Genomic DNA, 72,089 nt, shown 5'->3' on the forward strand with positions numbered 1-72,089 from the left:
TTGGAGGCAGATGAAAGAATTTGTGAAGGTGAAAAATGTAAACAACTATAATTAAGGAAGTCCTTTACTTTGAAAAATCTATGGAATTCCTTTTAAAAGCATGGCTGATACAAGATCATTATAAAGCTTATTTATTAAGGCATTTGATTTTAGCTACAATGCTCTCAAACTAGTTTTGATCCTCAACCCACCAGCTCAAGTGTAAACACTAAAAAGGGCAGTTATTATTTTTCTCGACTCATTTGTCTCTGAGGTCTAATAATCAACATCATCACCAACGTCCAGATGGATCTCAGCTACTCTGAAAGATACGGAATGACGTTTAATGATGTCTGATCTGTGCTGAGTGATTTATCACTGACTGGCTGTCAGCATTACAGTGATGTGTCTGTACATCTTCTACCTCAGATCCAGTGGAGGCCCCAGTCCTGACTCACCAGCTAAGCAGAGACACCTGTAACATCACTCTCACCTGTAGAGGTCATGACCTCTCCATCAACTCCAGCTGCTATGAAGAAACCTGTGAGGAGAGGGAAGTGACATCACCTAGTGGCGTCACCCTTTCCCTGTCTGTCAATGGCAGCACCATCAACTGTAACCACAGCAACCCAGTCAGCTGGAGGACGGATGTTTTGGAGATGAGAGAACTGAAATGACTCTGTGGTGTTAAAGGTGAGGGTGTGCAATTTAATTGCAATTTAATGCAATTTTCACTAAATGACACAGCCTTTTACACTGGAAGTAAAATTTTCATTTAAATAAAAGCCAGCAGTGCATGTGCTCCACTAGCTCAGTATTTATTTATAGTATGTATTTACAGGTGTATGCAAAAGTTTTAACACCCCCAGTACACAATGACATTTTTTATGGTAAAATAAGCTGCAGAGAAAACACTTCTTGTACTGCACACTTACTATTTATTCACTTAATTGAATGTATTGTAAAAAAAATTAAAAACTGTAGCCTGGACGAAAAGGTCATTTTACTACAGTTTAATTATATCACAATTTATATTGTGTTGTTGCTGTTCAATAACTAGAAGACACAAATCCACAAATCTCCTTTTTTAGTTTCATTTTCTGAGCAAAGCAGCTGTCCTTTACATTGTGTGAAAAGTTATATGACGAGTGGACGGGTACAAATGCTTTAAGATTACTTGGAATAAAATCTCTTCTATTAATTTACATTAAAATTAGAGAACGCATTTTCCTTCTTCTGTAAAGACACCATTTTGGAGATTTATTTATTTATTTTTAACAGCCATGTGAGGGTTAAAATCAGCAAATAAAAAGAAATTGTGCATTAACATTTGCAGAAAAATGTGTCCTCTGTAGAGGATGTTTTCCCTTATTTTCACTTAGAAAATCAACAAAGCATCAAATTTGACCAGGGGTGTTCAAACTTCTGTATACGCCTGTATTACACTTCCAGTTTTTAAAAAAAGTAGGGGCTTTTACTTTGAAATCTGAAACGGAAATGTGAACAGTATAGAGAACAGACTGAAGTCTAGTTATGTATTTCCTATATTTTTGTTCATGATATTTAATACAATGATGGGTTTTGTTGTGTGTGTTTCAGGTTCAGTGTCTCCCTCTGCTGGTGTATCTGTGTGTTTGCTGAAGACTGTGCTGTATTCCATCAGTCTGAAACCTCATGCTGTCTGCAGTCATCACCGTCCACATCAGAGAAAGACTGACCAAATCATAAAGACATGGATGGAGTTACAGTTTATTATAGCTGTTATAGTTACATAAGGCTCTATTCTGTAATCTCTGCTTATAATCCATTCTGTTGTATAGCTGCTGTAATAGGCTGTCAGAATATACTGTTTCTTTGAAAGTTTTAGCATCACTGTGGTTGCATCTCTTTTGTTTGTGACTTGTAAATACTGTTTAAACATGTTTACAAACATCACAAACAATACACCTGCACCTTTAATAACATTAGTTTATTCAGTGGTGCCCTAAAGACTTTATAAGGGAGAGTTTGAGTGGGCTTTAACCCTTTAAATGGCTATATATTAAAAATAAAAGCCTATAATTAGCTTTAATTGAGCAAACCTACAATCCAGCTCCACAACAGATTCTGTCAGGTGAAGCTGAAAGGAGAGAGGATCAAACTAAAGAGATTGGTAGGTGTACATTAAGTTGATTTACGATGTGTTTTTGTTAAGTGTAGCCTCACTGCATCTTGAAGGCGTTGAATAAAATTTCACTTTTCATTGCTTATTTTCCACTCACAGGGAAAAAATGACATTTCTCTTTGTTATACTTTGTGAATTAGTTCAGCGATTAACCATCATAAATGAAGCCAGTCATACAGCTGTAACCAATAACACATTATCAGCAACATTTTCAACAAATAAGTGTTGAGCCGAGTCATTTCTTTTTTCCTTGCAGTAGTTTGGTAATATTTGTCTTAGTTCGTTTTCCACAATAAAAGACTAAGTGTATTCAATATCTGTTTGAGGCAGTCAAAATCTAGTCTAGACACAGTTATCTGTGAGCAAGAAGAGGGGACAGAGCCATTTGAGTGTGAGCTTTATAGTGGATTGTGTCTCTCAGATCTGTTTTACCAACCGAGGGTGGAGCCTCCACTCTCCAAACAGAGGGTGCCCCCTGGAGAGGAGATCTGCCCCAGCATTGATTGAGCTTGGCTTAGGAGTCGAGTGTAGTTAGCTCAAGTGTCCACTGACCCACACAATCAGCCTGTGCAATTTATGTAAGACACTTGTCACAGGCCAGGTAGCTCTTCCTTCCTTAGGCACAAACCCACAAGCTTCTAGCTTAGGGATACAACAACAAAGAGAACAATGGTAGTGTTCACCAGAGTTTACCAAGGACACTATAGTCAGATTAAAGACCCTTAAATCAACACAAAAGATTTTTTTCTTTTTTTTTTTACATTTTCCCCCCACACAAAAGGGACAGAGACTAAAGATAGGCTCAAGATCAGAGCTTTTCTTTTCCTCTTTTTTTATAAACATACACTGGAGAGTCGCTCAAGAGAGAAAAACACTCAGACCTCAATACAAGAGAACTTTTTACCAAATACTGGCTGAGTGAGAGCAGCATATGATCAAGAACTCAGGACTAAGCAGAAAGCAGCATGTGAGTACCCCTTAAATAAGGTGTCCACAGCTGTCACCGCTCAGTCTTAATTAGCCCTTCCTGCTCTCCGGCTCCTCCCTGTAGCTGGAGGAGTCCCTGCAGGCTAACTGAATGTTGTGCTGTCTGTCCGAACCAGGACATCTTGACTTGACAGGGGAGGGGGAGAAAGTGATTTAATGCTGGAATAATGCAGGGTATTAAGCTTGTTAATTTCTTAACAAAGTTAAAAAATTGTTACTTATTACTTTATATACATTATATGTGTAAATAAAAAAGATAAGGAAAGATAAAAAATATGAACTCTGTCCTTCACAAAAAACAATATAAACATAACTAAAAAAAAAGCAAAAAAATCTTTACACTATGAGGATATTGACAAGTATTGCAAGTGGATTATTGTACAGAAAGTACTGCACATCAGGTACAATTATATTTCACATAGGTGTGGTCATGAATTCATGGTTCATTTTTGTAGGTGTGTAATGTCTAACGGGGGTGTGTTAACAAAACAGCGTCTGAGGGCCATTCTAGAAGACCTTGGGCTCCCCCTGCAGAGGAGGAGGAGAAAGTGATTCAATGCTGGAATAACGCAGAGTATTAACCTTGTTAATTTGTTAACAAAGTTATAAAACAGCATCTGAGGGCCATTCAAGAATCCTTGGCCTCCCCCAGCTGTTCCTACCTGCTAGAATTCCGCTTTGCACATGTTCAGAGGACGATCACAGACAGTTTGGCTCACAGAATAAGGACAAAAGCGGTTACAAACTGGCGCAACAAGGAACAGGGGATAAGGCAGGGGCAGTGATCCAGAAGGGGTTTGTGACAAACCTACAGAATAATTTTTGATTTGGAGCTACAGTGTCATAAGGTTTACCTCATAAAAAGGCTCTTCAATGTGTCAGTTCCCAGTGTTTGCCTAGAAGAGTTTATGAATAGTACTCTCACTTATCGTCATGGTTTGGTCATTGCAGTAGTACGAAGTCAGAAAGATGAAGCTGTGTGCTGCTGCAGTCATACTGTACTGAAGGTCATACAGGGGTTAGCAGCTTGGTCTTGCCAAGTCTCCTATATATTGTGGCGTCTGCCACTTGCTCCTCATTTTAATAGGGGCTTTAGGGGGGTGGTAAAGGTACACCAGCACTTGCCTCCCTCTTCCAGTAAAAGGAAATTTGTTTCTGCTGTTATTCTTGTTATTGTTAATGGTGTTTGCAGGGTTTATACACCAGCTTGACTCCAAGGTCAAATTCAAGCACTTTCAAGTTTTTCCAGCACCTTACAGCTGTAGTAAATTACATACACACACACATTTTCTAAGCCGCTTCTCCCTCTGGGTCGAGGGGGGTGCTGGAGCCTATCCCAGCGGTCATCAGGTGGAAGGCAGGATACACCCTGGACAGGTTGCTAGTCCATCGCAGGGCAGACAGACAGACATACATACATACACAATCACACACACACTCACTCACTCACTCACACCTAGGGGCATGTCTTTGGACTGTGGGAGGAAACCAGAGAACCCAGAGGAAACCCACGCAGACATGGAGAGAGCATGCCAACTCCACACAGAGAGGACCCCAGTCACCGGTCAGGGAATCAAACCCATGCCCTCCTTACTGTGAGGCAACAGCGCTACCCACTGCACCACCGTGCCGCCCTATACAAATACATACATATTCAAAATAATGTATTCACTTTTTATCACATTCAAAGAGATGGTATTATGCTATAAACAACCAGAATTGTGGTAATAGCAGAAGGATAAGAAATTAAAGGAAAACATGTTTTATGTTTTAAAATGTGACACCTATTTGTAAGTAGACTTTCCTTGTTCTCTAACCTTGCTGAGTCAGAATAAAACAATTACCCACAAAAAATCCTTGACAAAAAACTTCACTTCCAATAAATTCTTTACTAAAAATGTTTAAAATAACAACATTCACCTTTGAAGTGGGCAGTCAATCAGCTCTATAACCCTTTTCCACAGTACTGAACAAATGAAAACAATAGGAATAGTGGCTACGACTTGAAAACAGACTGGCAGATTGCAGTCAAGAACAAACTCTTTCAGCCAAGTCTTTTAAATCAGTCAACAACCCACATGGTAAGAAGAGCCATTTCTCCTTTCAACAAAAATCAAACAAACTTGTAAGTCACAATATTACATTTTATGTCCGTTTTAACATCTTGGCTGTGAATATGACTCAGCATGCATTAATGTACTAGTATAACGCTGCTGATGGAAAAAAATCTAGTATCCTTTTTTCAGTTTTTGACATAATTTCAAAAATTGCCTGTTGTGTCATTTCATGAAGATCGGATCCATTGACTTACATTAAAAGTAAAATGTAATTTTTCCTTCTGCTGTAAAGTTCCCATTTTGGAGATACAAGGTTTTCCTATGACACCAGGGATAAACTAAAACATGTATAATATAAAGCGTAGACTTACTCTGCTTTAAGCCTAAGCAAAACTATAGCCGCACTTCTCGCATCTTCGGCAGGAAAATTTTCAACAAAAGTATAATAGTTTCTTGTAAAATGTCCCTCAACATTTGACTCTTTATGACGCTGAGGTCAGATTCTCTTTCTCCAGCAAACACTGTGTATGTTAGTTTAAGATTAAGAGTCAGGCCGTTTTGACATGTTTAATTGCCCCTTGGTGTGAATGTGTATGTCTGCCCTGCGATGGACTGGCCACTTGTCCAGGGAGTATCCTGCCTTTCGCCCAATGACAGCAGGGATAGGCTCCAGCACCCCCCGCGACCCAGAAGGAGATGCGGCTTAGAACGTGTGTGTGTGTGTGTGTGTGTGTGTGTATCTGAATGCGTGCTTGTGAGTGTATTGCGTCATCTTGTGACTGTAGTAGGAGAGCGGATGTGGTGGTCCTGCAGCGCGTGGAATTCCAGCGCCTGGAATTTTTTACTTTCACTTTCAAATTCTCTCCGTTTTGAGAAGAGAGTGAAGCTGCTTGAGTCGTAGTTTCTCTGTGTTTGCATGTCTCGCACGTCTCCACTGAAGAGGGTCTTTGGTGATGTATGGAGAGGAGCTGGGTGGGCGCTTTTCTGCTGATTGCATTCGAGTAGCATCTGAGCTGAAGAGAAAAGGCGAAACACTTCGTCAGTCTTGTACGTGGGGGGTGGGGTGTAGTGGGAAAGGGCGTTTCCAGCTGTGCTTTACCAGCTTCAGCACGGCAGTATCAGGACAAGCTGTTTACAGTATGTATATGTTACATTAGTTACTGTCGTTCATTTTTCTTGGTTTTCTGCTCCTTAGTCCAGAAACTCCCTCACATGACGGCGATGGCGGCGCAGATGATCTTTGTTCTCTTCAGTTTGGTCTCGATCACAGGTAAAAACATTCTGAACTTCATTACTGCCTTTCACATCAGAGAGGTCCACCTGCATTGTGTCCAGTAATCATCCTAACTGTTTTCACATCGTACATCTGTCATTTAAACATGATACAGTCCTAATTAAGTTCAAGGGACACTTAAAGTATATAGATTATGAAGTCAGTAGGACTTAGTGCAGATAAATAGCCTTTATGTTGTAGCCTATAGTACTGAATGTCAAAGGCTTTATTACACAAGCTGTTTTTCTTTATATCTGAACTTCTTACACTGTAATTTCTACAAACACTCAAAATAGAAAACTTACTAAATTACCAAACTACATACCATATCAAATAAAAGTCTTAATAATGAAATAGTAATCAGTTATTCTGAAGTCTTCAACAGCCACTCTCTGAATATTATCCAAGCATTCCTTGCTCTTTGGCTAGTTCCATCATGAATTGTGAATTTCCCCGCTGTGGGACTAATAAAGGATTATCTTATCTTATCTTATCTTATCATCCACAGGTTATATCACATTAGTTTTTCTTTGCTTTTTTGCTTTAAGCTTGTTTTAACCCAAAAGTATGAGTGAATGGATTTTTTATGCATTTTACAAATCTTGTTATTCCAGTCATGATGGTGTTTTGTGTTGGGGTTTACTGATTCATTAAGAAACTAATTTTATGTTGAAACAGAGATTGGAAGACGGCCAGTTTTGCAGGTGTAAACACGTTGTGGTTAACTAGTTTGTTATAAAACTCACACTGAAAGAGATGCTGGATTACTGCCAGTTTTGAGTCATTAAACTGGTTAATGCTGTTGTGATTAATAGTATGATCTATAGCACAGTACTACTGGATTAATTGGAACCCTGGATAGTAAGATACAGTACTTTGACCATAAAGTAAATAGTTTATTACACAATATTGGGGGAAAAACACAAAAAAATATTTTATTAATTATAAAAATGGAAATACTGGCTAGTTAACTATACCTGCTGGTCAGCTTTTTCAGTTTGAGCCAGAGCGGGACAGTTAAAATACAATGACGATGGTAAAAATGCTGCTGTATAAAGAACTCTACTTTCATTTTCTTCTGAACACTTGGTCATCAGTGTTTCCCCAAAATATTTTACATCAGAAATGTTCAATGCACTGCAGCATTGCTCTCAGTGCATTCCTTTATCAGCTGAACTGTGCAGCAGCTTCACATGCTATAAGGTTTTTCCCTGTGAGTTTATTTTTGGCTGCAAGCCAAGGTTTCTATCAATCAATCAATCAACCTTTATTTAGTCTTGGAGAACATTGAGGGTGCCCCTCATTTACAGCGTTGCTGAGTTAGTACAGAGTAAGTGGATTGATAATGTGTAAGAACATATCAGATGATAAAAGTAAATTTAATAAATGAACACTCAAAGATAGAAATAAAAAGTGAAACCATAATAATAATAATAAAAAATACATAAAAATGTAATAAAAGAAATAAATAAATAATAAAACAGAAATTAAAACATACCTAAGATCTTCTTCTTCTTTCGGCTGCTCCCTTTATGGGTCGCCACAGCGGATCATCTGCCTCCATCTTGCCCTATCCATTGCCTCCTCTACTTTCACACCAACCATCTCCATGTCCACCTTCACTACATCCATAAACCTTCTCTGAGGTCTACCTCTTCTTCTGCCCGGCAGCTCCATCTCCAACATTCTTTGACCAATATATCCACTATTCCTCCTCAACACATGTCCAAACCATCTCAACCTGGCCTCTCTGGCTTTATCTCCAAACTGCTCCACCTTCACTGTCCCTCTGATCTGCTCATTTCTAATCTTGTCCATCCTTGTCACTCCCAACGAAAATCTCAGCATCTTCATCTCCACCACCTCCAGCTCAGCCTCCTGTCTTTTAGACAGAGCCACAGTCTCCAAACCATACATCATAGCAGGACGCACTACTGCCTTGTAAACCTTCCCTTTCACTCTTGCTGCTATCCTTCTGTCACACATCAGCCCTGACACCCATCTCCACCCACTCCATCCTGCCCTGCACCCTCTTTTTCACCTCTTTTCTACACTGTCCATTGCTTTACTACTGCTTTACATACTTTTCAGCTACACCTGACTTCTTCATACAGTACCACAGTTCCTCTCTTGGCACCCTATCATATGCCTTCTCTAGATCCACAAAGACACAATGTAGCTCCTTCTGAACTTCTCTGCACTTCTCTACCAACACTCTCAATGCAAAAATTGCATCTGTGGTACTCTTTCTGGGCATGAAACCAAACTGCTGCTAACTGATCTGAACCTCTCGCCTTAGCCTTGCTTCAACAACTCTTTCCCACACCTTCATGGTGTGGCTCATCAACTTTATACCTCTGTAGTTACTGCAGCTCTGCACATCACCCTTGTTCTTAAAAATGGGGACCAGTACACTGTTTCTCCACTCATCAGGCATCCTCTCACTCTCCAGGATTTTGTTAAACAACCTGGTTAAAAAGTCCACTGCCTTCTCTTCTAAACATCTCCATACCTCCACAGGTATGTCATCTGGACCAACTGCCTTTCCATTCTTCATCCTTTTTAAAGCTGCCCTCACTTCCACCTTACTAATTCTCTGTATTTCCTGATCCACTATCTCTCCCCCCGTCGTCCTCCTCTCTCTCTCGTTTTCCTCATTCATTAGTTCTTCAATGTACTCCTTCCATCTACTCATCACTCTCTGTTCACTCACTAGTTCATTTCCCTCTCTATCCTTTATCAGCCTAACCTGCTGTACATCCTTTCCAGCTCTATCTCTCTGTTTAGCCAAGCGATACAAGTCCTTTACTCCTTCTTTTCTGTCCAGCCTCTCATACAGCTCATATAGGCCTGAGCCTTTGCCATTGGCACCATTCTTTTCGCTATGCGACTAGCCTCACAGTACTCCTGCCTACTTCCTTTTATGTAAAACATACATAAGATGTAATGGTTAATAAAATCAAGTTCAAATAAAATGAGGAAGCTAAAAAAATACTCAAACAAATTTATCAAAATGACAAATATCACTAAAACAATAATAATTAATATAAGAATGTGAATACATAAATAACAAGTAGATAATAAAATAATGAAAATAACAAAAATGGTAAGAAATCAGGTAAAACAGTTGCAGGCAGAGTGGAGGTGGTTAGAGAGTAGAAGTTTAGATTGAAGCACCACAAAATGCATTTCTGCTGTATTTTGGAGGCTGTAAGTACATTATCAAAACAGCACAGGGGCTTTTTACTCTCTAGCAGTAAAGTTAATGCTTTAGTAATAATAAGTTTGTATGTTCTCCCCGTGTCTGCGTGGGTTTCCTCTGGGTTCTCCGGTTTCCTCCCGCAGTCCAAAGACATGCAGTTAGGCCGTTTGGACATGCTAAATTGCCCCAAGGTGTGAGTATGTCTGTGTTGTGTATGTCTGTCTGTCTGTCTGCTCGCCCTGCGATGGACTGGCAACCTGTCCAGGGTGTATCCTGCCTTCCGCCCGATGTCTGCTGGGATAGGCTCCAGCATGCCCCCACCGCAACCCTGAGGGAGAAGAGGCTTGGAATGTGTGTGTGTGTGTGTGTGTGTGTGTGTGTGTGTGTGTGTGTGTGTGTGTGTGTGTTTGTTCATAGAGCTATTTATATAGCTTTCTCCAACTTTACAAATTCCATAAATCATAAATACATAAATATGGTCAAAAGTATGTGGACACCCAATTATTGAGTTCAGGTGTTTTAACGACACACACTGCTACCAGGTGTATAAAATCAAGCACGTAGCCTTGAAGTCTCCATAGACCAGCACTAGGAGTCGTATAGGTCACACTGAAGAGCTCCGTTGCTGTAGTGTGGAACTGTCATAGGAGGGGCAATACAGCAAACATTGTCTTTCAGCCCTCACAGTGCTCACATATTTTGATTTTTTAATTGTCCATTGCTTTTATGTCTTGTAGACATATATATTGGCTGAGCTTCAGCCCTTATTTTCAGGTAATTAATGGTCAATATTCTGGGAATAAACCATATGTCCACCCATGGACATACACGTTAGTGTTAAATGTTTTCGTTGCAATTGACATTAAAAAGACATTTTTTGAAAGGTGTTATGAGTTAATATGAAAAATTTTATAAAAGTGTTAACATGCATGTTTAAACTAGTTTTGATCCAAATGGCCTTCTATACCATAGTGCCAACGCCTGTCGAGGAAAATGATTCCACTTATTATAATGAAAATACAAAAATTAACTTAGACACGGCTACTGCAGATTTCAAAAATATTAAATACACACTCCACTCTACAAGCGCACAAGTCATTCAAGTTATTTAATAATTCAGATCTCTATTTTATTAGTAATAGGTGCAGTCCTAAAACCAGGGGTGATACAGCCATACACATAATGTTACACTGAACTCCTACCAATTGTGTCTCTTTAATGGGGGAGTCTCTTTACTCTTATGGACTTCCTTTGGTCCTTGTTTGATTCCTGATTTGCATTTCACCAAAAACACTAAAGAGTTCCTTTTTATGTATTTAAATTGTTTTCACCTTTATAAATATACGTGAACAGTTAAGCTTATTAGTGTGTAAATTATGACAACAGTGTTTTCTCTGTGTTTTATTGTAGTACCTGGATTGTTGTGCATTGAATGGCAGTGATTTCTGTATGACAGCGTGTGCATTGTAATGACCCTTGTGTTCACTGTTATGCAAAAAATATTTAGGAGATTTGATGTGTGTATCTGGAGATTAGAGCCTGAACTTTTGGGTGAAGCGTTATCCTTTTGGCAATTGATAAAAAAGGTTTGGGAACTGGCTTTAGAGTATTAGTTTTTTTGTGTTAGCAACTGAAAAGGTTTTGTTAAATGTGTTTTTGCAAATGAGAAAAACTGCAATGGGATACCACAATTTTTTCCAACCTCTACATTATTTAATGAAGCACAGCTCCTGTAAAAATATTTTATATGAATTTTTAAATAATGTAACAAAAATAATGAATGTAAACTGTCATAAAATACAGCTAAACATAATACGCTTACATTTCAACTTAATAAGAATATGACCAAATGTTTTTGTTCAGTGATGTGTTCAGATTGGTTAGCGATTCTGTTCAACTGGACGTACAACTGGGCGAGTTTACTGCATTATTCTGGTTTTTTAACAAAGCTAATAATGTTTTTTTTTCACACTTGAAGAGCTAAATTAAAACAAAATCTTTCTAATATTTTCTAATGCTATTTTTTTGCTGTCTCTACAGAATCCAGTGACGTGTTCGGACTTGTTGGAAATTCTGTTCAAATGGACACACAGCATCCTGTACCAGAGTTTGATGACTTATCCTGGCTTTTTAACAGAACTAATACTGTTCTAAAATATTATCCTGAATTTAAAAAAACTAAACCGTCTACTGCTTATGAAGGCAGAGTGGAGTTCAATGAGGAAACCTACAGTCTGACACTGAAGAACTTACAGAAGACTGATAGTGGACTGTATGAAGCTAAAACAGCTGGTGACGTGAACAAAGTTGTTGCTGAGTACAGACTCTCTGTGTTAGGTGAGTCTTACAGTATGAGAGGCAGGAAAAGTGCATTCCTGACACAGCACTGCTGCTCTGAGTCAAAATCTTACATTCTTCTGTCCTATATTTAACCACTCTGCTGCTTATTATTAATAACTCTGCTGAGATCTAAGGTCTTAGTTAGAACGGACTGGTCATTTTAAAATCAAATAGTGATGTTCAAAACACATAAATTATCTGTGTTGAGGTAATTACATAAAGTGATTCATTACAAATGACCAATTACTTTTCTCAGACTGTAACTTTACTCACTACTTCCTGTTAAAAGTAATCTCACTGCTCATTAGTATAATCTAACATTACTCTTAAACTCCATGTAGATAGTAAAATACAAGTGACAGTGCAGCAGCCCTTTCAGTACCTTTGAGAGATTTAGAAGTGAGAATTGGGAAAGAATCAGCCGATCACAATAATAAAAGAGACACATGACATATCTAGTTATACTTGATTAAAATGATTTAAAAAATACAAATGCCTCAAAATAAGTGATTATGAATAAGAAGTAAGATTATGAATAAGATGAACCAGTACACTGTTGGCTTTCTGTGTGAGATGTTGCATTTTATGGTTCCTGTGAACAGGAGTTAATTTAACTTTTGGGCTATTTAGTCTGTCTATAATATTGTATGTTTGCAACCACTGTAAGCTTCCTTGAGTTACTGAAAAGTGCTGTGGAATAATACTAATAATAATATTTATTATTATTATTATTATTATTGTTGTTGTTGTTGTTGTTGTTGTTGTTGTTAAGTGATCCTGTTTGAGTCCAAACCTCAAAGTCTAAGTTTATATGATTTTATGAGGTTCTGAGACAGACAGATACTGAAGTCATTAATTCCTAATAATCTCATTTACTGTTGTTCAGCTTTCAGTGCGGTTACTTGTATGTATGTGTGATTCAGATCCAGTAGAGGCTCCAGTCCTGACTCACCAGCTAAACAGAGACACCTGTAACATCACTCTCACCTGTAGAGGTCATGACCTCTCTATCAACTCCAGCTGCTATTATGAAACCTGTGAGGAGAAAGAAGAGACATCACATGGAGGCGTCACCCTTTCCCTGTCTTTCAATGGCAGCTCCATCATCTGTAATCATAGCAACCCAGTCAGCTGGAAGACAGATGTTTTGGAGATGAGAAAACTCTGTGGTAATGGTACACACACACGATCAAACACAAACACATTCCATCATTTGCCAACCCAACGTTGTAATATTAATAAAAATTAATCTTATCAAATTTGATCTTAGCTCCTTTCTGCTCTATTTTATTTTACTTTTTACATAATTTTACTGAACAGCTAAAAGAGTTTTAAATGTTTTATTGCTTATTTTCTTTTAAATTCTTTTGTTTTAATTTCTAACATCCAAAAATTGTAATTTCTGATTTTGTTTTGTTTTAGTTAATACATTTCATTTGAACATTCACACACACACACACACACACACACACACACACACACACACACACACATACATATATATATATATATATATATATATATATATACACATACATACATACATACATATATATATATATATATATATATATATATATATATATATATATATATATATATATATATATATAATTTTTTTTAAATTTCTGTTTAATTTTTTAATTCCTGTTTTTTAATTCCTTGCTCAGCTACACTGTAAATAATGATCAACCTCAATGTATTTCCAAATAAACATTAATTGATTGATGGTTTTACCCTATTAGGAAGTAAACATGAAGAAACCCATGGCCCAGACTCCAATTTAACAGCGCCTGTCATGGTTGGCGTAGTGGTTTTCATCATTCTTCTTGTTGCCTTCATCATCATTTACCTCCACCGAAAGAAATCAAGAAGTATTGCATTTTTATTTCCACTGCATGTTCAATTTGAGTGTAAACAATCATCATTATCTTTCTTCACAATTTTATGTCAGAAAAGGAAAAAAAATTGCATGGTTAGTTAACACAGGTGTTAATCAAAACCTTAGCTTTGAGAAAGTTTTCACATTTTCTCAGAAAATCAATCAGTTGGAGGGGGCTGTTTTATTTTCTTAATCAGATGCAAAGTATGTTGTTTCATTTAATTATATTGCATGTTACTGGAAATTTGATTGGATGTTTCATGAAATTACGTAAAGTTGAGATGCTTGCAACTGTTGCGTCTGAGTTTCAAGTATAATGCAGGATGCTTTAATTTCATGTAAGTTTCAAGCAAATAAAGTTGCATGACAGTTTCACAGTATAAAGGCAACCAATGGCATCTGAATTCGGCACCTATATACAACCTTCTAACTGTTCATTAACAACAAACAACTGTTCAGTGTGAATGCAAACTAGACGCCTGTCTTTTTTAGTGCTAAATTTATTCTAAGCAGCCAGTTTATTCACTGTGATTGGGAAAACAGAGTAATACTTTCAGTATCAAACTCTATAAGTCTGTGTCTGTTTGTGCCAAATCTTTCAAACATTCGTGTAAAATATTCATATGCGTCTAGTACAAATAACAACAGTGTAGATATCTACTGCTGACAAAACAAGCACGTTTGTCACAAATACAGTTTGACAATTTACAGTTTAAGTTCTGTTGTTGCAACCTGCCAAACTTCAAGTGTAGATTTTAACTGTAGGTGGAAAATAATTTATTAAAAAAAACATTTTGCTTCTCTTTATTTAAAAAAAAAATAAAAGCAGAAAACAAATAGGGGAAAACTGACCTTGTATTGAACTAATTTGTCCCTCCCAAGAGTTTCTTTCATAACTTTTATAGCTTGCAACCCACACAACCAACTGCACATTTTAATAAGTTGCATAAGTAATAATTTAATTAACTTTTAGTAAATATTACATTTTGTCTCATAAAACTTCTGTTTTGACTAATACGCAATGAATTTGCATTAGTAAACATGTCATTTTCACCTGTATAAAATGAATTTATAACAACATAAATATAACAAGAATCTCAACATTTACCACAGTTCCTCTTCATGTATTTAGATTACAAGCTAAATCTACTTTCCACACATTGGAGGGAAATTTGCCAAACATTGTATATAATGCACAAAGCGTATTCAGTAGAGTCACGGATGTGTGAAAGAAAAGAATGTGTAAATCCTATGTTCCTAAAATGTTCCTCTGTAAATCCTAAATTTGCGTGCCTTATGGTAAAAGTTAATGGCAATCTGAATTCTTGCAGGTGTGCTCATATAACAGGAGTTAAAAAGCATGCCATGATTCTCAATCTAAAAAGATCAAAATGAACCTTATAAATATATTGCTTATTTAGCTGAGTGGATGTACATGCATAATTGTAGATTACCTGCATCACTACAGGTGCATATAAATTATATAAAAGTGTGGCAGCACCTCACAGCACACAAGCAGTTAAACATGCCAGTAATCCTCATTTATGAAGGACCAAATGTGTAATTGCCACACTATTTGCTCTGAACGTCACAGTAAATCTGCTGGGGCCCACTGTCTCTAAAGACACCTGGATTTTATTGTAATGATATGTACATGGCTCTTCATGTGTTGGGCCTGTTCATTATTCTTTAAGGCATTTTTGTCTTGTAAGGAGGAGGGGACTTGGTGGAAGTACAGTCCCAGAAGCTTCAAGTTTGCAAGTAGTCTAATTCAGAACTAAGTAGTCTAATTCAGTAGACAAAGATAAATAGGATGTATCTGTAATCATAAACCACATATATATTACAGCAGAATAAATTAGTTGCTATGCAAGTGGATTATCTTTATATCTAATCTTTTTAGAAATATGTTCTGAAAAATGAATAACTTGTGCTTAGTAGTAAAGTAGTAAAGTAGTTATCAGAAGTTTAATAAATGAAAGGGGGTCTCTGACTTTTGCACAATATGCATAATCTGTTCTCATAAACTGAGAATGTGAGAAAAGTACATATTTTATTTGATACAGTTCTGTCCTAACGGAAAGCTCTTTAAGATTATTTCCCAACTTTTCTCTTCAAATTAGTTTAGATTCTGGTTTTGATTTATTGCTATAGCCTCTGATAACTTAAGGGTTTAATTTGACTATTTTTGATTAAACAATGCCTGTAACTTGGTTAAGTAACAGTACTATTTATTCTAAAGCAGTCTTTAAATTTTGCAGCACATTCATTACATGTGTAGTTGCTTTGAATCTTGCTTGGTTATTGCTAATACTATTTTTCTATTTATTTGTGTCATAACTTTTATTGAAAATATTCAGGAACAGTTAGCCTCTGAGGAGCCCAGTGTCAGTAACACCTATGAATCAGTTCCAGATCAGGTAAGGAGAACGAAAAGCCTGTTCATTCAATTAGAGCCTTTAGAGTTTAGAAGCTTTAGTGCTGTTATCCATACAAGGGTCTGTGATACCTTTGTTGGCTGAGAAAACCTGCAAACATGTTTTATGAAATGATCATTCTTGGATTTCTTTATTTAACTGTGAACTCTCTGAATATTAATTAGTTTTGTTTGTTTTGTGTCCTTTTAAAAGCATTTATGCTGCAGCATCTGAAGCCAGCAAAGCTGTGAATCAAGCCAAATTGGATGAAGCCACATCAGACATGAGAAATTAAAAGTCACTTTGATTTACACAGAAGATTGCCAGGGATTTCACAGCCACCTTATGGGAGTCCACAAAAGTACGACTGGCCATTCTCTAATTGGGTGGGAAAAATGCTGAAGACAGCCAGTCCAAAGTCTTAGGTCATGAATACAAAGAGAAGCCCCCTTCATAGTGCCTTCAGATGTTGCATCAACTCAAATACAACATTGGAAATTGATGACAACTAATATCAGGGAACATTTAGGGTTACAAAAAAGATGAACATATAGATCATTGTAGTTTATTGCGTAGCACTGAATACATGTAATATGTAAAGGATGAATTCAGTCTAACCTCAACAACTTTTTTCATTTAATATTTCAGTTTACACTGAGATAAGGTCATAAAACTGAACAATTCCAGTCTTGCATGTGTTTACAGATCTGTGTTTAATACAGAAACCTTTTCTATGTACGTATTTAAACAGGACTGGCTCTAGAATCTAGATTTTTTGCCTGGCACTGATAGTCTGCTCTGCTTTCCTTTGTTACAACTCTCACTCTCTCTCTCTCTCGCTGCTGCTGTGTTTTCCTGGGGTTCTGGACAGGGTAGAGGGGCGCGCTCATACATATTACATCACGTAGCGGCCCAATGTATAGACAGCCTAGGTAAGGGGCGGCGCCAACCCGTGTATTTCAGTTTTGTGTTGGGGAGACTAGTGTAGTCAGTGTTTTGTTTTTCACTAGGTGACTGACTCAACGAACTAGGGTAGTTTTATTTTTCGTTGGTTTTGATTATTTCTTTCCTTTGGCGCCGTCCAGGTCCAGAAGTCCATTTAGTTTTTCTTTTGACAGATATAAATATTGTGAATATTGGTGACTTGTTATGTGTGGAGGGTCTCACTCACTCGTATCTGGTGTGGTGTGAAATAAACAGCACAAAAGACGCTGAACTTGTTGTGTCTTGTTCCTTCCCGGTTCGTGCTGCAAACATCACATCGAAACCATGTTACTGGCCCCTTTTCCCCTAGGCTTAACCATGGGGTCATAACACAGGTCATTACAAATTTTGTAACAGATCTGTTTATCAAGAATTTTTCACTTAATGTAAAGGGTAAATGCACTCAAATGATGAAAACAAATGGAGATGTTTTTTTTTAATTGAGGAACAAAAATATACAGCTGTTTTTTTTAAGGGCTGTATTTTTTTAATGTACACTAACATTATTAACACTGCTCTTTGAGTCATAATCACTTGTGAATTTCAGTCCTCTTTTATTAACAAGAATTTGGATCACACAGTGAAATAAAGATTGAGAAAACAGTGCAGATTCAAGACTGTTTTTCCATCCAATTTGCTTCATACAGTCCACTATCAGTCTTCTACGAGATTTTCACTGTCAAACTGTAGGTGTCCTCATTGAGCTCTACCCTATCATTGTAAATGGGATTCTTTTTTACTTTGGTAAAGGATCCTGTGTATCCAACCAAACTGAACACATTACGCTGGATGCTGGACTGAGGTGGAGGAGTTTGAGGAATCTTAGAATCTTGTTCTTGTGTGATGGGAAGAGGGATTGTGAGATAAGCTGCAAACAGATGGCAGCAGTAATGCGGTCAGTCTACTGGGCTCTATTGGTGAAGAGGGAGCTGGGTTCTCTGTTTACCAGTCTATCTACATTGTAACAAGACATTGTAACAAACAAAATCTGATCCCGGTGAAATGCACAAGTAATGTAAACTTTGTTGACCAACCACATCAAGTCCTGAAAGTCTCTTTACTAAATGTCTGCTCACTCACAAACAAGTCTTTTATCATAGCTAAATTAATTGAAGATTACTGTCTGGACTTCCTTTTTCTAACAGAGACTTGGCTTGATGGTAACGGAGCAATAGTACTAAATGAAGCTTCTCCTTCCAATTTTAACTATTTTAATGTCTCTAGAGTAAATAAGAGAGGTGGTGGTGTTGCTTGTTTTTACCATAAAGCATTCTGCTGTAAGCAGATCTCACTAGGGGAACAATCTACGTTTGAATATCTAGCAGTACAACTGAACAGTACTTATCCAGTTCTATTGATTGTTATATACCATCCTCCCAGACTACATACAGACTTTCTTGAAGATTTTGCAGAAATGCTTACTAGGATTTTAATTGATTTTGATTATGTTTTAATTACTGGGGATTTTAATATTCACATGGATATACCCACAAATCCAGTCACTTCAGAATTCATGAGGATGCTTAACTCTTTTGGTCTCACACAACATGTATCAGGTCCAACTCATAGGCACGGCCACACCTTAGATTTGATCATCTCTAAACGCATAGATGTTAATAATACTGAAATTACTGATGTTGCAATCTCTGATCATTTTGGTGTATTTTTCAATATGTCATTATCTATTAGAACACTCTGTGAAAAGCGCACAATAACCAAGCGTTATCTCAGTGCTGGCAGTGCCGTGGCCTTCACAGACATGATACAGTCCCTCCCTCCCCTCTCAGAAAATGGGAATGAGTTAGTTGAAACATTCACACACAGAGTTAGGAGCTGTATTGATGTTGTGGCACCAAAAGTAACTAAAACTATTTCTGGAAGAATTAAGATGCCCTGGAGAAACACTACATCTATTATAAAACTCAGGCAAGACTGCAGGCAGGCTGAGAGACGTTGGCGAAGGTCAAAATTGGTAGTACATTTTGATATCTATAAAACAACATTACAGACTTACAACAGTGAAGTGAAATCAGCACGGAAAAACTATTACTCTACCTTAATCGACTCAACCAGTAATAACTCAGCTGCCCTGTTCAGAAGTATAGATCGGCTAGTAAACCCCACCTCCCATGTCTTCCCTGAATCCGTTTCAGTTGAAAAATGTGATGAGTTTGCAATATTTTTTAGGGACAAGATTACTAATTTAAGGCAGAATATAGCAACAAGCATTAATAGACTACCAGCCCTGACATCAGTTAGTCATCCTAACTGTAATATGTCTTACTTCAAGGAAGTTGACATGGTAACACTATTTGACGTGATTTCATCACTTAAATCCTCTACATGTGAACTGGACCCTCTACCAACATGCTTTTTCAAGCAGGTTCTGAGCTCATTATCTAATGAAGTTCTAATGATTGTTAATCAGTCTTTGCAACTGGGAGAATTCCCTAATATTCTTAAAACTGCAGTGGTTAAACCACTACTAAAGAACAGAAATCTTGATCCCACATTTCTCAATAATTATCGACCTATATCTAACCTTCCTTTTCTTAGCAAAATCATTGAAAAAGTTGTGTCAACCCAGTTGAATGATTATGTTAAAGTAAACCAAATAAATGACACTTTTCAGTCCGGTTTCAGAGCTCTCCATAGCACTGAAACAGCACTAGTTAGGGTAGTAAATGACCTGAGATTGAATAAAGATGCAGGCAAACTCTCAGTCCTTTTTCTCCTAGATTTAAGCGCTGCTTTTGACACTGTTGATCATGAAATACTTATTGATCAACTACAGAGCTGGGTAGGCCTTAGTGGCTTAGTCTTAGACTGGTTTAGATCGTATCTAACTGGGCGCGATTACTATGTTGCATTAGGTACCTCTTCCTCCACACGTCAAAAAATAACTTGTGGGGTCCCCCAAGGATCAATTCTTGGGCCTTTACTGTTCAACCTATAAATGCTTCCATTACCGCATATCATTAACAAACATGGTATTAGTTATCATCAATATGCAGATGACACTCAACTTTACATTTCTTTAGAACCTAAAGCCCTAAAATCAATTAGCTCACTGTTTGAGTGCATAGGTGATATACAGACATGGATGTCAGACAATTTTCTGCAATTAAATAAAGAGAAGACAGAGGTTCTTGTTATTGGCAGTGATTCACAAAAGAATGATGTTCAGACTTATTTAAATCAAATGAATCTGAAGGCCAAACAATGTGTTAAGAACTTGGGCGTCACTTTTGATAATGAGCTCAGCTTTAAATCACACATCATGACTACATGCAAGACAGCTTATTTTCACCTTAGAAACATCGCTAAGGTCCGAGATATGCTCTCTCCTGCTGATAGTGAAAAACTTGTCCATGCATTTATCACATCAAGGATAGATTATTGCAACGCTGTTTTATCTGCTCTCCCAAAGAGCTCTATCTCTCACCTACAGCGAGTTCAGAATGCTGCTGCAAGGGTCTTGACCCGGAGAAGAAAGAGAGATCATATTACACCTGCACTCCACTCACTGCACTGGTTACCTGTCAGTTTTAGAATAGATTTTAAGGTTCTGGTGATGGTTTTTAAATGTCTTCATGGTCTTGCTCCTCTTTACCTCAGTGAAATGATGGTGAGATATGTTCCTGTCAGGTCTCTCAGGTCTTCAAACAGTAATCTACTGGTGATTCCTAAAACCCGGTTAAAGATTGGCGAGGGTGCTTTTAGCCACTACGGCCCAAAGCTTTGGAACTCTCTTCCTGAGGAGCTAAGAGGCATTACATCCCTGTACAGCTTCAAGAGTAATCTTAAAACCTTCCTGTTTAGATCTGCTTTTAGTTAAGAAACTTTTGTCTGTTCTATCTCTTTCATTTTATCTTTTTCAGTTTATTTCATTATTTTATTTTGTTTCCTTCTATCTTTATTTCTTTTAATGTGTTTTGCTTATCTTTGTTTTCTTTTTATTTATTCTGTAAAGCACTTTGAGTTGCATGTATGTATGAAAGGTGCTATATAAATAAAGATTATTATTATTATTACATCCCAACCCTCACCTATTCTTTTGGCTTTGGGTAATGACTGTAAGAAAGAGATTACAGATACAAGTGGTGGAAATGAGCTTTCTTCACAGGGTGGAGGGATACATTCTACCTGACAGGATGAGGAGCTCAGTTATGCAGAAGGAGCTGAAAGTAAAGCCACTATTCCTCCACATTGAGAGGAGACAGTCGAGGTGATTCAGGCATCTGATTAGGATGCCCCCTGGCTGCCTCCCATTGGAAGTTTACAAGACATGCCTGACTGGGACATCATCCGAGAACCTGCTGGAGGGATTATATCTCCAAATTGGCCTGGGAGTGACTCATAATCCCCCACAATAAACTGAAGGAGTGTGTGGGGGAACAGGGCCATTTGGGCTTCTCTGCTTTCCCTATTGCAACCACAACCCTAGTTGGATATAGTAGTTAGACAAGAAGATGATGATGATATTTTCAGTGTATTCCAACTTGCTAGACTGTTTGTGTTAGCTTGATCTGTCTTTCTTGAACATATGGTCTTAAGGTGCCTTCAAATTCTACTCAGAAGTTCCTACTTATGACTTAAGAGGTCGATTGTGTTCAAGTGGTTTTGGTTGTAAAAAAGATGCATGTGCTGAGAGTAATACAGTTTTGTTTGCCTTTGCTTTTATGTTTATTTTGCATTACTGTACCATTATAAAGAGCAGAGGATGCTTGAGATGAGTAATGTTTTATCCTGTTTGTGTAACGCGGAGCGAGGAGGCGGATGCATATGCTGAGATAAGCGAGATTTATTAGGGGCAAATCCAGGGTCGTGGTCGAAACAGTCCAGGGTCAATGAGCCAATATGTAGAGATCGGGGGTAAAACATGAAAAACAAGATTCACACAGCGTCAAGACAAACCAATACAGGGCTAGGACAACGACCGATACATAAAACAAAGACTGGCAAACACAGGGCTTAAGTAACAAAGGGAAAACGAGGGTCAGGTGAATGCAATCAGGGGTGGAGTCACAAAACGAGGGGGCAGGACTAGAAAAACCAAAACAAGTACACATGGAACAAACCAAAACAAAAAGGCACATGGAGTAGGAGGAGTCAATCGTGACAGTTTGCAGCATCACATGATGTGTTTTCACAAGATTTCAGAGTGTGTCTGTACCAATTTATGCCCATTCAGTCAAAGAAGCATTTGTGAGGTCGGGCACTGAAGTTGGATGAGAAGGCCTGGCTCACAATCGACATTGTGATTCATCCTGAAGCTCTTTTGTGTGGTTGAGGTCAGGACTGCTGCTGCTGCTGTTTCTATGCCCAAACTTTTTGTACTTGTGGCTTACAGTTTATATTGTATTTACACCATGTCAGAATTTGATTACATCCTTGGGGGGATATTTATTTTATTGTTAAAAGTGAATAACACCAGATCCGCAAGATTTTCACAAATAAATAGCACAAATGTACAGGCCAGGGACACTGGAAGGTGTTTTGAGTTGGGGGTACTGAAATTTGAAGTAGTATATGCGTGATGTGAACGGTGATGACATGCAAAATGATTTGCTTTTTTTTCCAATTTTATTTTAATAATTTACGTCAAACAGAGCTTGATATGACGTGCCATAACATGGTGAGACACAGTTTACATGCACATAACTGACACCTTAAACTGCTGACACGCAACCAGATATTTCTGCTTTCTCTTTGTTGACAAATATTATGCAAATGAGTTACGTGACATCCAATCAGATTATTGGTGTGTGGCATGGTAAGATACCATGACATAGTAACTGGGTGTCACACACAATGAGAGAGAGCTTAGATTAGCTAGTTTAGAAATCTACATTGCACTGCTTTTGGGCTCAGAAAAGGCCTAAAGCTCTGCATATAGTTTCACCTCTTTGCACTGAATTTCTCACTAGCAGTTACGACACTGTGGTGGCTTTAAAACAGCAGTCTGATTGTACAGTGCTGCTGTTTCTATGCCCAAACTTTTTGTTCTTGTGGCATTCAGTTTATATTGTATTTACACCATGTCAGACTTTGATTTACATCCTTGGGGGGGATATTTATTTTATTGTTAAAAGTGAATAACACCAGATCCGCAAGATTTTCACAAATAAATAGCACAAATGTTTTGCATTTCACAAATAACTAATCACTTCACAAATGCTTTTGGGGTTCACAAACATTTTTTCCACTCATTTTTTAATGGAATTGGTTGCCTTTGTTTGTGGAGCGCTTCAAGTGCTAATTTGCATCACAAAGCACAAGTTCAAACTTCCTGTATTCATTTGTGGACCAACCTAAAAGAAACTATCTTATATAGTCAATGTGGAGCAAACAAAACAAAGCTTTCTTCATTTCCTTTGACTGTGCAGATGAATGTATAACATTAGCTTAATTTCTTCATGTAGAAAAAGGAAAAAAAAGCTGTTTTTGTCACTCTTTTGTCTTTCCAGCTTGCTCACTGGCATTAATGTGATTTCTGTACTTTTTCTGTAGCTGTAATGGAATCCAGTTACCTTTTTTGTATCATAATTATGTAAAGTCTTAATTTAGTTTTTTTTTTAATTCCCAATCCTGCAAATGAAACTCAGATGACTAAAAGAAAGATGTAAAAGAGAAAGAGAATGACCAGCAAAAAGATGGATGAACACTATCAGAGAGACCATGAACAAGCCATTAAAGGAGAATTCCACCACAATTTGAAAAGTTCTGCCTTATTTGGTCATTGATATGTCAACAGATAAGCCATTCAGAGCGGTTTGATGTGCGATGCTCTGCCAACACAGGTTTCTTTACAGTGGTGGTGATAGGAACCAGGCGTCACAAAGTCTACAACACAAATATTTTATCTACCATTTTATCTACCCTCCAAAACCACCAGGGAACCTACACCTGTCTCAAATATGATAGGAAATTAGGGATAGGTCTGATAAAAAAGAAGTTTGCAAGTACCTGCATGTGCCTCTCCACCATGAACGTTTTTTAAAATACATTTTTGGACAAAACTTAGTAACACTTTCATTTAAGAGGTCCTTTTTAGATGAAGTAAACACTCAACAGACTCAACATATTAGTGATGTAGTAGCAGTGAATACATTCAGTGGGCTATCGAAAACCTTTTTATTAACATTGTAAAATAAAATTTGTTTATAATCTGCTGAATTCAATTGTTTTTCACTTTATTTGGTGTCCAACTTCAAATCTGTAGATGTTAACCTGAGAGGAACTGAACATGTAACAGGTCTAATACAGACAACATTAACTGGATTAGGTTTTGGTAAAAGTCCGGGTTAGGATTAGGTTTTGGGCCAAAGTGGGAGTTAGAATTAGGTTTTGGTTTGGGGTTAAGGGTTAGGTTTTGGGTAAGATTATGTTTTTCTCATTGGACATAACATTACGTCTACATAATGTAACATATACTGTTAATACATTATTATTGATGTCTTCAAGACATTTATTCAGATGCTTCACTACTACTGATATGTAACTGATAGTTTGTTGGTTTCTATCACCACCACTGTGAATAATTCTGACTCAGTTTCTCTAGAATGGAGTGTTTTAAATCACTCTGAATGACTTTAAATCTTAATGAATGCATTATGAAGAACTTTTGAAAGACAATATATTCATGGAGAAAGGCCATCCAGAGAACTCACTATCTACCATCCTCGACAAAACTTCCACTGACTTTTCTAAATGTTCTGTGTAATCAGATTAGAAGTAAAAAAGTAATTCATAGTTTTTAAATGTGAAATGTACCAGTGGCAGTCATGGGCTGAAGGTTAGGGAACCAGCCTTGTGGCCGGAAGGTCACCAGTTTGATCCCCTGAGCCGACAGGACGTGACTGAGGTGCCCTTGAGCAAGGCACCTAACCCCAACTCCCCGGGCATTGCGGATAGGGTTGCCCACCACTCTGGGCAAGTGTGCTCACTGCTCCTAGTGTGTGTCTTCACTGCATGGATGGGTTACATTGCAGAAGTGAAATTTCCCCATTGTCTGACTAATAAGGGTCACTTAATCTTAATCTGTTCACAACAGCGATTAGTACCAGACACCTGAAGGGTTTTGTGCCTCCAGAAGGTTCCTCACATAAAGTTATTATTTGAAATGGTTATGAATACACTTCCTGATGCCTGGTATAGCATTTGAGCAGTGACACATTTCTCTGAGGGGACTTTTATTTTAAGCAGTAAAAAGTGCAAATTCCACATTATTGCCTTTAGCTGAGTCATTTTTACTGCAGTAGCAATTATTTTGGCGGAAAATCATTTTAATATTTGCATCTTAACAGAGATGATGTGCATTATATAACTAATATATAACAACTGTCTAAACAGAAGACTGTAAAACCAGTTTTCTCCACTGTTTGGATTCAATTGGTTACTGTATCCAGGCAGGAATTTGGAACTTTGTGATGCTTGCATTATCAGAGTTGATGAGCATTTTGACATCATCACATGTCTTTGTGATGGCATTCTAAATCTGTGATAGTGAGCTGCACAAGTTTATTCCTAAACACAGCACCAACAAGAGCAGTCACACAAAATGGGGATCTTCAGCTACCTCCTGTGCTGCGGCACCAACCAGGACAGTGATGTCTACAATGACATTTATGAAGAAACCTTGTACTTTGGTAGGAAAAGGACACGAAATGAGAAAGAAAGGAGAGCAAAAAAGGAACCGGAGAAGATGTTCTGGAGGAGGATGGGAGAATGTTTTAATGTGTTCAGAAGAAAGCAGGCTAAATACAGCCTAGAGAACCTAATAGAGAGCAGGAGAGTACCAATCATTGCAGTAGATATTTTAGAGATAAAGACAGAAGAAGATTTCTTTGACATTGATGTCAAGGTTGAGGAGAATCTCACTATTGTGGACAAATTACAGATTAAGATTTACTGTTTCGCATCAGTTACACAAGCTGGCTCAGTGCTTTCAGGGAAAGGTTTAGTTAGCATTGTTTTCTTTTACTTGAAGGCCTGATATTATTATAACATTAGTCCTTGTGGCTTTGATCCTATTTTGGACTTCTTGATATTTGAGACTTGGCCTTGAATTCTAGATGTGATGAGCACCACAGAGATGCCTATGTCTCTTAACCCTGATTGGGTCCAGTCTGAGATCATGGACCTAATGAAAATCTTGCTGGAAGATGATGACCTCACAGCTCCTAAGAGTGAGGTAAGTGAATATTACAAACTAGAACAGCCTGCAAATCTCTTATTCTTGTGTCCAGTGTTACAGAAATAAACCCCTGAGCACCAGTAAAAATTTGAATGAAATTTAGTTTTTTTTTTGACAGATGTTGCAGAGGTCAGGATATGTTTTTCAGATTTTGAATGATTTCTCCCCATTTTTCAGTATTTTCAGTTCAGATTGACTCATTTTTCTTAATGGATTGTTTTGCAGGGCCCTGTTTTGCAAGCAGTGGTCTCAGCAGAGCTTTGCTGCTCAACTTTGTGACTAATTAACATGTAAATAATGTAAATAGTGTAAATAAATTGTAATTCTCATAGTACTTAAGTAGATGATGAATTTCTTGCTAGAGGAGGATGAGCCCAAAACTTCTGACCTGTGTGAAGTCCTACATTCTAGACAGAACTGTCCACAGTGGAGATGGGAACCAGACATCTGAATAGTTTAATGCCTTTAAAAGCTCTATCATAGAAAATCAACACACTATATGGTAACAAAGACGTTGCACAATGCCTGAGACATTGTTTTATGACAAATTTGAGATAAGCTTTTGTTCTTTAACATATTTTTTTACATCAGTTAACTGCGAAGTACATGCAAGGTGTTTTAAAGCAAATAGTATCCAAAGGAAATTTAGTTTTTCAGATGTGCCACCATTAACCACCATTAAAATTACATCTAAAAACTCAGAAAACACATTTAAGGGACATTATATTTGGCAAATTATGAGGTTCTATCTGACATTTTTGTCAAAATAGGTAAATTACATAGATCATTTACTGATGATTGTTGTGGTGGTGAATGCTTTTAGAAACCCCATAGAGTCTGTGTTCAAAAAATGAAAAAGGTTCCTTCCTAAAAATGGCGTACTAAGCTACAGTTATAAGATTCTATCCACAGCCCTATCAGTGTAGCTGATGAATATGGAATAACCAATAACAATGCACATTCTATCCATGTGTCCAAGCTCAGCAATAAACCCTTTACGGAGATTAGTGGCTTGAATGTGAAGCCTAGTTAAATGGAACCTTTAAACTTTTTAAATGATTTAGTTAGAAATCAGAGTCCCACAAGGTAAGTTGAAAGGGCAGTAATGCTGCCAACTGGCCAACTCATTTAAAACACAGGCCTTGTTTTTCAAGTTAGAGACAGTTAAAGCATCAGAGATCTAGATGTAAATCAGATTGCACAAGTCAATCATCAGTCCATGTTAGTTGTCAACCATACACAATTCTCAACACTCAAAAATGATCAAAACTACAGAGCTTATCCTTCACCTAACGGTCTACTTGTGACAGACTGGTGAGAGCAGAGTTATGCCTATTGTGTGTGTATACTGTATATATTTATAGCTTCAGCAGTGTTGCTCTTTGAGTGACATTATGGAGTAAGTTTAGCAATGCTAAGATGAGTTAACTATCAAAATTAGTAAGCATTTTAAAGATGAATGTGTGCATGTGTTGTAGGTTCCCTTATACAGTACTGTGTGGTTAGCTTTCCAATCATTAGACAGATTAGATTAGATGTATAAACTCTAAAGAGAGTTACCTAAATTAACTTCTATGGTTTGTGTATATGAAATGTTTTTCTTACAGTTCCATTCAGGCAATTATAGTTGTGCACTGTAAAAAATTGATGCATTTAATGTACTTGATCATAATACATCATTTCCACATGAATGTCTACATAATGAATGTATATGTATCTGGTGCATGCGTGTACCCCCCCCCCCACCCTTCTGTGGTATTGATATGCAGAGAATGTTTGCGTTTTTACTATCACAACTAATAAAATGTTTTTAACAATAACAACAAAAAATAAGTTACATCAAAACAGTTTTGTTTTTCTGTGTACTTACGGTAATAACTGTATTGTTATTGCTATAATGTACTATGTTACTCATTTGAATATGACATATATTTAGTTATGTTCAAAGATAAAACAAAATCAACTCTATTTAATTTGCTATTTAAGTAATACTATTTGCTTGCCATTTTATTTATTTATTTATTCATTTATTTATCTTATTTGCACTGTGCCACTCTAATAAAATCTCTGAACTTTGGCGTACAAACTCCACACACTTGGACTGAGCATCTCTCTCTGTAATTGGGTCCTGGATTTCCTGACTAACAGGCCGCAGTCTGTGAGGATCCACAACATCTCCTCCTCCACCATCATCCTCAGCACTGGTTCCCCTCAGGGCTGTGTGCTGAGCCCCCTCCTGTTTACACTACTCACATATGACTGCTCAGCCGTCCATCCAGGCTGTCATTTTGTAAAGTTTGCATGCAAATGATACGCCAGTGGTTGGATGCATCACAAATAGTGATGAGTCTGGTTATAGGCAGGAGGTGGAACACCTGGAGAGTTGGTGTAGTGAGAATCTCTGCATCAATGTGAAGAAAACAAAGGAGATGATTGTGGATTTCAGAAGGGGCAACACCATCCCTCCCCTCCCCCTACACATCGGAGGATCTGCAGTGGAAGTGGTCTCCAGTTATAGGTACTTGGGCATACACCTAAGTAACAATCTTACCTGGAGTAATAACACTTCCAGCCTGATCAGGAAGGCACATCAGTGCCTCTACTTGCTCAGAAGGTTGAGGTGTGCTGGACTCAGGAGCTCAGTCCTCACCTCATTTTCCAGATGTGTGGTGGACAGAGCGTTCTGCACTCCAGCATCACCATGTGGCACGGAAGCTGCTCTGCAGCAGAAAGAAAAGCTCTGCAGAGGGTGGTGAAGGCTGCACAGAGGACTGTTGGAGTTAGCCTTCCCACCACCATGGACATTTACACCTCCAGATTCAGGAAAAGGGCCACTGGCATCATAAAGCACCCCACTCATCCAGCACACATACTTTTGTCCCGCTCCCTTCAGGTAGGAGGCTGCGGAGCATTAAAAGTAAAACAACCAGACTAAGAAACAGCTTCTTCCCTGAAGCTGTAACACTCTTAAACTCCAGTTAGACATCACTGCAGTGGCACTTCATGTCCACTTATTTATCTCTGCTGCTGTACTGAATCAATGCCTCCACTATATCACCCCAACACATGTCACTTTATCCATTACCAGTATTAAGATGTACACTTTCTACCTCATTCTCATGCTGCTGTGTTTCATGCTGCTGTTATTTGCACCTTACTGTTTATTGTTTTTTATTCTTGGGATTTAGCTGGGACCTTGAGTACACTATTTCGTTCCACCTCATGTACCACGAGTGATGCGAATAACAATAAAGCCTTATCATATCTTATGTTATTATGTTTGTTTGATTTGTTTTTGTGTCTATCTGCCAACAACCTTTAATGTCCTACTCCAGCTGTGCGTAGGCTTATCACCAATGTGAAACTGACAGCTGGGAAAAGTGACTTCTGTACAATGTTTTCTTCCTTTTTGGGTTGATGTATAAAAGGTGGGACCTATGGCTTTGTTCAGATTGCCAACCCAAAAATGTTTTTGGTACATCCAGACTGTATGCAGTTTAGTTTTCGATTGTCAGGACAGCAAACAAAAAAAATCCTAATATCAATCAGATTTCTGTGTGTGTGTCTTAGTCTGGACATTCTGGCTTCTCAAATTGAATTGCCAAGTGTCTTTTCATCATTCGCAACCAACAATTCCAGATTGATGGAAGTGCTAGGGTTCAAGAAGCACTGAACCCTAGGGTTCAAAAAGCACTGGGATGATGTAAGGGTTCTAAACTGCCACTTGACAGAGAGAAATCAAGAAAAACTCCCCAAGAGCAAGAGGAAGAAACCTTTAGAGGAACCAAGAACCAAAAGGGGAACTAATCCTCATTTTGGTCAACACCAGATAGCAAAAGAATAACAGGATAGCAATATGAGCAGAAATAGGGTTTGATGCTAAAAAAGACAAAAGCAGGAGAGGCATTAAGTTTGTGTCTGTGCAGTATCATCAGGAGGGTCAGTGGTTTTCAGGTGAGGCCTCCAAAGCATTGTACAGTGTCAGACAGTACTGCAGAGCTAATTCTAGAGTGAGTTTCAGTATTGAGCTAGTGGGCTGTACAGGAAGGATGGGGTTTTTGGTAAGTGTAGCCTCAGCACTCAGCACCAGCTTACCTTAAAAGCATCCATTCCCAGATAGAAGGAGGATAGAGAGCCATTGTTGGCCTGCTGATGGCAAAGCTGGTGGCACATTGACTTTTCTGAGCGGGCCACTAGTGGCCAAACAGAGTATTAGACAAATTTTCATTTTTTGTTATATTTTGTGAATTAGTTTAGTAAATAATTTTAACAGCAATATCATAAATAAAGCCAGTTACACATCTGTGATCAATATAGCACAGTGTCAGCAAAGCATTGCCTTTTTATATGAGGCCAATGCATTATTTAATTATTTTTCTCTCAGTAATTTGTAATATTTGTCTTGGAGGAGGTTAGAAACTAGTTAGAACTTGTCTGGAAGACAATAATCTGGATGATCTAAGAGTGGATTAGCAATGGCATATACTCAGCAAGGTGCTGACCTTCCTAAGCCAGCGGACCAATATATGCTGCTATCTGGGTTTGAAAACATGTTGTTTCTTTTTTAAATTCTGGTTTAATACTAACAAGGTGAAAAGTACATTCATTTTCATTGCTGTAGTTGAATACATTTTTCCCAGGGTTGGTATTTTCAAGCAAAATGAAATCATAGTACTTTTTCTTGGGTTCATTTTTAATAATATACTTTTACCTTCCTACTTTCATATTTAATAACATTACAGAGTAAAAATATATTAACCATAAACCAGTTAGAAGAAAGCCCAGTTAAATTGAATCAGCCAATCAGAGCAACACAGAGCAGCTCCAGAAGTTCAGAGATGGTGAGTTTAGAGGAGAGAAGAAGAGAAGAATGTTAGCAGCATGCATAAGGAACACACTTCTGCCATCATTACACTGGCTACCTGTTACAGTTCGTGCAGAGGATAAGATCCTTCTCTTAATGTATAAATCATTAAATGGCCCCGCAGTATCTTAGTGAATCAGCTTGGTGACAGTTTCTTGAATTAGAAAAATCCACAGCAGGTGGTCGAGCATTTTCCTCCATAGCCCCACGGCTGTGGAAATACTTCCCGACTGCTGTTCAGGACTCTCCGCATTTAAAACTAGACCCAAAATGTATCTCTTTGATCAAAATAAATTTAACAAAACTATAATTAAGTGTTCTTCCCTATCACATATGCCTTGTAGTTTTGGGTGGAATAACAGAGTAAATAGTATATTTGTGGAACCGATCTTTTATGTAAATTATAGAGAAGTGCAACCTGTTTGTGGGTGAAGGCTTGTAGGATTGGAAGTCAGTGAATCTGGAAGAAGTAAGTGTGTTGAGAGTTTTGTAAGTGAGAAGAAGGATCTTAAACTAAATAGTAGTTCTGGGGAAACTAATGGAGATTTTGGAGAATAGGCATAATGTGGTGATGTGACTGGGTGTAAGTGAGGAGACAAGTAGCAGAATTAAGAACGCTCTGAACTTTATGAAGGAATTGAGAGGAACTGATACCTGCAAGAAAAAAACAAGTTTGTCTCTGAACGTCGATGCACCAGTGTCCCTTGTTCTAGCACACTGCAGCTTCGACAGAGAACAACCAGATAGAGCGAGGTTAAGGTGGGGTCAGACAGGGACAAAGGTAACATTTCCTTATGGTGGGCATCCAGGGACAGATTTCAGATACAAGTTCTAATTTCAAACTTCCGTAAAGACCATGGGTGTTTTTTTTTATCTGAAATTTTGATTTAAATTGTATTATATTTTGGCCTCAGTACAGAATTTGTTTGAAAATTTTGATTTATAATGAAGTCATGCTCTAAATCCTGAGTATGTATTGTGACTTTTTATGTGTGTAGTCCACTGGTAGTGTTCGTATTAGTTCACTGTAAATCTACTTTAAGTACTGTTAAACATATGTTTCAAGTATAAAAATGACTAAGTACTTAAGTAGGGAGTGCTCTTTCCACCCATGGATAATATCAAATCAAATCAAATCAAATTTATTTGTATAGCGCTTTTTTACAACGGATGTTGTCACAAAGCAGCTTTACAGAGTTTCAAAAAAGAAAAAGTTTCAAGAGAACTCTAAGAATGTACAGAAACCCCCCGGTGGGCAAGCCAGAGGCAACAGTGGCAAGGAAAAACTCCCTCAGAACTGAGGAAGAAACCTTGGGAGGAACCAGGCTCACCAGGGGGGACCCATCCTCCTCTGGTCAAACTACCTACAAGTGATTTTATTACTAATATTAACAGCAGTAATATTGGTATTATGAATAACTAGGAGTCTATGAAAACATCAGCATAGGGTGGGCAGCTCATCCGAGGTAGGTGGTTGGGGCATGGGCAGCTGGTCTGAAGTAGGTAGCAGGAGGGCTTGGCAGTCGGTCGTCCTTCAGTGTCCAGCCGGTCATATGGGTGATTGTGTACTCGGAAAGAAAGTAGGTAAATGGAATTAGTTTTGTTCTATCCATTTGTACATAAACAGGGAATGTAAACATTTACAGAGTGTGGCTAACGACTCCGGCAGATCTGACTATGACAGCTTAACTGAAAGGAGAGAACCAGAAGGACACACAGACACGGCAGCACTCTGAAACAGTTCGGCATCCCTCCACTCCACCGTCCACAAACTTGAGTGACCGCGTGCGAGCAGCGGGACGACAGCACCAGCGCCTCAGTTTACTATAATTCCCTGTGTCCATGGACCCCTGGATCTGCTACCTTTATCTAAGGGGGGACATTAGCTACCAAAAGCTAAACAAGTGAGTTTTCAGCCTAGTCTTAAAGATTGAGACTGTGTCTGAGTCCCGAACAGTTTCTGGAAGGTCATTCCAGAGTTTGGGGGCTTTATAAGAAAAAGCTCTTCCCCCAGCTGAAACCTTCTGAATTTTGGGGACTATTAATAATCCAGCGCTCTGGGATCTGAGTGGTCGTGATGGCTCATAATGAGAAATAAGGTCTTGCAGGTACTCGGGAGCGAGACCATGTAGGGCTTTATACGTCAATAAAAGGATTTTATAATCAATACGGAATTTAATAGGTAGCCAATGAAGTGATGATAGCACTGGACTGATATGTTCAAATTTTCTAGTTTTAGTGAGGACTCTGGCTGCGGCGTTTTGGACTAATTGGAGTTTGTTTAAATTCCTGCTCGTGCATCCTGACAGTAGTGCGTTACAGTAGTCTAGCCTAGAAGTAATAAAGGCGTGTACTAGTGTTTCTGCATCACGCAGGGACAGGGCATTTCTGATCTTGGCAATGTTGCGAAGATGTAGAAAAGCTGTCCTAGTGATGCTGCCTATGTGTTGATCGAATGTTAAATCTGAATCTATTATAACGCCAAGATTTTTTGCTGCTGATCCAGGTGTGGCTGGAAAGTCGGCGAGATTTAAGATTAAATCTGGTGATATACTTCTGGCTAATTTTGGACCCAGAAGGAGAACCTCTGTTTTGTTACTGTTTAGTAGGAGGAAGTTCTGTGACATCCAGCCTTTCACGTCTTTTACACAGTCCTCCATTTTCTTTAACCTGTATTGGTCATCAGGCTTGGCTGATATGTACAGTTGAGTATCGTCTGCATAACAATGAAAGTTTACGCCATGGTTACTTATAACTGTGCCTAACGGTAACATGTATAGGGTAAATAATAAAGGTCCTAATATAGAGCCCTGCGGAACTCCAAATCTCACTTTTGAATAAGTGGAAGATAAATTGTTTACCCTAACGAACTGATAACGTTCTGATAGGTAAGATCTGAACCATGATAGGGCCGTCCCTGTGACTCCAACCATGTTTTCTAACCTTTCTAAGAGAATATTGTGGTCTATTGTATCAAAAGCCGCACTGAGGTCAAGTAGCACTAACAGGGATACGCAGCCTTGATCAGAGGCAAGAAAAAGATCATTAGTTATCTTAACTAGAGCCGTCTCAGTGCTGTGGTGTGGCCTGAATCCAGACTGGAATTTTTCATATATATGGTTCTTATGTAGATATGAACTAAGTTGTTGGGCCACAGCTTTTTCTAAGATCTTAGATATAAACGGTAAGTTAGAAACAGGCCTGTAATTAGACAAAACGGTGACATCAAGATTTGGTTTCTTGATCAGAGGTTTGATAACTGCTAGTTTAAAAGCTTTGGGTACATGGCCCAGACTAAGGGACGAGTTTACTATAGTTAAAATAGGGTTTATAATGGCTGGCAGTATTTCTTTAAGTAATTTTGATGGAATTGCATCGAGTGTGCAGGTTGTGCAATTTGCAGAGGAGATAATCTTCTCTAGCTCCAGCTGTGGGAGTGGGTAAAAGGTTTCCAGATTCTTTTCTACAGCTGTGTTTTGTTCTATATCAGCCAAGTCAGATGACAGCCAAGCTGGATTTGAATTTGATACTGTGGGTTGAATTTGTTGTCTAATATTATCAATTTTATTATTAAAGAAGTCCATAAAAACTTCACTGGTGAGAGTTGCTGGGATTTCTGGTTCATTACCTGCCTGATTTTGTGTGATTTGGGAAATCACATTAAACAGAACTCTAGGATTATACTTATTATTCTCGATCAGCGAGGCCAGATATGCTGAGCGAGCTTCAGTGAGAGCATTTCTATACTCTATAAGGCTGTCCTTCCAGGCAGTGTGGAACACTTCTAGTTTGGTATGACGCCATTTCCGCTCTAATTTCCGAGCTGTTTGTTTTAAGGTCCGGGTTTTATCGTTGTACCACGGGGCGAGCTTTTTCTGCCTTATTCTTTTTATTTTAAGTGGGGCCACATTTTCTAAAGTGGATCGTAATGTATTTTCTAAATAATCGGTTAGTGAATCTAGTTCCATTGGATCTGATGGAGTGGAGACTGGGGTTGATAACTCTGGGAGATTTTCTATAAATTGTAGGGCGGTAAAAGGTTTTATTGTGCGCTTTGTTGAATAACGAGGGGACGTATATATATTATGGCTAAATCGTAGCTCATACGAAATTAAGTAATGGTCGGAGATCACTGTGGTTTGCGGTAGGATATTCAGCTTGTCTATGTTAAGACCTAGTGTCAAAACCAAATCTAACGTATGACTACAGTCGTGTGTCGGCCCAGTTACATTTTGGGTAAGACCAACTGAGTCTAGGATTGAGGTAAATGCCCTTTTTAATGGGTCGTCTACCTTCTCAAAGTGAATATTAAAATCCCCTACAATTATTACTTTATCGTTGCACACAGCCAGGTTTGCAGCGAAGTCACTAAATTCTTTTATAAATTCAGAGTATGGCCCTGGTGGTCTGTAAATGTTAAATAATGAGAACGCCTTCTTTTTTGTGACCGGATTTGTGACGTGAATAGAGAGGACCTCAAAGGAAGTGAAAGTGTCACATTGTTTCTGACTAATATCGAGAGTATTTTGGTATATTACACACACTCCACCTCCCTTGCCTGATAGTCTTGGCCTATGTGCATAATTATAGCCTACAGGCGTGGCTTCATTTAAAGCTAAATATTCATCTGGTCTAACCCACGTTTCAGTAAGACAAAAAAAGTCAAATTTATGATCGCTTATAATTTCATTTACGACGACTGCTTTAGAGTTTAGTGATCTTATATTAAGTAGTCCAAGTTTTAGATTTAAGGTGCTAGTGCTATCATCAGAACATGGATATATGTTGATAAGGTTATTTAAGCGGACTGATTGAGTTTTTCTATGATTAAATTTAGTTTTAATTCGGGGCAAAGACACAGTCTCAATACGATTAATCTTGGGTGACGCCTCAAGGCGGATCGCAGACGGTCGGTTTAGCCTGTCTGTCTGCGGCCTGGTCCCGGCTCTGGACTGTCAGCAGCGGTTTACACTACTCTGCCGACTAACTAAAAGACTATGTGCTATGCTGCACGAAAGTAAGGCAGCACCCTCCCGCGTGGGGTGGACACCATCCCTACCTATAAGACCAGGCTTGCCCTCAAATCGTAACCAATTATCTATAAAGCCCACTTGATTTTCGGAACACCACTTGGACATCCAGCAGTTTAACGCCGTAAGCCTGCTGTAGGCCTCAGCGCCGCGCCGCATTGGGATGGGGCCAGAGCAGATTACGGCATCGGCATAATACATATCTTGAAGTACATTTACAGGAAGTGCAAGAGTTTCAAGAAATGAGGATGTGCCATACCAGCTCAATTCATCTGTTCAGCTGAGAGGAAGAAGTAATGATAAACCACTTCTGGACGTTTCCAAGAGAACCACATGGATAGACACAACAGAATGTCAAAATAGTGTCGCTGAGGTCAGAAGAAACCCGTGACTGAGGAAGACCTATGGATTCCTCCCATCTCAGAGTACATCTAAAACCTTCTGGACATCTAGATAAGTAACAGAATTCAGAGCTGGAACCTTGAATGTGCAGAGTATTAATCACAGTAAGCTGGAAGTAATGAAAAAATAAGTCATCTACACATTAAATTCCTGGGGATCAGTGCAAATCAGGACAAAACACATAACATGACCAACAAAGAACAAATGGAGTATATATACACTGTGTGTGTGTGTGTGTGTGTGTGTGTGTGTGTATGTGTACACACATTATACACACACACACACACACACCCCAATCAGACATAATATTATAACCACCTCCTTGTTTCTATGCTCAATGTTCATTTTATCAGTTCAATTTACTAAATAGGTGCACTTTGTAGTTCTACAATTACAGACTGTAGTCCATCTGTTTCTCTGCATACTTTATGAGCCCTTGTCCTTCAGTGGTCAGGACCACCATGGACCCTTACAGAGCACCATTTGCTCTTGTGGCCCCAAAGGCCCCTAGCAGTTGGAGGTCCCTGGGCACTGGCCCCAGCAGTAATCCATCTCTGACTGCAGGAATGGTCATGAAAGCACCCGTTTTTTTTTATGGTAGCAAAAATCCTTTCAGTCTATACACTTAATCCACCATTCCTTCTTTGACATTCTGATTCTCATATAAGTCTTGGGTGTAATTTAGTCCTCCAATCACTGCTTCACAACCAATTCTATCAAACAGTTTAACATTCTGCCCTTACCTTGATGTTTCTTTAGTCAGCATTTCCTGTGTGCTGTGTATATTTTGAATGTAAAGTTCCAGATACTGTCAGATGTGCCTGAGAGACTGGAGGCGATTTGTTACCCATTTCAAAAGCAAAAAAAATAATATTTAAACATCAGGTTTGGATTTGTCTGTGTAGTAAGCCTTTATTTGTGAAGTAAACCATTTCCAGTTTAGTTCATAATATGAGATCTTTTGTCCAAATAATAAGCTGTGGCTTGAGTGGGGACAGTTGGGGTGGGGCCTGAATTGCATCCTCATACAACTGTTTAAAAAAGAGTGGCTTTCATTGTCAGTAAGGATGTCAACAAGACTGCTGTTGGATGAAATGGATTTCATGCCCAGCCTTTTATTACAGTTATACAGGGTTATAATGCTGGTGATGGGAGACTGGAATGCCAAGATTGGACATGAGAGAAATGAAAACACAGTTGGACAACACAGACTTGGAAACAGGCTTGAAAACAAAATGAGTTGGTTCCCAGTATCTGCCTTAAAGAGCTGATGAGTGGAACTTTCACTTCTCATCATGGTTTGGTTATTGCATTAGCAGGCAGGCTGCCAGGATTAGACAGTGACACATAGATTTCGACAGTGGAAGCAAATGAAAGCAGCTTCTCTTGAGCATGTAAGTAGCCAAGTAAGCCAGACAAATACAGTAAAAACAGTTCTTCAAATCTGAACGTGGCCCAGTCTATCATTAAAAAAATGCCATAAACATTAACTTTTGATCCCAGAGGTTAAGTTTAAGTTTAGTTGCAGCATTAAATGGCTACAATAAAGCAGAAGTCTATCAAGATCCTCACAAGCATGATACCAATGTGTGTGTGTGTGTGTCATTTATTCGCCCTTTATGTTGTACTTAAAAAGATGCTAACGCTGACTTTATATTATTTACTGTCTTGCCATTTGTTTCCTGCTTTCATGTGTATTTACCTATAGGGGTATTAGCGTTGCTTATTTCATCAGTGTGAACTTCCTTAGTTCCTTAGAAACTTCCTCACACAATGGCGATGATGGTGCTGCTGTTTTTTGTTCTCTTCAGTTTGGTCTCGATCACAGGTAACAAAAAACATATTCTAAACTTTATTACTGCCTTTCACATTATAGAGGTTCAACTGCATTGTATCCAGTAATCATATTAACCATTTTTACATCATAGATGAAGAAATCATCACTATCACTATCACCTAACCTTGTTACTGTCATGATTAAGGTCAATGTAAACTTAAAATATAGATTATGAAGTCATTTGGACTTCATGAACTGTGATATACTTTAGTGATAGACAGTGATATATAGACTGTTTGATATTTGCTTTATTATATCAGCTGAAGAATGTTTTTCTTTGTAACTGAACTTTTTACACTGTGATTTTTGTGAATACTTAAAATGCAAAGCTTACTAAATTAAAAAACTATATACTGTATGATAATGCAAGGCATTTTAAGAAAACAGAAATGAAAAATTGGCTTCCTCAAAATTGACAACAGCTCCTCCAACATGAGGCATTTCAAATGATTCAATGGGAAATCACCTGACATGGGTTTGCCACGCTTGTCAAACATGTCAAGCACTATTGCGCTTATTTTTACAGTTTATCCTTTAAGTTGTGTGATGCTGAGATCAGGAAACTGGCCAGGTTAGGTCATAAGATTCTCATGGACTTTTGTAATGACAATTTCACTGGTTTCTCAGTGCTTTTATTGGAAACCATATGTGGAATGCTTGCAATCATGTCTTCTGTGTCTTATAGCACTGCAAAATGTAATATTTTGACCAAATGAGTCTCTAAATCAATACTAATATTGGGGCAGTCATGGGCTGGAGGTTAGGGAACCAGCCATGTGACAGGAAGGTTGCCAGTTCGATCCCCAGAGACGACAGCACATGACTGAGGTGTCCTTGAGCAAGACACCTAACCCGCAACTGCTCCCCAGGCGCAGCGGATTGGGCTGCCCACCGCTCCGGGCAAGTGTACTCACTGCCCCCTAGTGTGTGTGTGCTCACTAGAGTGTATGTGGTGTTTCACTTCATGGATGGGTTAAATGCGGAGGTGAAATTTTCCTGTTGTGGTGATTAATAAGAATCTCTTAATCTTAATAAATCTCAAATATCTGTATTTTATAGTTCAGGCAAGTCTGGTTCTCTTATTGTACATGTTTAGTAAAGGTTTCTCTACAGCATTTCTTTCACAAAAAAAAAAAAAATATATATATATATATATATATATATATATATATATATATATATATATCTTGCAGTTAACCCTTTTTAACAACTGACCCAAAAAAAAGAAAAATAGAATTTACATATGTTTACCAAACGTAGTTGATTGTTGTTTATTTTCTGGAGTTTGGAGCAACAAAGCTTACATAGCTAACAAATAAAGAAAGCTTTAATCTTTTCAGGTGAACCATTCCTTTAAAGGTGCATTCGGGCCTGAAACTATACTTTAATTTGTTATATATTATGCTATTTAATATTCCATAGCACAGCATTGTATCCCTCAAACTAATCAGGTTGACAAATTTCACAATATATTTTCCCTTTTCAGCCATCAGTGTTCTCTCTACAGTACCCAGCATGCACTGTTCAAAATGTAATGCAATCATTGGGAAGATACACTTAGAGGCTAATAAATACAGATCCTAGCAGTAATGTTCACTATCAGGCTTCATTCTGAATTTTCCAACTAGTGGGGAAAAAGAATAAACATTTCAAATGGCCCACACTTACATATCTGCCTCAAAGCACGGGTAGTTGTTCAAAAGTTACTCCTGTTACGAATAACATAAACTTCGCAGTTGTTTTTTTTTGTTTTTTTTTATTATTTGCCCTTTTGTCACACACAGCGTAGTAACCACTGCTTAAACTGAAAAAATGAATGAAGATACAATATTCAGAATCATAATCCAGATAAATATACACCCTATAGTATAAACCATTTGAATCAGTCATACTTAAGGACATGCTAGATTAATAACAAATTTCCAAAATTTAAATTCAGCATTTAAACAGCATTTACAATTTCAAATAAAGGTTTTCAGTCTAATAAACCGCCAATACACTTAACTTATAAATCTTTACCTCCAAGCATATGAAAAAATACACATAATATGAGGATGTTACAGATCTACACACAAACTTAAACCAAACTCGCACATCTCACGAACATTCTAATTGAATACAGCGACGTATCCCATTTGAAACACTCAGGCAGAAAACATACACAACCCAACAGATGATTTAACATAAAACCGAAGCACTTACCATGTTGGGGCAATGTTATTTGCCTTTTTTAAGTGTAATTTAGGGGCGGCACGGTGGCGTGGTGGGTAGCGCTGTCGCCTCCCAGCGAGGAGGGCCTGGGTTCGATTCCCCGGGCGGGTGATCAGGGTCCTCTCTGTGTGGAGTTTGCATGTTCTCCCCGTGTCTGCGTGGGTTTCCTCCGGGTTCTCCGGTTTCCTCCCACAGTCCAAAGACATGCAGTCAGGCCAATTGGACATGCTAAACTGCCCCTAGGTGTGAGTGTGTGAGTGACTGTCTGTGTCTGTCTGTCTGCCCTGTGATGGACTGGCGACCTGTCCAGGGTGTATCCTGCCTTCCGCCCGAAGACTGCTGGGATAGGCTCCAGCATCCCCCCGTGACTCTGACGGAGAAGCGGCTTAGAAAATGGATGGATGGATGGATGGAAGTGTAATTTAAGTGCATTTAATTCCGCTCAGTTCGTTTATAGCCGTCCCAGCTACATGCAAGCCGTCTTTTTCTTCTCTTACTCGCCCGTCAGAAATGCGAGCACGTAAACAAGCGCGAAGCACTCTAGTGGAAAGGAGTGACACCAACATCCCGGCCCCGATGACCAACAAATGGTCATCCAAGTAAAATTGGTGAACGACTACAGAACAATACATCAAGAAGAGCACTTTAGAGCAACAGCTACCAATCTTAATACAATGCCAACAGCCATTGCAACAGTCATGGGAAACATAAGCTGAAAGTCAGCAGAGCCTACCCGTCCATATTCCCTTCCAGCAAACATAGTTTGTGGATGGGGCGAGTATAGATACCTGTTCGTGTCTTTACTTGTACTGAACGTACCAGTCCATCAGCTCCAGCATTGACATCAATGACCAATCCAAGAGGCCACTGACTGCGAGGTGTTGATTCATTAAGGACTAGTACAAGATCACCTACTTGATCATTTCTGGAATGGCGGGTCCACTTCTGTCTCTGCTGTAAACTAGGCAAATACTCTTTCATCCACCGAGTCCAGAAAATGTCTGCCATGTACTGGACCTGACGCCAGCGCCGACGGTACAGATCCTGCTTCACAAAGCAACCAGGGGGTAAAGAACACTCGGGCTTTAACAAAAGCAAATCGATGGGAGTCAGAGGCTGACCATCTCTTGGGTCCTCTGACGCCTTTGTTAGTGGTCGTCCATTGACGATATTTTCAATAATGCAGAAGAGCGTCATTAACCCTTCATCATCCAGAGACTGTTGACCAGTAAGGCCTAAAAGGATCGAGCGCACAGTACGGATTTGCCTCTCCCATACACCTCCCATGTGTGAGGCTGCTGGGGGGTTGAACTTCCATTGTGTTTCTCTTTGGAGCAGATGTTCTTCAATTCTATTTTGGTTCCATTCATCCAGCGCCTTCTTTAATTCACTACAGGCACCAACAAAATTTGATCCGTTGTCCGAGCGTATCAGTTGAGGTGTTCCCCTGCGAGCCATGAAGCGCTGAAGAGCATTTATAAAAGAATCTGTATCCAAGCTGTGCGCTACCTCTAAATGAATGGCTCTGGTCGTTAGGCAAGTGAACAGGCAGCCGTACCTCTTCACCTCACTGCGTCCCCTTCTGACGTTAATGGGGCCGAAGTAATCAACCCCGACGCTGGTGAAAGGTGGTTGATTTGGTGTCACACGATCAGCTGGTAGGTCGGCCATATACTGAGTACTGATTGGAGCTCTGTGCCTTTTGCATGGTATGCACCGAGCTAAGACTTGTTTCACTGTGGTTCATCCTCTGACTATCCAGAAGGATTGCCTAATTTCAGAGTGGACCCTTTCAGCTCCCGAATGACCTGTGAGTTTGTGGAAGTGCCATATGATGAGCTCACAGATATGATGCTTCTGTGGCAAGATCACTGGGTGTTTTGCCGCTTCCGGTATTGGAGCATTGTTGAGTCTGCCTCCGACTCGAAGTAGTCCATCACTAAGGCGTACTGGTACTAACCCTTTCAAGTTATCAACCCTCAATGGATTAGTGATCTGTGAGCGTTGAACATAGTCAATGATAGAAATCTCTGCCCGCTTCAGGTCATTAAGAGATATAGGTTCACGTAGTTTGGTTGTTGTCTTCAACAGAATATCCTTTGCTCATAAGATCAATGCAACAGCCCGCTTGAGTTTGTACCAGGAGGAATACTTCTGGATGAAACAATCAGTTGCTGAATGAGTGGTAACCTTGGATGAGACTGTATACGTCTGACTTGACTTCTTTACCTCCGCTTCTGGAGGTAAGCTACCTAGCTCAGGCTGGAGAGGCCAAAGCTCTTCTTTCTGCCAAAGAAAAGCAGGGCCTTTGAGCCAACGCTCATTGCTTGCAAGTTCTTCAGCTGATAATCCTCTAGAAACGTCATCTGCAGGGTTGCATTCTGTGCAGACATACCTCCATTGTGAGGCTGCTGAGACTTCACGGATCTGCGAAACTCTATTTGCGACAAAGGTTTGATACCTTTTATCTTCGTTTCTCAGGTAATGCAGCACAATTGTGCTATCAGTCCAGAAGACAGAATCCAGTAAGGGCAGCTCAAAGCTTTGGCAGATTTTCTGATCAAGCTGCGCTGCTACCACTGCAGCCGCCAGCTCTAATCGTGGGATGGTGGTTGTCTTGACTGGAGCCAGCCTGTTCCTGGACATGATAATGTTACAGTATATGCTGTTATGGCTAACAAGCCTGAGATAGGAGACAGCACCATATCCCAATTCGGACGCATCGCTGAAGTGATGGAGCTGCATGGTGACTGAAGGCACAATGTAGACTGTCGGTCTGAGACATCGAGGAATTTGCAGCTTGCATAGTGTTGGCAAGTCATCCAACCACCGGCCCCATTGCTCAGCAATCTCACTAGGGATGGTTTCATCCCAGCCTATCTTAATATGACACAGTGCCTGGAATAGTGCCTTTCCTCTCAAAATAAATGGACCCACTAAGCCCAGGGGGTCATAGACTGAGCTTATTGTGCTTAACACACCTCTTTTTGTGCTGGGTTTGTCTTTAACCCTCACACTGAATGTGAGCTGGTCATTTTTTATGTCCCATAACACGCCCAGAGCTCTCTCCATTAATGGATCTCGATCCAGGTCCAGCGATGGAGAGTGATTCGCATGTTCCTGCTCTGGGATAGACTTTAGGACCTCGGCAGAATTGCTTGTCCATTTGGTCAGGTGAAAGCCTCCTTGCTTGAGTAGGTTGGTCAGCTGCACTGCTAGATGGATGGCTTGTTGAGGTGAGTCAGAAGATTTCAGACAATCATCCACGTAGAAGTTTTTTTCAACAGTGGAGACGGTGTCTGCATCATACAGATGCGCATTGTCAGATGCACATTTTCTTAAGGCAAAACTCGCTGCACTTGGAGACCACACTCCGCCAAAGAGATGAGATGTCATACGATAAGTAACTACATCATTGTATTGCTCATGGTCTTTCCACCACAGGAACCGCAGAACGTCTCTGTGGTCAGGCGTTACATAAACCTGATTGAACATGCCTTCGATGTCTGCCATTATAGCAACAGGACCTTGTCTGAACCGAATCAACACGGTTATTAATTTGTTTGTTAGGTCTGGTCCCTGATGAACAACATCATTAAGCGATACTCCATCGTATTTAGCTGCACAGTCAAAGACAACCCGTACCTTTCCTGGTTTTCGAGGATGAATCACTGGATGATGCGGGAGGTACCATACCTTGCCATCGTTGCGGTCAGAGAATGAAGCTGGGACTTCTTCCGCATAGCCATTGTCGATGGTTGACTTCATTGCTTCCACATACTTCATTTGCAAGTCCGCATTTTTTGTCAGTCTACGTTTCAGGAGTTGTAGTCTGTGTCCTGCTAAGTTGATGTTGTTTGGCAGTGCTACTGATTTGTCCTTAAAGGGTATGCTTAAGATGTAGTGTGGGCCGTCTTTAGAGACTGAATTATCCCACTCTTTAATCACCTTCTGGTCACTGACTGATAGATTGTCCTTTTGGGTGGGGTCGTCGAGTTTCCAAAACCTTTCTACCTGCATTTGCAGACTGTGATCAGACTTGAGGAAATAGGCCTTGACATTCTTACCGCCTTCCTCATAATCAATTGGCCCATTTATAGCCCAACCAAGCACTGTTCTTGTGGCATATGGATCATTATCTCTACCTACACGATATTCTTCAGCTCTGAGAAGGCGTGGAGCATCCTGTCCAATGACGAGGTGCACATCATCCGAGTTGACACTAGGAATAGGAATGTCTGCTAAGTGATCCCATTTAGCAACCTCATCAGGTGTGGCGAGGCAGCTGAGACCTATGTTTAACTTACTTAGTGTTCTCACACCATTGAGTGTATACATGTTGCCATCATACAGAGAGTCTATCTCAAGGTTCACACATCGAGTGAATATACCTTCTTGGCTGCCTCCTACAGTATCAAGATCCAGCCTTGCAGGTTTACCTTTGACCTTGAGTTTCTTTGTGAGCTCTTCTGACACTAAACTTGTGTTGGCTCCAGCATCAAGTAATGCATAGGTGACAGAACTAATGTTACTGGCCTTGCCTCTAACTACCACAGGAACAATAGGTAAGCAAACTTTACCATTTCCGGCGCCAGCAAATCCACAAGTGACATTAGGTGACTGGGTAGATTTTGTTTTGTTTTTGTTGAGTTGTTTTGTTGTCACCTGTGGCATTCTGACTTGCTGTTGCATTTTGCTTGTTAGTGTGGTTTGGGTGTAGCCATTTGTTATGTTTCTGTCCACAGCCAGGTACATTGCATACCCAATTTCGTGTGCATACCTCAGCCCTATGCCCCATCATGAAACAGTTTTGACACAGGTGCTTCTCCTGAACAAACATGAGGCATTCTGGCACAGTCAGTGATCGAAAAGCTGGGCACTGGTTCAAGAAGTGGGGCTCTGAACACTTCAGACATTTTGAATTAGCTGTCCGTTTGGTAGGTGTAGACTTGATCTCTTGAACTGCAGCTGCCTTAACATTTGCAGAGTAGTTTGGATAAGGTTTCTTTGAGCCCTTGTTGGGTATCATAATATTGCCTGGTTTCTCCTGCTTCTTATAGTTCACTATGCTACCAAAGACTGGATCAGATCTCTTCTCCGCCTCTGTCTCAACAAAGTTGACAACATCCTCGAGTTTAGGTAGACGTCCCCCATTTGTGATATCGTAGTTTATATTCAACCATTTGGACCTGAGATCTGGTGGTAGTTTGCTGATTATTTCAACTAATGTGCGGCGACCACTGAGCTCCTCCTCACACTTCATGGCAGAAAGTGTATCCTTGCAGCCTCTCAGTTGGTCTGCAAAATCTCTCAGTTGCACATTGTCTCTTATCTCTTTAAAGTTCAAAACCTTCTCAACCCAAGCCTGGGAGATGGTATGAGGATTTCCGAATCTTGTTCTTAGCCGCCCCATTGCTTCCTGGAACCCTGCACTGGGATTGGGGTTGTATAAGCAGTGACTAATAGCATCTTGAGCTTTTCCTTCAGTGTATTGATGTAGACGAGTTAACTTCTCTTCTGCGGCAACAGACTCTTTGTCCACCATTGTGGTGAAAAGTCTCATGAACTTCCAGTACTGAAGGGGGTCACCATTGAACTTGATTATATTAGTTGGTGGGAGCCTCAGGGAGTCTACTTGGGCGTGACACTGCTGCCTTGACAATTCAAGCAGTTGTGAGATCGAATCTTCTGATATCGGTGACAGTGATGGTCGTGTCGTTGATGGGCTCTTGCCAGCCTTGGGTGTAGAATAAAGATTTGTTGTTGCAGCTTGTATCTTTTGTTGGTTGTGTAACATCTGTGCATCTAGCTCTGCCTTGTGATGCACACGCTGGAGTTCCAATTCAAACTCCTCTTCATTGCGCTTAAGTAGCAGTTCAAATTTCTCTCGTTCTTTCTCTCGTAAGGCACGTAGGTTTTCTAGCTCAGCTGACGTGGGGTTGTCATCATCCGTGTTATCTGGGGCTTCCTTGGCTGGATCATTTGGATCTATGGTGTCAACTTCACCAGGAGTGTTTACTTCTTGCAGCCAGCTTAGGGCAATGTGACGCACCTCGTGAACACTCATCAAGATGACCTTCTCATAGGCTTCTGACTCTTCTTTGTCATTGTCATCAATGAGCCTATCATGATAAAGCTTGTGTATCTCCTGGAAGCGAGTGACGGCTAGGCCGAGGCTCTCCAGTGCTGCCTTCAAACCTTCAGGCTCATATTCTGTCATATGTACATTTGCAGCTGTTATCATTTTAGTTATGGCTGCCTTAGCTTGTCCTCGCCTCCTCCTCACTGTCACGAGGTCTACTTCTCCCTCAGACTCTTCTGGGTTTGACATGTTGCCGTCCGTGTTTAACTTTATGTTACGAATAACATAAACTTCGCAGTTGTTTTTTTTTTTTTTTTTTTTTTTTTTTATTTGCCCTTTTGTCACACACAGCGTAGTAACCACTGCTTAAACTGAAAAAATGAATGAAGATACAATATTCAGAATCATAATCCAGATAAATATACACCCTATGGTATAAACCATTTGAATCAGTCATACTTAAGGACATGCTAGATTAATAACAAATTTCCGAAATTTAAATTCAGCATTTAAACAGCATTTACAATTTCAAATAAAGGTTTTCAGTCTAATAAACCGCCAATACACTTAACTTATAAATCTTTACCTCCAAGCATATGAAAAAATACACATAATATGAGGATGTTACAGATCTACACACAAACTTAAACCAAACTCGCACATCTCACGAACATTCTAATTGAATACAGCGACGTATCCCATTTGAAACACTCAGGCAGAAAACATACACAACCCAACAGATGATTTAACATAAAACCGAACCACTTACCACGTTGGGGCAATGTTATTTGCCTTTTTTAAGTGTAATTTAAGTGCATTTAATTCCGCTCAGTTCGTTTATAGCCGTCCCAGCTACATGCAAGCCGTCTTTTTCTTCTCTTACTCGCCCGTCAGAAATGCGAGCACGTAAACAAGCGTGAAGCCCTCTAGTGGAAAGGAGTGACACCAACAACTCCCACCTTTAAGATACACAGTGGTGGGTGAAGTACACAAACCATGTACTTGAGTTAAAGTAGAGATACCCAAGGTAAAATATTACTCCAGTAAAAGTAGAAGTTCCTCCCTTTAGACCTCCACATGTGTAAGAATACAAAAGTATTTGCCTTCAAAAGTACTTAAGTATCAAAAGTAAAAGTACTAAAAGATTACAACCCCAATTCCAATGAAGTTAGGATGTTGTGTAATGCATAAATAAAAACAGAATACAATGATTTACAAATCCTTTTCAACCTATATTCAATTGAATACACTACAAAGACAAGATATTTAATGTTCAAACAGATAAACTTCATTGTTTTTTGCAAATATTTACTCATTTTGAATTTGATGCCTACAAGACGCTCCAAAGAAGTTGGGACAGGGGCAACAAAAGACTGGGAAAGATGTGGAATGCTCAAAAACACCTGTTTGGAACATTCCACAGGTGAACAGGTTAATTGGAAACAGGTGAGTGTCATGATTGGGTATAAAGGGTGCATCCCTGAAAGGCTCAGTCATTCACAAGCAAGGATGGGGAGACTTTGTGAACAACTGCGTGAGCAAATAATCCAACAGTTTAAGAATAACGTTTCTCAACGTGCAACTGCAAGGAATTTAGGGATTTCATCATCTACAGTCCATAATATCATCAAAAGATTCAGAGAATCTGGAGAAATCTCTGAAAGTAAACAGCAAGGCAGAAAACCAACATTGAATGCCCGTGACCTTCGATCCCTCAGGCAGCACTGCATTAAAAACCGACATCATTCTTTAACAGATATTCCCACATGGGCTCAGGAACACTTCAGAAAACCACTGTCAGTGAACTCAGTTCATCGCTCCATCTACAAGTGCAAGTTAAAACTCTGCCATGCAAAGCGAAAGCCACATATCGACACCACCCAGAAACGCCGCCGGCTTCTCTGGGCCCGAGCTCATCTGAGATGGACTGACGCAAAGTGGAAAAGTGTCCTGTGGTCTGACGAGTCCACATTTCAAATTGTTTTTGGAAATCATGGACGTCGTGTCCTCCGGGCCAAAGAGGAAAAGGACTGTCCGGATTGTTATCAGCGCAAAGTTCAAAAGCCAGCATCTCTGATGGTCTGGGGGTGTGTTAGTGCCAATGGCATGGGTAACTTGCACATCTTTGAAGGCACCATTAATGCTGAAAGGTACATACAGGTTATAGAGCAACATATGCTGCCATCCAAGCAGCATCCTGCTTATTTCCATCCTGCCCTCCTGCTTATTTCAGCAAGACAAGCCACATTCTGCACGTGTTACAACATTATAAAGCGCAAAATACAACAACGGAGACCCCGGACTGTTGAGCAACTGAAGTTGTACATCAAGCAAGAATGGGAAAGAATTTCACCTAAAAAGCTTCAACAATTAGTGTCCTCTGTTCCCAAACGTTTATTGAGTGTTGTTAAAAGGAAAGGTGATGTAACACAGTGGTAAACATGCCCCTGTCCCAACTTCTTTGGAACGTGTTGCAGGCATCAAATTCAAAATGAGTGAATATTTGCAAAAAACAATAAAGTTTATCCGTTTGAACATTAAATATCTTGTCTTTGTAGTGTATTCAATTGAATATAGGTTGAAAAGGATTTGCAAATCATCGTATTCTGTTTTCATTTCTTTTATACAACATCCCAACTTCATTAGAATTGGGGTTGTAATTATGACTCTAATGTCCTATTATCATTTTTGTAATATGTTGCTTGTTGCATAAAAAGACATCATCACATGATGCGACAAGCTAACGTCACAGCTGCTAACAGCATTTATTTTTTTCTGTGTTTATGGCCGTGGCTGACATTAAGTCCAAACTATCAAAAGTATCAAATGTGTGTGTTTGTGTGTGTGTGTGTATGTATGTATGTATGTATGTATGTATGTATGTATGTATGTTATTGGCCAGTTTTAAACTGGAGTGACACCGTTCATATGTCACTGTTATGAAATCAGGCTGAGTTTACAGTTTATCCAGATGGAGTGATCTAATCTAATGTTAAGCATGCTTAAAGATGCAGTTGTGTCATGTGAGGGCATTCATTTGGTCAGAAACAATGAAATAACACTGAACTTCTGTTTTATCTCATTAAATGGTTTATACTCTTGCGAACTTTCTCTGGTCCTTTCTTTATTCTTGGTTTACATTTCACCAAAAATACTAAACTATTCAAACTGCATCATCAGTGTTTGTTTTCACCTTTAGAAATATATTCAGCTTGTTTTTGTGTAGTGTGTTGTGTTATGCGTGTTTCATTATAGTAACTGGAGTTTTGTCTATTCAATGGCAGTGATTTCTGTACGACATGTGGAAAAACAATTCTTTGTACTGACACTTATGCAAAAACAATGTTTAGGAGATTTGGAATGTGTGTGTATCTGGACATTGGAGCATGAACTTTTGGCAAAAGAGTTTTCCTTTTGGTGGTTGATGAAAAGGTTTTATAAAATTGGATTTAGAGTACTAGTTTTATGTGCTAGACTAAAAAAAATATTAAGCTGACTTCAGTTTTGTGTTTTTGCAATTGAGAAAAGCTGCAATGGGATGCAGAATTTTGTACTTTAAAAGAAAAAAAAAGACTTTTTGTGTTCCCAAATGCTATAATATGAAAAGTAGCAAATACAAACTAAAATACAAAAACATCATAAAATATAAAAACAACCAAACAAAACAAACTTGTATAACATTTTAACCAGACTGTAACCAAATGTTTTTGTTTTCTCTCTACAGTGTCCAGTGATTTGTTCAAATTGATTGGCAGTTCTGTGCAACTGGACATACTGAATACTATACCGGAGTTTGAAGAATTAACCTGGATTTTTAACAGATCTACTAATGTTCTAAAATATTATAATGAAGCTAAAAAATCTAAACAGTATTCTGGTTATGGAGGCAGAGTGGAGTTCAATGAGGAAACCTACAGTCTGACACTGAAGAACTTACAGAAGACTGATAGTGGACTGTATGAAGCTAAAACAGCTAGTGATGTGGTCAGAGTTGTTGCTGAGTACAGACTCTCTGTGTTGGGTAAGTCTTATAGAAAATCAGTCAGTGGGAGGAACCGTGAAGTCCTGACACAGCACTGCTGTTAAGATGCTGTCATTTTCTCTGTTCTTAATGTAATCATGCACAATCCTGAGCTCCTCTGAAGGCTAAAATCACAATAAATTTTTTTAACTAAGTGCTGCTCAGAAAGAACACCACCCACATCGAGTACAACATCAAACAAAAAACATTAAAACACAACAACTTCTCTCTCTCACTGAAAACAAATCTTAATACATTTCCCATACACAGATATCACTGGTAACAGATATTTCAACTTTTCATTTCTCTTTACTGCCTTCCACCCTGCTGCCTCACATTTTATTTTCTATTTCTTCATCATCTCATCTTTCCTCGTCCTCACATATTTCACCTTATTAATAATCATTTTCTCATCTGTTAAACCCTCACTTGTTTTGATAGCTTTTTTGGAGTTTAAACCTCAAATTCAAGAAGTGAGTTAGTGAAACCAAAGTGAGGTGTTTTTTTTTTATTTTTTTTTTTTATTCTGTTCAGTTCTGCTGATTAATTGTTTCTCGCTGGTGTACATGAGTGTTGTCTTGCAATGACCATGTTCCTTACACAGCCATTGGACCTCAAATTGACACTTATTCTGTCATCTGTATCTCTCCCTCTCATTATTTATATATATATATATATATATATATATATATATATATAAATAAATAAAACTCATGAAACATGCCTGATGTATTTGTAATAATTTTGTGTAATAACTTATTGTTAAGCAGGTTTTGGAGGCAGATGAAAATTTGTGAAGGTGAAAAATGTAAACAACTATAATTAAGGAAGTCCTTTATTTTGAAAAATCTATGGAATTCCTTTTAAAAGCATGGCTGATACAAGATCATTATAAAGCTTATTTATTAAGGCATTTGATTTTAGCTACAATGCTCTCAAACTAGTTTTGATCCTCAACCCACCAGCTCAAGTGTAAACACTAAAAAGGGCAGTTATTATTTTTCTCGACTCATTTGTCTCTGAGGTCTAATAATCAACATCATCACCAACGTCCAGATGGATCTCAGCTACTCTGAAAGATACGGAATGACGTTTAATGATGTCTGATCTGTGCTGAGTGATTTATCACTGACTGGCTGTCAGCATTACAGTGATGTGTCTGTACATCTTCTACCTCAGATCCAGTGGAGGCTCCAGTCCTGACTCACCAGCTAAGCAGAGACACCTGTAACATCACTCTCACCTGTAGACGTCATGACCTCTCCATCAACTCCAGCTGCTATGAAGAAACCTGTGAGGAGAAGGAAGTGACATCACCTGGAGGCGTCACCCTTTCCCTGTCTGTCAATGGCCGCACCGTCAGCTGTAACCACAGCAACCCAGTCAGCTGGAGGACGGATGTTTTGGAGATGAGAGAACTGAAACGACTCTGTGCTGATAAAGGTGAGGGTGTGAACACTGATACACACACTGTTACCAAATCAGTCAAAAATACAGATCAGTTTCTTTTTATTGTTGTTTTGTTGTTGTTTCTTTTCCCCAAATCAAGTTATTCCAAGCAATAATCTAAATGCAAAATCAGCAAATAAAAGAAATTGTGCATTAACATTTGCAGAAAAATGTGTCCTCTGTAGAGGATGTTTTCCCTTATTTTCACTTAGAAAATCAACAAAGCATCAAATTTGACCAGGGGTGGTCAAACTTCTGTATACACCTGTATTACACTTCCAGTTTTTAAAAAAGTAGGGGCTTTTACTATGAAATCTGAAACGGAAATGTGAACAGTATAGAGAACAGACTGAAGTCTAGTTATGTATTTCCTATATTTTTGATCATGATATTTAATACAATGGTGGGTTTTGCTGTGTGTGTTTCAGGTTCAGTGTCTCCCTCTGGTGGTGTATCTGTGTGTTTGCTGAAGATTGTGCTGTATTCCATCAGTCTGACCCTCATGCTGTCTGCAGTCATCACCGTCCACATCAGAGAAAGACTGACCAAATCATAAAGACATGGATGGAGTTACAGTTTATTATAGCTGTTATAGTTACATAAGGCTCTATTCTGTAATCTCTGCTTATAATCCATTCTGCTGTATAGCTGCTGTAATAGGCTGTCAGAATATACTGTTTCTTTGAAAGTTTTAGCATCACTGTGGTTGCATCTCTTTTGTTTGTGACTTGTAAATACTGTTTAAACATGTTTACAAACATCAAACACTACACCTGCACCTTTAATAACGTTTATTCAGTGGTGCCCTAAAGACTTTATAAGGGAGAGTTTGAGTGGGCTTTAACCCTTTAAATGGCTATATATTAAAAATAAAAGCCTATAATTAGCTTTAATTGAGCAAACCTACAATCCAGCTCCACAACAGATTCTGTCAGGTGAAGCTGAATGGAGAGAGGATCAAACTAAAGAGATTGGTAGGTGTACATTGAGTTGATTTTCTGGCGTAATGGGTTACATAGGAACGATGTGTTTTTGTTAAGTGTAGCCTCACTGCATCGTGAAGGCGTTGAATAAAATTCACTTTTCATTGCTCATTTTCCACTCACAGGGATAAAAATGACATTTCTCTGTTATATTTTGTGAATTAGTTCAGTGAATAACCATCATAAATGAAGCCAGTCATACAGCTGCAACCAATTACACATCATCAGCAACATTTTCAACAAATAAGTGTTGAGCCGAGTCATTTCTTTTTTCCTTGCAGTAGTTTGGTAATATTTGTCTTAGTTCGTTTTCCACAATAAAAGACTAAGTGTATTCAATATCTGTTTGAGGCAGTCAAAATCTAGTCTAGACACAGTCGTCTGTGAGCAAGAAGTGGGGACAGAGCCATTTGAGTGCGAGCTTTATAGTGGATTGTGTCTCTCAGATCTGTTTTACCATCCGAGGGTGGAGCCTCCACTCTCCAAACAGGGGGTGCCCCCTGGGGCCTCATTTATAAAGCGTGCGTACGCACAAAAACGGGTCTGAAATGTGCGCACGCAACATCTTGCCCAAAAACTGTGATTTATAAAAAAGTACGTGGCGTAAAAACGTGCGTAGTTTTAAGCAAACTCTAGAGCTGCCGTAACCCTGTAAAACATTGCGGAGAGAGAGATAGAGAGAGTGGGGAAATAGAGGTGGGGGTTAAATAGAGAATTGCAAGTAAATGCGCAAACCATCCTCACGCATCAGTTAATCCCGAATAGATCAAGATTAAGAACAGAAGGATTAACAAAGATTAACACATATTAATTAATTATTAATTAATTTGCAGTCATTATTTTTTGTCTGCATGTTTAAGGTTTTAGTGCATGCTGTATCTTATTCGACTTTATTTGTAGTACTATTTTATTCTAGCTGGTTTTATTTCACTCTGCATTTTAATTAAGGTTAATTTAATTCTACATATTGTTTTATTTCGCACTTTTAAACACGTTTTAAAAGGGTACTTAATAAAACGTATTTTATTATCATCATCATCATCATCATCATCATCATCATCATCATCATCATGACGACAGCAAATGGAACTAATAATAAAGCAATAAAGATACAGTAAAGGGAAATTGGTTGTTAATATTTTGAGATAATTAACAGCTGTAACTATTTGCAGTAAATCACAGCTATATAAATAGACAAGATCGACTGATGCGCTGTCTGTCATAATGGCTTTTTTGGCATTACTCGAAGACCTAGCGAGCCGCCAAATAAGGCGACAACGTATTTTTCGAGATCATGAAGATTTTTTTGCAAACAATGATGATTGGTTAATGAGCCGATTTAGGTTTCCAAGAGCAATTCTCTTGACACTGTGTGCTGAGTTGGGTCCAGATTTGGAGAGACCAACACTACGAAATCGGGCAATACCTGTCCATTTACAGGTGTTAACAACCCTTGGATTCCTGGCAACTGGTTGCTTTCAGAGGGAATTAGCAGACAGGTCGGGGATATCTCAACCATCCTTAAGCTCCATGATGTCAGGCGTATTATCTGGCATAATAAAACTGACAGGTCGGTACATCAGGTTTCCTTACACTTTGAGTGAAGAGGCTGACATTAAAGTGCAATTCGCAGCAGTGGCCGGTTTCCCAAATGTAATCGGAGCAATTGACTGCACTCATGTTGCCATAAGAGCACCAAGCCAGAATGAAGCTGCTTTCATCAACAGAAAGCAAATTCATTCTATAAACGTACAGGTCATATGCGATGCTACAATGACCTTAACCAACGTAGTTGCTCGATGGCCTGGTTCTACTCATGACTCATTTATTCTGAGGAACAGCAGTGTAGGAACCCGTCTTGAAAATGGAGCTGTACGGGATGGTTGGCTTCTTGGTAAGTTTAAAATGTATTATTATTATTTTACTTTAAGCAGTTGCCCTAGCAGCAAATGCAACATTATCTCTGATTAATTTCTTTAGGTGATAGTGGCTACCCGCTCAAGCGCTGGCTCCTCACTCCATTTCCAAACCCACAGAGCACAGAGGAGAGACGCTACAATGACGTGCACACTCTGACACGCTCTGTTGTAGAACGCACCATCGGGCTGCTAAAAGGCCGATGGCGCTGTTTAGATGCATCAGGTGGGAGACTGCTTTACAACCCAGAAAAAGTCTGCCGGATAGTGAGAGCATGTGCCGTGCTACACAACATGGCACAGCAGAATGGTCTCCCCCTGATAATGACCGACCAACAAGCAAATGACCCTGAACCAGACCCACATGTTTACCCACCTGACGCACGTAATATTCAAGCAGTCAGACTGCGCGAGGACGTGATGCGTCGATTATAAATAATTGGAGAGAAACGCAAAGGTATTTTTTAACAAGTTATTTTAATGTACTTGACATTTCAGACAGTATCCCCTTAATCTCTTTAAGCTCATTTGTTAAATTGTCAATTGCTGTAATTGTGTTTATTTGTGTTTGTAAAACAGCCTCAGTCAGAACACGACCTCCGCTTAAAGCACGTGGTGCACCGCTGGAGGCATCCGGGGCACCGGAGACACCGCTGGAGGCAACCGGGGCACCGGAGACACCGTTGGGGCCGGGTTGGCAGTCTTCAGCTGAATGACTGCTGTCCACTCCCCCAGTCCTCTCTAAAAAACAGTGATGGTTAAATAATTTAATAAACCATTCTAGGAAAAAAAGTCTGATTATTGCGTCTTTATTAAAACTATGTACGATTATGGATAATTTGTTTTTACCTGGTTCACCAGTGATGGGTTCATCAGCCAAGTCTGCATCGCCCTCCTTTTCAGTCACCACGCCACTTAACAGGGGTTCCCCAATTAAACATGCCATCCTCTCATGAAAAGGAGACGGAGAAAGTGTGGCCTTTCCCCCACCAGTAGCACTTGCACTCTTCCTGTGCAAAGAAATCCGTTTCTTTGCATCTACTTTCAAGTCCGACCATTTCTTTTTTACTTCTGCAACAGTGCGGCTTGTAGAGCTTACATTGTTAACAGCTGCAGCCACATGTTGCCACTCAACAAACTTGCGTTTGTTTGTCACTCCACTACTAAGGCTCCCAAACAACACATTTTTCCTTGCCTCGACCTCTGAAACAAGGACTTCCACTTCACATTCTCCAAATTTTCGTTTTTTCGTCTTTTTCTCATCCATTATTCCGCTTCAAAAAGAATGGGGCAAGCTGCCATTTAAATATTTATGAGTGATTTGCATTGACCATTTATAGGTAAAAGTGGGCGGGGCGGAGGCGGAACGTGCGGCTGATTCAGCTGCGCTCAGTTTGAAGATGGTTGTGATTTATAAAGAGGAAACAACGTGCAGGTGTGCGTACGCAGGGTTTTATAAATCAGATTTTTTTTTGTGCGCACGCAATTTCCTGGTTTTGAGCGCACGTACATTTTCACTCTAGATTCCACGCCAAGTTTTATAAATGAGGCCCCTGGAGAGGAGATCTACCCCAGCATTGATTGAGCTTGGCTTAGGAGTCGAGTGTAGTTAGCTCAAGTGTCCACTGACCCACACAATTAGTCTGTGCAATTTATGTAAGACACTTGTCACAGGCCAGGTAGCTCTTCCTTCTTTAGGCACAAACCCACAAGCTTCTAGTTTAGGGATACAACAACAAAGAGAACAATGGTAGTGTTCACCAAAGAGTTTACCAAGGACACTATAGTCAGATTAAAGACCCTTAAATCAACACAAAAGATTTTTTTCTTTTTTTTTTTACCTTTTTCCCCCCACACAAAAGGGACAGAGACTAAAGATAGGCTCAAGATCAGAGCTTTCCTTTTCCTCTTTTTTTATAAACATACACTGGAGAGTCGCTCAAGAGAGAAAAACACTCAGAGCTCAATACAAGAGAACTTTTTACCAAATACTGGCTGAGTGAGAGTAACATATGATCAACAACTCAGGACTAAGCAGAAAGCAGCATGTGAGTACCCCTTAAATAAGGTGTCCACAGCTGTCACCGCTCAGTCTTAATTAGCCCTTCCTGCTCTCCGGCTCCTCCCTGTAGCTGGAGGAGTCCCTGCAGGCTAACTGAATGTTGTGCTGTCTGTCCGAACCAGGACATCTTGACTTGACAGGGGAGGGGGAGAAAGTGATTTAATGCTGGAATAATGCAGGGTATTAAGCTTGTTAATTTCTTAACAAAGTTAAAAAATTGTTACTTATTACTTTATATACATTATATGTGTAAATAAAAAGGATAAGGAAAGATAAAAAATATGAACTCTGTCCTTCACAAAAAACAATATAAACATAACTAAAAAAAAAAGCAAAAAAATCTTTACACTATGAGGATATTGACAAGTATTGCAAGTGGATTATTGTACAGAAAGTACTGCACATCAGGTACAATTATATTTCACATAGGTGTGGTCATGAATTCATGGTTCATTTTTGTAGGTGTGTAATGTCTAACGGGGGTGTGTTAACAAAACAGCGTCTGAGGGCCATTCTAGAAGACCTTGGGCTCCCCCTGCAGAGGAGGAGGAGAAAGTGATTCAATGCTGGAATAACGCAGAGTATTAACCTTGTTAATTTGTTAACAAAGTTATAAAACAGCATCTGAGGGCCATTCAAGAATCCTTGGCCTCCCCCAGCTGTTCCTACCTGCTAGAATTCCGCTTTGCACATGTTCAGAGGACGATCACAGACAGTTTGGCTCACAGAATAAGGACAAAAGCAGTTACAAACTGGCGCAACAAGGAACAGGGGATAAGGCAGGGGCAGTGATCCAGAAGGGGTTTGTGACAAACCTACAGAATAATTTTTGATTTGGAGCTACAGTGTCATAAGGTTTACCTCATAAAAAGGCTCTTCAATGTGTCAGTTCCCAGTGTTTGCCTAGAAGAGTTTATGAATAGTACTCTCACTTATCGTCATGGTTTGGTCATTGCAGTAGTACGAAGTCAGAAAGATGAAGCTGTGTGCTGCTGCAGTCATACTGTACTGAAGGTCATACAGGGGTTAGCAGCTTGGTCTTGCCAAGTCTCCTATATATTGTGACGTCTGCCACTTGCTCCTCATTTTAATAGGGGCTTTGTTTCTGCTGTTATTCTTGTTTTTGTTAATGGTGTTTGCAGGGTTTATACACCAGCTTGACTCCAAGGTCAAATTCAAGCACTTTAAAGTTTTTCCAGCACCTTACAGCTGTAGTAAATTACATACACACACACATTTTCTAAGCCGCTTCTCCCTCTGGGTCAAGGGGGGTGCTGGAGCCTATCCCAGCGGTCATCAGGTGGAAGGCAGGATACACCCTGGACAGGTTGCCAGTCCATCGCAGGGCAGACAGACAGACATACACAATCACACACACACACACACTCACTCACTCACTCACTCACTCACTCACTCACTCACTCACTCACTCACTCACTCACTCACTCACTCACTCACTCACTCACTCACTCACTCACTCACTCACTCACTCACTCACACCTAGGGGCATGTCTTTGGACTGTGGGAGGAAACCAGAGAACCCAGAGGAAACCCACGCAGACATGGAGAGAGCATGCCAACTCCACACAGAGAGGACCCCAGTCACCCGGTCAGGGAATCAAACCCATGCCCTCCTTACTGTGAGGCAACAGCGCTACCCACTGCACCACCGTGCCGCCCTATACAAATACATACATATTCAAAATAATTTATTCACTTTTTATCACATTCAAAGAGATGGTATTATGCTATAAACAACCAGAATTGTGGTAATAGCAGAAGGATAAGAAATGAAAGGAAAACACATTTTATTTTTTAAAATGTGACACCTATTTGTAAGTAGACTTTCCTTGCTCTCTAACCTTGCTGAGTCAGAATAAAACAATTACCCACAAAAAATTCTTGACAAATCACTTCCAATAAATTCTTTACTAAAAATGTGTAAAATAACAACATTCACCTTTGAAGTGGGCAGTCAATCAGCTCTATAACCCTTTTCCACAGTACTGAACAAATGAAAACAATAGGAATAGTGGCTACGACTTGAAAACAGACTGGCAGATTGCAGTCGAGAACAAACTCTTTCAGCCAAGTCTTTTAAATCAGTCAACAACCCACATGGTAAGAAGAGCCATTTCTCCTTTCAACAAAAATCAAACCAACTTGTAAGTCACAATATTACATTTTATGTAAGCCTAAGCAAAACTATAGCCGCATCTTCGGCAGGAAACTTGTCTACAAAAGTATAATAGTTTCTTGTAAAATGTCCCTCAGCGTTTGACTCTTTATGAGGCTGAGGTCAGATTCTCTTTCTCCAGCTTCATGTTTGAATTTTCCCATTCCAACTTAAATGGTGCCTGAGCTGCTAGAGTGTAACTGCTGCACCACTGAAGGAGGAACGGGAAAATTCTAACAAGAAGCTGGAGAACGAGAAGCCGACCTTGGCTTCATGACTTTTTTGTCTTTGACAGTTTCTTGTTGCAGATTAAATGCATCAGGAAACCAGCTAGAGCACTTAATATTACTTAACAAATAACAAATAAGTCGATTCGTCCACCAATTATCAATGTTCGTCTTAAATCTTTCTCTTTGCCTTTTGTTAGCTACTAGCTAGGCCAGACCATTGTTTGTGATGCTGTGGTGACCAGCAGTCTGCGCGCCAACCTTCGAAGTTACAGGGTAAATTAGCAGTTATACATTAACTCCATTGTTTTAGACCATTTATTGTTAAAACTGTGTTGAACGATCAGCAGAGCTTTATTTAACTGCAAAGGAAGAATATTTTATTTTTACACAAAAATCTTACTTTGCTGTGGAGCCACAACAGGGCAGTAAAAGGCCCTGTTGCTGAGTCCTGTTTTAAGTGAACGATGGGAACCAGCTCCCGTCCAAGAGCCATTTTTCTATCTTTCTTTTTGTAAATTAATACAAGGCAGAACGTTAGGGTGATCCTCTCTGCGGTGGTATAATGAAGTCAAATTTGGGAGCTGAAACAGTCGGCACTTCTGAGTGAGCCAAATGATCTTGGTTCACCACAAAGAGCTGAAATTCCCATCACGATCACAAGAGAACCCAGGTAGAGCAGTTTTCATTTTAGGCGGCGACTCATTCTATTTCTTCATCTAATAACTGAACTATTCAGTCAGATATACAGTTACAGTTCCAAGCATTTTCAAGGACTTTATCCAAAATTCCAGCACTTTTCAAACCTGGAAAAAACAACATTAAATAATACATGCATTAAAAGGACTTCAAGCACTCGTACAAATGCTGTTTAGTTAGTTAAATATGTTCAGTCAGGCCGTTTTCACATGTTTAATTGCCCCTTGGTGTGAATGTGTAGGTCTGGCCTGCGATGGACTGGCCACTTGTCCAGGGAGTATCCTGCCTTACGCCGAATGACAGCAGGGATAGGCTCCAGCACCCCCCGCGACCCAGAAGGTGATGCGGCTTAGAACGTGTGTGTGTGTGTGTGTGTGTGTGCGTATCTGAATGCGTGCTTGTGAGTGTATTGCGTCATCTTGTGACTGTAGTAGGAGAGCGGATGTGGTGGTCCTGCAGCGCGTGGAATTCCAGCGCCTGGAATTTTTTACTTTCACTTTCAAATTCTCTCCGTTTTGAGAAGAGAGTGAAGCTGCTTGAGTCGTAGTTTCTCTGTGTTTGCATGTCTCGCACGTCTCCACTGAAGAGGGTCTTTGGTGATGTATGGAGAGGAGCTGGGTGGGCGCTTTTCTGCTGATTGCATTCGAGTAGCATCTGAGCTGAAGAGAAAAGGCTAAACACTTCGTCAGTCTTGTACGTGGGGGGTGGGGTGTAGTGGGAAAGGGCGTTTCCAGCTGTGCTTTACCAGCTTCAGCACGGCAGTATCAGGACAAGCTGTTTACAGTATGTATATATTACATTAGTTACTGTCGTTCATTTTTCTTGGTTTTCTGCTCCTTAGTCCAGAAACTCCCTCACATGACGGCGATGGCGGCGCAGATGATCTTTGTTCTCTTCAGTTTGGTCTCGATCACAGGTAAAAACATTCTGAACTTCATTACTGCCTTTCACATCAGAGAGGTCCACCTGCATTGTGTCCAGTAATCATCCTAACTGTTTTCACATCGTACATCTGTCATTTAAACATGATACAGTCCTAATTAATTTCAAGGGACACTTAAAGTATATAGATTATGAAGTCAGTAGGACTTAGTGCAGATAAATAGCCTTTATGTTGTAGCCTATAGTACTGAATGTCAAAGGCTTTATTACACAAGCTGTTTTTCATTATATCTGAACTTCTTACACTGTAATTTCTACAAACACTCAAAATAGAAAACGTACTAAATTATATTACTAAATAAATTATATTACTAAATAAACCACATACCATATAAAATAAAAGGCTTAATAATGAAATGACAAAATACACTGCTCAAAAAAATAAAGGGAACACTCAAATAACACATCCTAGATCTGAATGAATGAAATATTGCAGGCATCAAATTCAAAATGAGCCCATAGACTTGTAAATACACGATATGGCCAAAACTATGTGGACACCTAATTATTGAGTTCAGGTGTTTTAGCCACACTCATTGCTAACAGGTGTATAAAATCAAGCACGTACCCTTGCAGTCTCCATGGGCAAGCACTGGGAGTCGCATAGGTTGCACTGAAGAGCTTAGTGGCTTTAATACACCAAAGCCTCACAGTGCTCACATATTTAGTTTTTTAATTGGCTGAGCTTCAGCACTTATTTTCAGGTAATTAATGGTCAATATTCTGGGAATAAACCGTATGTACACCCATGGACATACACGTTAGTAATTAATAGTAATTGCAATTAACATTAAAAAGACATTTTTTGAAAGGTGTTATGAGTTAATATGAAGAATTTTATAAAAAAGTGTTAACATGCATGTTTAAACTAGTTTTGATCCAAATGGCCTTCTATACCATAGTGCCAACGCCTGTCGAGGAAAATGATTCCAATTATTATAATGAAAAAACAAAATTAACTTAGACACGGCTACTGCAGATTTCAAAAATATTAAATACACACTACACTCTACAAGCGCACAAGTCATTCAAGTTATTTAATAATTCAGATCTCTATTTTATTAGTAATAGGTGCAGTCCTAAAACCAGGGGTGCTACAGCCATACACATAATGTTACACTGAACTCCTACCAATTGTGTCTCTTTAATGGGGGAGTCTCTTTACTCTTATGGACTTCCTTTGGTCCTTGTTTGATTCCTGATTTGCATTTCACCAAAAATACTAAAGAGTTCCTTTTTATGTATTTAAATTGGTCTCACCTTTAGAAATATGCCTGAACAGTTAAGCTTATTAGTGTGTAAATTATGACAACAGTGTTTTCTCTGTGTTTTATTGTAGTACCTGGATTGTTGTGCATTGAATGGCAGTGATTTCTGTATGACAGCGTGTGCATTGTAATGACCCTTGTGTTCACTGTTATGCAAAAAATATTTAGGAGATTTGATGTGTGTATCTGGAGATTAGAGCCTGAACTTTTGGGTGAAGCGTTATCCTTTTGGCAATTGATAAAAAGGTTTGGGAACTGGCTTTAGAGTATTAGTTTTTTTGTGTTAGCAACTGAAAAGGTTTTGTTAAATGTGTTTTTGCAAATGAGAAAAACTGCAATAGGATACCACAATTTTTTCCAACCTCTACATTATTTAATGAAGCACAGCTCCTGTAAAAATATTTGATATGAATTCTTAAATAATGTAACAAAAATAATGAATGCAAACTGTCATAAAATACAGCTAAACATAATACGCTTACATTTCAACTTAATAAGAATATAACCAAATATTTTTGTTCAGTGATGTGTTCAGATTGGTTAGCGATTCTGTTCAACTGGACGTACAACTGGGCGAGTTTACTGCATTATTCTGTTTTTTTAACAAAGCTAATAATGTTTTTTTTCACACTTGAAGAGCTAAATTAAAACAAAATCTTTCTAATATTTTCTAATGCTATTTTTTTGCTGTCTCTACAGAATCCAGTGACGTGTTCGGACTTGTTGGAAATTCTGTTCAAATGGACACACAGCATCCTGTACCAGAGTTTGATGACTTATCCTGGCTTTTTAACAGAACTAATACTGTTCTAAAATATTATCCTGAATTTAAAAAAACTAAACCGTCTACTGCTTATGAAGGCAGAGTGGAGTTCAATGAGGAAACCTACAGTCTGACACTGAAGAACTTACAGAAGACTGATAGTGGACTGTATGAAGCAAAAACAGCTGGTGATGTGGTCACAGTTGTTGCTGAGTACAGACTCTCTGTGTTAGGTGAGTCTTACAGTATGAGAGGCAGGAAAAGTGCATTCCTGGCACAGCACTGCTGCTCTGAGTCAAAATCTTACATTCTTCTGTCCTATATTTAACCACTCTGCTGCTTATTATTAATAACTCTGCTGAGATCTAAGGTCTTAGTTAGAATGGACTGGTCATTTTAAAATCAACTAGTAATGTTCAAAAGACATTCATTATCTGTGTTGAGGTAATTACATAAAGTGATTCATTACAAATGACCAATTACTTTTCTCAGACTGTAATAGGATTACTTTACTCACTACATCCTGTTAAAAGTAATCTCACTGCTCATTAGTATAATCTAACATTACTCTTAAACTCCATGTAGATAGTAAAATACAAGTGACAGTGCAGCAGCCCTTTCAGTACCTTTGAGAGATTTAGAAGTGAGAATTGGGAAAGAATCAGCCGATCACAATAATAAAACAGACATATCACATATATCTAGTTATACTTGACTAAAATTCTGAAAAAATGCAGTTTAAAAACTTTTCAACTTGCAATCAAGTAGTAATAAAATGCAACTGCCTCAAAATAAATGATTATGAATAAGAAGTAAAGCTTACAGAGCTGTTTCTGAGGGAATATCGAGTCAGGCCTGTCTAGGTGAGGTTGTGGCTCTCCTTCAGCATGAGGACAGCACTAGCACTGCTCATTCACAATAAAAATTGCGCCATAAGCCGTCACAGGTCCTTGCTGGAGAAGGGAAAAAAAGCTCCGATCAGACCAGCAGCATGAATTTCATGCTGGTTTTTCTAGCGGAAGTGGCACGTGTACAGACAAAAAGTACTTTTTAAATGCATTGCAGGGATGTGACTGCACCTGCCAAAAATAATTTTAAAAAGATTTGAACTTTAAAATGAACTGAATTGATTAAGTTAATGCTGTGTTTTCATTACAGCAAGTAATGTTATTTTCCTCACCAACTGTCTGATTTGGGGGCGTGACACTAATATACAAACAGGTTGAAGTGCAAAGTGAGAAAGTGTACGCGAAGCTTTAGGCCAGATCTGAGCACCAACGTGGCCTCATATTTCCTACACATAAAAATCAGCTAACATCATAATGTTTGTTTATTTATTTATTTAAATGTTATATCTCTTGCTTGCTTGATGTGTTCAAGGGTTGAATCTCAGTGCATAATAAGGGGAGTGACACAGTCAGGGAAATAATCTTAAGTTTTTTATTAAGTTTTAATAAGTTTTTAATTAAAATAAATAAAATAAATCAATCACATAAAATATTTCCCTATAACTCTGTTATTTAGCGGATGAACCAGTACACTGTTGGCTCTCTGTGTGTGAGATGTTGCATTTTATGGTTCCTGTGAACAGGGGTTAATTCAACTTTTAGGCTATTTAGTCTGTGTATAGTACTGTATGTTTGCAACCACTGTAAGCATCCTTGGGTTACTGAAAAGTGCTGTGGAATAATAATAATAATAATATATTTTTTGTTGTTGTTACTATTATTAAGTGATCCTGTTTGAGTCCAAGCTTCAAAGTCTAAGTTTATATGATTTTATTAGGTTCTGAGACAGACAGATACTGAAGTCACTAAATCCTAATAATCTCTCAAACTGTTGTCTGGCTTTCAGTGTGATGACCTGCACTGCACTGATCTGTATGTATGTGTGACTCAGATGCAGTAGAGGCTCCAGTCCTGACTCACCAGCTAAACAGAGACACCTGTAACATCACTCTCGCCTGCAGAGGTCATGACCTCTCCGTCAACTCCAGCTGCTATAATGAAACCTGCGAGAAGGAGGAAGTGACATCACCTGAAGGCATCACCCTTTCCCTGTCTGTCAGTGGCAGCTCCATCATCTGTAACCATAGCAACCCAGTCAACTGGAAGACGGATGTTTTGGAGATGAGAGAACTTAAACGACTCTGTGCTGATGAAGGTGAGGGTGTGAACACAGATACAGATGAGAAGACTCTGTGGTAATGGTACACACACACGCTCAAACACAAACACATTCCATCATTTGCCAACCCATTCTGTACTTGCGTTGTAAGATTAATAAAAATGAATCCGAGCAAATTTCATCAAATTTGATCTTAGCTCCTTTCTGCTCTGTTTTATTTTAATTTATTTCACTATTTTATATTTTATGTAATGTTAGTTATTTTACTTTTCTATTTTATTTTACTTTTTACATAATTTTATTGAACAGCTATGAGAGTTTTAGATTTTTAGTTGATTTGTTTTCATTTCTAATAACATCAAAAATGTAAATGTCTGATTTTGTTTTGTTTTACTTAAATTGAGAAATTTCATTTGAATATATATATATATATATATATATATATATATATATATATATATATAAAGTTAAACAGGGATTTATATATATATATATATATTTAAATCCCTGTTTAACTTGCTCAGCTACACTGAACATAAGTCAACCTCAATGTATTTCCAAAAAAGTTTGATTGGTTGATCTTTTTACCCCGTTAGAAAGTAAACATGAAGAAACCCATGACCCAGGCTCAGGTTTAACAGTGCCTATCGTGGTTGGCATAGCAGTTGGTGTAGTGGTTCTTGTTCCCATTCTTCTTGTTGTCTTCAACACCATAAAAGTCCACCGGAGGAGATCAAGATCATTTGGATTTCCAATACGTGCCTTGGGTGGGTAAACAAACATCATCATCTCTCTTCACAATTTTATGTCAGAAAAGGAAAAAAATTGCATGTCAAAGCAGCAGTTACTGTTAGCTGGTTAGTTAACACAGGTGTTTACACAAATATTAGCTTTGAGAAACTTCACAGTTTCTCAGAAAACTGACAAAAAAGAAAAACCATCAAGGGGGGGGTCTCCTTTTCAGCCACCCAATACACCATTGTCTGTTTTATTTTCTTGATTGGGTGCAAAGTATGTTGTTTCATTTAATCATATGGCATGTTACTATCATTTTGATTGGATGTTTCGTGAAATTACACAAAGTAGAGATGCTTGCAACTGTTGCGGCTGAGTTTCAAGTATAATGCAGGACGCTTTAGATTCATGTAAGTTTCAAGCAAATAAATTTGCACGACAGTTTCACAGTATAAAGGCAGCCTATGGGATCTGAATTCTGCACCTATATACAACCTAACTGTTCATTTACAACAAACAACTGTTCAGTGTGAATGTAAACTAGACGCCTGTCTTTTTTAGTGCTAAATTTATTCTAAGCAGCCAGTTTTTTCACTGTGGTTGGGAAAACAGAGTAACACTTTTAGTATCAAACTCTATAAGTCTGTGGTTGTTTGTGCAAAATCTTTCAAACATTTGTGTAAAATATTCATATGCGTCTAGTACAAATAACAACAGTGTAGATATCTACTGCTGACAAAACAAGCAAGTTTGTCACAAATACAGTTTGGCAATTTACAGTTTAATTCTGTTGTTGCAACCTGCCAAACTTCAAGTGTAGATTTTAACAGTAGGAAGAATATAAATTACTCATAAGAACATTTTGCTTCCCTTTATTTATTTAAAAATAAAAGCAGAAAACAAATAGGAGAAAAATAACCTTGTGTTGAACTTATTTGTCCCTCCCAAGAGTTTCGTTTATAACTTTTATAGCTCGCAACTCACACAACCAACTGCACATTTTAATAAGTTGCTTAATTGGACTTTTAATAAATATTACATTTTGGCGCATAAAACCTCTGTTTTGGCTAATAAACAATGAATTTATATTAGTAAACATGTTATTTTCACATGTATAAAATGAATTCCTTTGTAAAAGCCATTTATGACATTAAATATAATAAGAATCTCAACATTTACTACAATTCCTCTTCACTTATTTAGATTACAAGCTAATTCTACTTTCCACACCATGGAGGGAAATTTGCAGAATATTGCACAAAGCATATTAAGTAAAGTCACAGATGTGTGAGAGCAAAGAATGTGTTCCTCTGTAAATCCTAAATGCCTTATGCTAAAAGTTCATGGCAATCTGAATTCTTGCAGGTGTGCTCATATAACAGGAGTTAAAAGGTATTCCAAGATGCTCCATCTAAACAGTTCAAAATGAACCTTTTAAATGTATTGCTTATTTAGCTGAGTGGATGTACATGCATAATTGTAGATTTTCATGCACCTGTAGTGATGCAGGTAATGATATAAAAGTGTGGCACCTCACAGTACACAAGTGGTTAAACATACCAGCAATTCTCATTTATGAAGGACCAAATGTGTTATTGCCACACTATTTGCTCTGAACGTCACAGTAAATCTGCTGGGGCCCACTGTCTCTAAAGACACCTGGATTTTATTGTAATGATATGTACTTGGCTCTTCATGTGTTGGGCCTGTTCATTATTCTTTAAGGCATTTTTATTTTGTAAGGATGAGGGGACTTAGTGGAAGTACAGTCCCAGAAGCTTCAAGTTTGCAAGTAGTCTATTTCAGAAGACCAACAGACAAAGATAAATAGGATGTCTCTGTAATCGTAAACCATGGATATATCACAGCAGAATAAATTAGTTGCTATTCAAGTGGATCATCTTATATATAATTTTTTTAGAAATATATCCTGAAAAATGAATAACAAGTGCTTAGTAGTTGTTTTCATCAAAAATTAAATAAATGAAAAGGTGGTTCTCATAAACTCATAAACTGAAAATGTGAAAAAAAGTATATACAACCCCAATTCCAATGAAGTTTGGACATTGTGTAAAACAAATGAAGACAGAATACGATGATTTGCAAATCCTTTTCAACCTATATTCAGTTGAATCCACTACAAAGACAAGATATTTAATGTTCAAACAGATAAACTTTATTGTTTTTTGCTAAAATTCACTCATTTTGAATTTGATGCCTGCAACACGTTCCAAAGAAGTTGGGACAGGGGCATGTTTACCACTGTGTTACATCACCTTTCCTTTTAACAACACTCAATAAGCGTTTGGGAACTGTGGACACTAATTGTTGAAGCTTTGTAGGTGGAATTCTTTCTCATTCTTGCTTGATGTACAACTTCAGTTGCTCAACAGTCCGGGGTCTCCGTTGTCGTATTTTGTGCTTCATAATGCGCCACACATTTGCGCTGATAACAATCCAGACAGTCCTTTTCCTCTTTGGCCCGGAGGACACGACGTCCATGATTCCTCCGTCAGTCCATCTCAGATGAGCTCGGGCCCAGAGAAGCCGGCGGCTTTGCATGGCAGAGTTTTAACTTGCACTTGTAGAGAGAGAGACGAACTGTGTTCACTGACAGTGGTTTTCCGAAGTGTTCCTCAGCCCATGTGGTAATATCCGTTACAGAATGATGTCGGTTTTTAATGCAGTGCTGCCTGAGAGATCGAAGGACACGGGCGTTCAATGTTGGTTTTCTGCCTTGCCGCTTACTTGCAGAGATTTCTCCAGATTCTCTGAATCTTTTGATGATATTAAGGACTGTAGATGAAGAAATCCCTAAATTCCTTGCAATTGCATTGAGAAACGTTTTTCTTAAACTGTTGGACTGTTTGCTCACGCAGTTGTTCATAAAGTGGTGAACCTCGCCCCGTTCACCCTTGCTTGTGAACGACTGAGCCTTTCCGGGATGCTCCCTTTATACCCAATCATGACACTTACCTGTTTTTAATTAACCTGTTCACCTGTGGAATGTTCCAAACTGATGTTTTTTCTCTTTCTTTTGTTGCCCCTGTCCCAACTTCTTTGGAACATGTTGCAGGCATCAAATTCAAAATGAGTGAATATTTGCAAAAAACAATAAAGTTTATCTGTTTGAACATTAAATATCTTGTCTTTGTAGTCTTGTCTTTTCAATTGAATATAGGTTGAAAAGGATTTGCAAATCATCGTATTCTGTTTTTATTTATGTTTTACACAATGTCCCAACTTCAGTGGAATTGGGGTTGTATTTTATTTGATACAGTTCTGTCTTAGAGGAAATAAGATTATTTCCCAACTTTTCTCTTCAAATTAGTTTAAATTCTGGTTTTGATTTATTGCTATAGCCTCTGATAACTTAAGGGTTTCATTTGATTATTTTTGTAATAACTGTAACTTGGTTAAGTAACAAGTAAATACTATTTATTCTGAGCCAGTCTTTTAATTTTGCAGCACATTCATTACATGTGTAGTTGCTTTGAATCATGCTTGGTTATTGCAAATACTATTTTTCTATTCATTTTGTGTCATAGAATTTCTTCAAACTATTCAGGAGCAGCCAGCACCTGAGGAGCCCAGTGTTTATTAAACCTATGAATCAGTATAAGATCAGGTAAGGAGAACTAAAACCCTGTTCATTCAATTAAAGAGCCTTTAGTGTTTAGAAGCTTAATTGTTGTTATCCATACAAGGGTCTGTGATACCTTTGTTGGTTGAGAAAACCGGCAAACATGTTTTATGAAATGATAATTCTTGGATTCCTTTATTTAACTGTGAACTCTCTGAATGTTAATTAGTTGTACTTGTTTTGTGTCCTTTTAAAAGCATTTATGCTGCAGCATCAGAACCCAGCAAAGCTGTGAATCAAGCCAAATTGGATGAAGCCACATCAAATGTGAGAAATTAAAGCCACTCTTGATTTACACAGAAGATTGCCAGGGATTTCACAGCCACCTCATGGGAGTCCACAAAAGTACAACTGGCTGTTCTCTAATTGGGAGGGAAAAATGCTGAAGACATCCAGTCCAGAGTCTTAGGTCATGAATACAGAGGGCAGCACCCCTCATAGTGCCTTCAGATGTTGCATCAACTCAAAAAGAACATTGGAAATTGTTGACAACTAATATCAGGGAACACATGGACACATAGCGTTACAAAAAAGATGAACATATAGATCATTGTAGCTTAGTGAGTAGCATTGAAGGCACTGAATATGCAAAGGATGAATTCAGTCTTTCTTTTTCTTGTAATAGTTTAGTTTACACTGAGATACGGTCATAAAACTGAACAATTCCAGTCTGGCATGTGTTTACAGATCTGTGTTTAATGCAGAACTGGCTCTAGCCTTTTGTGGGCATTAAGAAAGGATTTTTTGAAATAAAGATTGAGAAAACACTGCAGATTCAAGATTGTTTTTCAATCCAATTTGCTTCATACAGTCCACTATCAGTCTTCCATGAGATCACTGTCAAACTGTAGGTGTCCTCATTGTCCATCATTGTAAATGGGATTCTTTTTTCTTTGGTAAAGAATCCTGTGTATCCAACCAAATGGAACACATTACGCTGGATGCTGGACACTGAGAAAGTACAAAGAAATTACTTATTTTGTTATGCTATGATAACACATCAATACAAAACATTACATAATTTAATTAAAATAATGAAGTCATTATGTTTGCTTTGTCAAGGTTAATGAATAAGCAATGCATTTATGTTCAAAAGCAAAAAGACAACCAACAAAACTATAATAGTTTATATCTCTACATATTTTGATTGGAAATGATGACATGCTCTTGCCAGAAAAGGGGAGAGGACCTGCCTCAGGTGGAAGAGCTTGAGGAATCTCGGAATCTTGTTCATGTGTGATGGGAAGAGGGATTGTGAGATTAGCCACAAACCAGCACAGGCGGCAGCAGTAATGCGGCCAGTCTATTGGACTCTATTGATGAAGAGGGAACTGAGCTCTCTGTTTACCAGTCTATCTACATCCCAACCCTCACCTATTCTTTTGGCTTTGGGTAATGACCGTAAGAAAGAGATTGCGGAAACACGTGGCGGAAATGCTTTCTTCACAGGGTGGAGGGATACATTCCACCTGACAGGATGAGGAGCGCAGTTATGCAGAACAAGCTGAAAGTAAAGCCACTATTCCTCCACATTGAGAGGAGACAGTTGAGGTGATTCAGGCATCTGATTAGGACTGGGACGTCGTCCCAGGACCTGCTGGAGGGATTATATCTCTAAATTGGACTGGGAGTGATTCACAAATCCCCCACAATGAGCTGAAGGAGTGTGTGGGGGAACAGGGCCATTTGGACTTCTCTGCTTTCCCTTTTGCAACCACAACTCTAGTTGGATAAAGCAGTTAAAGAAGAAGATGATGATGATGATATATTGAGTGTATTCAAAATTGTTAGACTGTTTGTGTTAGCTTGATCTGTCTTGCTGTAACATATGGTCTTACAGTGCCTTCAAATCCTACTCGGAAGTTCCTACTTATGATTTCGGAGTGGTTTGGTTGGAAACAAAATGAATGTGCTGAGAGTAATACAGTTTTGTTTACTTTTGCTTTACAGTACCATTATAAAGAGCAGAGGATGCTTGAGATGAATAATGTTTTATCCTGTTTGTAGCAGCACATAATTTGTTTACACTTTATGGCTTTTCACAAGATTTCAGAGTGTGTCTGTGCCAATTTATGCCCATTCAGTCAAAGAAGCATTTGTGAGGTCGGGCACTGAAGTTGGATGAGAAGGCCTGGCTCACAATCGACATTGTGATTCATCCTGAAGCT

At 38.9% G+C, this 72,089-nt stretch overlaps 3 protein-coding genes across 6 annotated transcripts; all 3 read left to right on the forward strand.

Annotated features, from left to right (window-relative positions):
* Positions 1 to 5,990: 5,990 nt before the first annotated feature.
* LOC108415036 (SLAM family member 9-like) lies at positions 5,991 to 17,511 on the forward strand. Of its 2 annotated transcripts, none has more exons than XM_017687987.2 (7): positions 5,991 to 6,234; positions 6,383 to 6,457; positions 11,703 to 11,999; positions 12,926 to 13,171; positions 13,748 to 13,876; positions 16,245 to 16,304; positions 16,515 to 17,511. In XM_017687987.2, exons 1-6 carry the CDS (start codon positions 6,141 to 6,143, stop codon positions 16,259 to 16,261), a joined length of 858 nt encoding a protein of 285 aa, XP_017543476.2. In that variant the 5' UTR covers positions 5,991 to 6,140; the 3' UTR covers positions 16,262 to 16,304; positions 16,515 to 17,511. The 2 variants fall into 2 exon arrangements, with proteins under 2 accessions (XP_017543476.2, XP_017543478.2); XM_017687989.2 differs by having other exon boundaries at positions 5,991 to 6,159.
* Positions 17,512 to 38,524: 21,013 nt separating this feature from the next.
* LOC108414006 (SLAM family member 9-like) lies at positions 38,525 to 53,702 on the forward strand. Its single transcript, XM_037530906.1, has 4 exons — positions 38,525 to 38,608; positions 50,635 to 50,931; positions 52,111 to 52,374; positions 52,809 to 53,702. The coding sequence occupies exons 1-4, from the start codon at positions 38,554 to 38,556 to the stop codon at positions 52,934 to 52,936; spliced, it is 744 nt and encodes a 247-aa protein (XP_037386803.1). The 5' UTR covers positions 38,525 to 38,553; the 3' UTR covers positions 52,937 to 53,702.
* Positions 53,703 to 60,714: 7,012 nt separating this feature from the next.
* Positions 60,715 to 70,676, forward strand: LOC108414008 (CD48 antigen-like). 3 transcript variants are annotated; one of them, XM_037530905.1, is made up of 7 exons: positions 60,715 to 60,782; positions 61,285 to 61,359; positions 63,353 to 63,649; positions 65,316 to 65,579; positions 66,140 to 66,310; positions 69,827 to 69,906; positions 70,119 to 70,676. In XM_037530905.1, the coding sequence occupies exons 1-6, from the start codon at positions 60,740 to 60,742 to the stop codon at positions 69,880 to 69,882; spliced, it is 906 nt and encodes a 301-aa protein (XP_037386802.1). In that variant the 5' UTR covers positions 60,715 to 60,739; the 3' UTR covers positions 69,883 to 69,906; positions 70,119 to 70,676. The 3 variants fall into 3 exon arrangements, with proteins under 3 accessions (XP_037386802.1, XP_017542245.1, XP_017542244.1); XM_017686756.2 differs by lacking the exon at positions 60,715 to 60,782 and adding an exon at positions 60,893 to 61,136; XM_017686755.2 differs by lacking the exon at positions 60,715 to 60,782 and adding an exon at positions 60,893 to 61,061.
* The last annotated feature ends 1,413 nt before the right edge of the window (positions 70,677 to 72,089 follow it).

This window comes from Pygocentrus nattereri, chromosome 19 (genome assembly GCF_015220715.1).
Source record: "Pygocentrus nattereri isolate fPygNat1 chromosome 19, fPygNat1.pri, whole genome shotgun sequence".
In the NCBI taxonomy this organism is placed as follows: domain Eukaryota; kingdom Metazoa; phylum Chordata; class Actinopteri; order Characiformes; family Serrasalmidae; genus Pygocentrus; species Pygocentrus nattereri.

Bases quoted from the DNA above. Each gene is read 5' to 3' on its own strand.
- LOC108415036 (XM_017687987.2), top strand. From the start codon at position 6,141: ATGTATGGAGAGGAGCTGGGTGGGCGCTTTTCTGCTGATTGCATTCGA. The intron at 6,235-6,382 runs GTACGTGGGGGG...TCTGCTCCTTAG, and splicing joins CGAAACACTTCGTCAGTCTT to TCCAGAAACTCCCTCACATG. The intron at 6,458-11,702 runs GTAAAAACATTC...CTGTCTCTACAG, and splicing joins CAGTTTGGTCTCGATCACAG to AATCCAGTGACGTGTTCGGA.
- LOC108414006 (XM_037530906.1), top strand. From the start codon at position 38,554: ATGGCGATGATGGTGCTGCTGTTTTTTGTTCTCTTCAGTTTGGTCTCG. The intron at 50,932-52,110 runs GTAAGTCTTATA...CTTCTACCTCAG, and splicing joins GTACAGACTCTCTGTGTTGG to ATCCAGTGGAGGCTCCAGTC. The intron at 52,375-52,808 runs GTGAGGGTGTGA...TGTGTGTTTCAG, and splicing joins ACGACTCTGTGCTGATAAAG to GTTCAGTGTCTCCCTCTGGT.
- LOC108414008 (XM_037530905.1), top strand. From the start codon at position 60,740: ATGACAGCAGGGATAGGCTCCAGCACCCCCCGCGACCCAGAAG. The intron at 63,650-65,315 runs GTGAGTCTTACA...TGTGTGACTCAG, and splicing joins GTACAGACTCTCTGTGTTAG to ATGCAGTAGAGGCTCCAGTC. The intron at 65,580-66,139 runs GTGAGGGTGTGA...TTACCCCGTTAG, and splicing joins ACGACTCTGTGCTGATGAAG to AAAGTAAACATGAAGAAACC.